The sequence below is a fragment of the Lissotriton helveticus genome, chromosome 5_1 (genome assembly GCF_964261635.1).
Source record: "Lissotriton helveticus chromosome 5_1, aLisHel1.1, whole genome shotgun sequence".
In the NCBI taxonomy this organism is placed as follows: Eukaryota; Metazoa; Chordata; class Amphibia; order Caudata; family Salamandridae; genus Lissotriton; species Lissotriton helveticus.
In genome coordinates, this window is record NC_136065.1 from 774499789 (window position 1) to 774571877 (window position 72089).

Sequence of the window (72089 nt, forward strand, 5' to 3'; positions counted from 1 at the left end):
CTAGGAGCCTCATAGGAATGAAGGTTTAATTTGCGATTAGCAATTTGCTCATCACAAATTAGGAATTTTTCCAAGGGTGCAGGGGTGTCTCAAGAACACCCTGCTGCACCCCTGAAAAAGAAATTTGGGGGCATATGGCACACATACATGCCCTAAGGGCATGTGTTGGCGTCATATGGGACCTTTTGTTTTTTTGAAAAAAAGCTTTTTGAAAAGAATTCACAAATTACCACCAATTTACCACAATAGTTTCCAAATCCTTAATGTCATTTTTTACATATTTTTTGTTTGATACATTGCATTTAAGTAATCGCAAAATTTGCAAATCCTTCAGTGCAATCGCAAAATAAGGAATAGCAAATTTTGCTATTCCTTATTTTGCATCAAACTTGTTTGATACATACCATTTGTCTAATTAGCATTCGCAAAGGCCGAAATTCGCAGAATTTTGATCTTTGCGAATGCTAATTAGCTTGATACATATGGCCCCAAGTGAGGCCTGTCTTGCAACATGGTGCATCTTTTGCATCACTGCTGCATCGGTTTCATGTGGTACGTTTTTTTTTACACCATGACATATCTGCCTAAAAGCATCAATTTGTAATTTTGTCGCCTCATAGCAAATCTTTTGCACCGCCGCTGCATCATAAAAGTGACGCACAGTGGCGCAAAAGAGGCATACACCTATCATAAATCTGTCCCTAGCATTTTAAATGATTAATCCAGGATGACGATAAGGTGTGGCCTATCCAGAGGTTTGTTTAAGGTGAGGCCTACTCAGGATTGCAGATTAAAGTTACGCTTGATGAAGAATACAGAAGAGATAATACATGTAAAGGCCTACCAATGAAGTAAGTGATTTGCACTTTATTTCGTCAGTCATCATAAATGTATCCCTAAGCTTCTTATCTTGTTACAGATGAACCACCATATGTACCATCAAACTATTTTGCATTTCCTAAATAGCGAATTTTAAGGAATAAATAGCAATTCTTTACCATTCCTAATTTGCAATGAGCAATTTGCTAATTGCAAATTACCCATTCATTTCCATGGGCTAGGAGGCTCATAGGAATGAAGGTGCAATTTGCGATTAGCAATTAGCTCATCACAAAATAGGAATTTTTCCAAGGGTGCAGGGGTGTCTCAAGAACACCCTGCTGCACCCCCTGAAAAAGAAATTTGGGGGCATATGGCGCACATACATGCCCTAAGGGCATGTATGGGCGTCATATGGCACCTTTTGTTTTTTGGAAAAAAAGCTTTTTGAAAAGAATTCACAAATTACCACCAACTAGAAGTTGGTGGTAGTTTCCAAATCCTTAATGTCATTTTTTTACATATTTTTTGTTTGATACATTGCATTTAAGTAATCGCAAAATTTGCAAATCCTTCAGTGCAATCGCAAAATAAGGAATAGCAAATTTTGCTATTCCTTATTTTGCATCAAACTTGTTTGATACATACCATTTGTCTAATTAGCATTCGCAAAGGCCGAAATTCGCAGAATTTTGATCTTTGCGAATGCTAATTAGCTTGATACATATGGCCCCAAGTGAGGCCTGTCTTGCAACATGGTGCATCTTTTGCATCACTGCTGCATCGGTTTCATGTGGTACGTTTTTTTTACACCATGACATATCTGCCTAAAAGCATCAATTTGTAATTTTGTCGCCTCATAGCAAATCTTTTGCACCGCCGCTGCATCATAAAAGTGACGCACAGTGGCGCAAAAGAGGCATACACCTATCATAAATCTGTCCCTAGCATTTTAAATGATTAATCCAGGATGACGATAAGGTGTGGCCTATCCAGAGGTTTGTTTAAGGTGAGGCCTACTCAGGATTGCAGATTAAAGTTACGCTTGATGAAGAATACAGAAGAGATAATACATGTAAAGGCCTACCAATGAAGTAAGTGATTTGCACTTTATTTCGCCAGTCATCATAAATGTATCCCTAAGCTTCTTATCTTGTTACAGATGAACCACCATATGTACCATCAAACTATTTTGCATTTCCTAAATAGCGAATTTTAAGGAATAAATAGCAATTCTTTACCATTCCTAATTTGCAATGAGCAATTTGCTAATTGCAAATTACCCATTCATTTCCATGGGCTAGGAGGCTCATAGGAATGAAGGTGCAATTTGCGATTAGCAATTAGCTCATCACAAAATAGGAATTTTTTCAAGGGTGCAGGGGTATCTCAAGAACACCCTGCTGCACCCCTGAAAAAGAAATTTGGGGGCATATGACGCACATACATGCCCTAAGGGCATGTATGGGCGTCATATGGCACCTTTTGTTTTTTGGAAAAAAATGCTTTTTGAAAAGAATTCGCAAATTACCACAAACTAGAAGTTGGTGGTAGTTTCCAAATCCTTAATGTCATTTTTTACATATTTTTTGTTTGATACATTGCATTTAAGGAATCGCAAAATTTGAAAATCCTTCAGTGCAATCGCAAAATAAGGAATAGCAAATTTTGAATTAAGGACATTTTAAGTCATTTCCACATGTGCAGTGTTTTCAAATTATGATTTGAAAATCGTTTTTGGGGAAAAGTAATGGTTTGCAAATTTATGACAAGGACATAATGGTGTATGCTTCTCTATAAGGCATTTCAGTGTCTCTGATGTCATTTTTCCCCTATTACATTATAAGACCTTTCCCCATGGAGCACATTCCTTGTAAATATGCTCCCACCTGTGCATGGTGAATTTAGATTTTGACTGTTTGAGTCACATAGCCATGTTAAAAGTGACCCAAAAAAATTGCAAACGCTTTAAAAAAACACATTCATGTGTCTTAAGGACATTTTAAGTCATTTCCCCATGGACAGTGTTTTGTAAGTGGCGCAAAAGAGGCATACACCTATCATAAATCTGTCCCTAGCATTTTAAATGATTAATTCAGGATGACGATAAGATGTGGCCTATCCAGAGGTTTGTTTAAGGTGAGGCCTACTCAGGATTGCAGATTAAAGTTACGCTTGATGAAGAATACAGAGGACATAATACATGTAAAGCTCTACCAATGAAGTAAGTGATGTCCACTTCATTGCGCCAGTCATCATAAATCTATCCCTAAGCTTCTTATCTTGTTAGACATCAACCGCCATATGTATCATATAACTATTTTGCATTTCCAAAATAGCGAATTTTAAGGAATAAATAGCGATTCTTTACCATTCCAAATTTGCGATGAGCAAATTGCTAATTGCAAATTACCCGTTCATTTCCATGCGCCAGGATGCCCATATGAAAGAAGGTGCAATTTGCAATTAGCAATTAGCTCATCGCAAATTAGGAATTTTTCCAAAGGTGTAGGGGTGTCTCAATAGCACCCTGCTGCACCCCTGAAAAAGAAATTTGGGGGCATATGGCGCACATAAATTTTAACAACATTCCTTTACCTCAAAAACGATTTTCAATTCATAATTTGAAAACACTGCCCACAGGGAAATTACTTAAAATCTCCTTAAGACACATGAAAGTGTTTTTTTATTGCCTTTCCAGCATGGTTGGGTCACTTTTAACATGGCTATGTAACACAAACATTTAAAATCTAAATTTGCCATGCACAGGTGGGAGCATATTTACAAGCAATTTGCGCCACAGAGAAAGGTCTTACATTAAAATGGGAAAAATAACATCAGGGACAGTCAATTGCCTTATAAAGAAGCATACACCATTATGTCCTTGTCATAAATTTAAAAACAATTCCTTTTCCCCAAAAACGATTTTCAAATCATAATTTCAAAACACTGCACATGGGAAAATTACTTAAAATGTCCTTAAGACACATAAAAGCGTTTTTTAATTGCCTTTGCAGCATGTTTGTATCACTTTTAACATGGCTATGTAACACAAACATTAAAAATCTAAATTTTCCTTGCACAGGTGGGAGCATATTTACAAGCAATTTGCGCCACATAATTCATAATTTTCTCCTTAAAGCACACTATTCTCTATCTAAATTAAAGAAATATTTTCTCACCTTAGCAAATACTTTGAGTTTGAAAACAGTCTCAGAAACACACCAATTTGTCTTCAGCAGAGCAAAAGGTATGCACTCCAGAGTCTGCAGCTATCAAAAGCACAGAAATGCTGTAATTCTTCACACATATCTCTCATGTCACCCAATCAAAACTCTTCCCTCACTTTTTTTCAAATGAAAACCCTTCCCCCCTCTGCCCTTTCTGCCTTTTCTGCATGGCAACCACCTCTTGGAAGACTTCTGGTGTTTGCAAGTTCACACAACAATGTTGCAATTGAACTCTGAACTCTCAGTGCACCTGCATATCCAGTGCATTCTTTCATTTAATGATTTTTTATTGACCATTCAAAATACATCTTTCAAATAACTCATCCGTGCACCCTAACTTTCTGTTTTCAGCAATCAAAATCCACCAATCACTGTTACTGCTTCATGAACACAGAAACTCCACAGTTTTTTTCATTTTAAACTCTCATTTTTTCAACTGCCATTTCATTGCCACACTTCATCTGACTGCAGGAGAACCTTCTCTCACCATGTTTTCTGTCTGGATTGTTGGACATAGTTATATTCACTGGGCTCAAAGGTACACTGAAAACAGGAATTTACCTAACCTCAATTTACAAGATGTGGAAATTAAGTGGTTTGGCCACAGAGGATTAAAATGTCACCAATTGATACCATTGGTGAAAACCTTTATGCATTTGCCCAAACCTGACCTGTTAATTGTGCACTGTGGAGGTAATGACTTGGGCACTTTGACTGGTGTAGGTCTGGAAATGCTTTTAAAGGACACCTTTGAGCAATTAATGGCACTTTTTCCTCAGACTGCCTTGGTATATTCAAATATATGCCAAAGACAGAAATGGAGGTGGTCAAACCAATTTTGTCCACAAATTATTGAGAAGTCGAGGAAGCATGTAAACAAATCTGTTTCAGCTTACATGAGAGACCATGGAATGGGCTCCCTGTACAACAATAACTTGCGTTACTACATGCAAGATATCTACAGAGGAGATGGAGTTCACTTCTCAGATGAGGGCAACAGAATTTTCACTCTGAATTTAAGAATGTGCATTGGTACCTACTTATAAGTACCTAAATGTACCATAAACCCAAAAGCTCTTCTCAGAGCTACCCTACATCTGATCACTCACAATTATTATTTTACTCTAACATTTTTCACTAATTTTCAACAAAGTACGCTCCCTGGGGCGCTACCCGGTACGCGAACCGGGAGCTAACCTCGCGAAATTTTAAAAAAAAATGTTTTTTTTTCGCACATATGGGCCTCCTCAGCCACCCTCACAAAACCTAGGGGGTCAAGATAAGTCTACCGTGCCCCCTTCTACCCATTCTGAACATTATTTGCCCTCCATCTTGTATCTTAATTCGACCGAAACACAAAATGGTGGACTCCCGTTACGCTTAAGGTTCGCGAACCGGGGCGCTCAACGGTTCGCGTACCGGGTCGCTCCCTGGGAAGCGCACCATCAAAAAAGGTGGGAAAGTAGTTCACAGAAAAGCCACTGGAGACAATTTCACCAAATATAGACTAGCTCATACTACATACCAATCCCTACCATTTTCACAAATTTGATTGGAATTCCATTTAGCCATTTAGCCTGTAGACATCTCTAAATACCGTGAGGTAAATTACTTCACAAAACACATCTGAAGTGTTGGAATTGACAACCAATTAAAATGTTACTTTCATTTTCTACTTTTTTTACCTGACATTTGATTGGTTATATACCTGAATATATATAAAGGAAGAGAAGAAAACACAGCCATTTTGACTACTACTTCTTGGTGTACATTTCAATAGGATTTTCACTAATTCCTTCAACTTCTATCTAAAGGTAAGTTTTTATTTTTAAAACTGAAGTATATTGTGCACTATAAGTTAATATGGTAAACTTTTTCTGATAGTTATATACTATCCCTCTGTAGTAGTTATAGATTTAGATAGACTTCTCTGTTATAGTTATGGATGGAGTTAGGCTTCTCTTGTATAATTATGAATTTACTTACGTTAAATCACATACACTTTTTTATATTCCTACTTCCACTCTGATACTATACACTGCCCAAAATTAATCCCAACAGTGCCCTATCTCTACTAATATATATTTTTTTAATCTAAATTTCAGGCAAAATGGAAGGCGAACAGAAAGTTGAATTTCAAATTGTCCTGCAAGAGAGCAGCCAAGAAATCAATGATGAAAATGATATTGAATTTTTCGATGAAACTTTAGACAAAGAACTACTGCAATGTGTACAAGCAGTAGATAACCTCCTTGAAAATGAGGACATTTTACACCCTCAGAGACTACAATGTATATTCAATGATAATTATGAAATTTCTGACAATGAAATGTTAGAAAGTTTAATAAATTATGAAACACAATCACAATAAAAAAAAATGCTTAAAAAATAAAGAAAATAAAAAATAATCAACAAAACCAACAATCAATTAACATACAGCATTTGAAAAGTCTATCATTCATTTTTCATTGCAGTACGCTGCCCAGAACGCTTCCCGGTTCGCGGACCGGGCGCTCCCCACGCAAAAAAAACAAAAAAAATGTTTTGTTTTTTTTTGCCCCGCGGGGCCCTTTTAAAACCTCCACATTAAACCTAGGGGGTCAGGGAGGATCTAGTATGCCCCCTTATGGTTATTTCCCTCTTTGTTTTGGCCTCCTCTTGTCTCTCAATCCTACCGAGAGACAAGATGGCGGCCGCTCCGGACTGTTTAGAATGTTGACAGACACCGGAGAGCCAATCAGCTTAGCTACGCGAAGTTCCGGTACGCTTAAGGTCCGCGGACCGGAGCGCTGCCCAGAGCGCGCTTACAGATATATATCTTTTTTTAAACGTTAATTTCTCAAAATCCACTGGAGCACATATATTGAGACCTAGAAAAGGCACATCGGGCTACCAGTCCCTACAATTTTGCCAAGTTTCATGCAAATCCATTCAGCCGTTCGGGCTAAAAGTGAGGCCAACCGCCCTATGGAAAACTCAAGGTTAAAAACACGTTTTGGGACTCCCCTTTTTTCTCGGCCCCCCCTTGACGAACCCCCCCCAAATTTCCAAGGGCTGCTCAGAAACAAAATGTTCCATTTTCCAGAAAATTTCAGCCAATTCCGTCCACAAACGCCAAAGTTATTAGACATAGAATTTTCAAAAATCCCATAGGGAAAAAATCCTAACTATATATACCTACTGGCGACCGCCAGTAGGTAATATATATATATATAAAAAAGAAAGAAAAAATGTTCATGCCACGATTAGACAGGTTACTCTGTGAGACAGTTTTGAGAGGCGATTTTGGGGGTGGGTAAGTCTGGAGCAGGCTTACCCATCCTTTTGGATACAAGCTGAAAGTAATGTTATAAAAACAAGGTTGTTATTATATATACATTGATGGTTTTGGTGAGGAAGTTAAACAGTTTAAGTAAGAAGCGAATGGTTTTGGACCATTTTACCAAATTGTGTATACATAATGAAATAAAGAGTATTTCTAGTTCAGTGAGTTACCTGATCTAAATAAAGTGGCCTTTTTTGCTACAGTGATAATGTTTGTGGTCTGATTATTTTGGGCAATGAGGTCACGTCTATCTGCGGCAGCCATATTTGTTTTATCGGAGTGGTTTTCTCTGCAGATCGGAGGCACTGAGGCAAAAAGTAAAGGATCATGGTACAATTTCGTCAGGCACTCAGCAACGATTATTCTTATGAGTTTTGCTGTATCAACAGGGATGTATGTAACTTGATGCGATCAGCTAAATCCAGGTAACGTTTTTGCATGTTGTTTTTGTTTTTGTGTGCTGGGAATGGATCACTGAAATAATATCGACTACCAAAATATCGACTACCCAAAATATCGTGGAAAAAATATCTACAACCAAAATATCGAGTTTGTATGTACAAACAGGTAAGTACAAAAATATCGAGTACAAAATATCGTTTACAAAAATATAGTTGTAAAAAATATCGACTTTAATAAAAACAATGTTTAATTACATTAATATAAAAAATTAATTACTAAAATATAATTAACAATACTTAAAATAACTTTTAATAATTAAATAATTCATGAAAGTAAAAAAATAATATTTTTTTAATCATATTTCTTAAAACATATATATATATATATAGTAACAAAATTTAATTAAATAATAGCCAATATTATTAACGTACAAATACAAAAGAGTAAAAATTACTATTCCCACTGCAAAGAGTGGAACAGTGGATATATGACGTTACAACGCAACTTTTACAACGCACTACCATTACAACGTAAGTATTGGTAAGTATATAATAAATTTTTTTATTTAAAATTATTTCAATATAATTTAATTTAATTTCATTAAATTAAATTAATGTAAATTTAATTTTACTTTATTTTTACACTGTACCCCTGTACCCCAAAAACCCAAAACTGACCCTGAACCCTAAAAAAACCCTTTACCCAAAAACCCAAAACTGACCCTGAACCCTAAAAATACCCCTTTACCCAAAAACTAAAAACTGACCCTGAACCCTAAAAATACCCCTTTACCCAAAAACTAAAAACTGACCCTGAACCCTAAAAATACCCCTTTACCCAAAAACTAAAAACTGACCCTGAACCCTAAAAATACCCCTTTACCCAAAAACTCAAAACTGACCCTGAACCCTAAAAATACCTTTACCCAAAAACTAAAAACTGACCCTGAACCCTAAAAATACCCCTTTACCCAAAAACTAAAAACTGACCCTGAACCCTAAAAATACCCCTTTAATTTAACATAATTAGCAATTAATCAATTAAATTAAATTAATTACCAATTACATTTTAATTAATTAACAAATATTATTTAATTACCAATTAATTAAATATTACTACCAATTAATACATTTACATATTTAATAAATAATAATTAAATTACTTCCCACCCTATTCCCCTATAAACCCACAACCCGCTACAGGAAATACATTATTTTAATTTACATAATTAGCAATTAATAAATTAAATTAAATGAATTACCAATTAAATTTTAAATAATTAACATATATTATTTAATTACCAATTAATTAATTATTACTACCAATTAATAAATTTACATATTTAATTAATTATAATTAAATTACTTCCCACCCTATTCCCCTATAAACCCACAACCCGCTACAGAATAAAATTACACAATAATTTAAAAAAAATCATTAATTAAAAATAATTATAACATAAAATGACACTTTTCACACATATTATAACATAAAAACACTATAAATAATTACATATTATTTAAAAAACGATATTTTTTACTATCTAGATTATATACTTGGATATTTTCACTTTCTATATTATTTACAGTCGATATTACTTCACTTACCTTAAAAACGATATTTTGGCTGTCGATATTCTGTCCTGTCGATATTTTCTCCAAACGATATTTAAAACTCGATATTCTGTCCAAACGATATTTTGGAGTCGATATTATGTCTGTGCACCGCTGGGAACATGTCCTCCAGTGAAGCTTTGGTTGTGGCTGGCAATGGAAGTAATGGTAGTGGTCATCCGGAAGAACTGAGTTCACCTAAGGAGTTTTTGCCAACTCCTGGGGAACTGGCTCCATAATGAAATGAATGGAAGCCATACTTTCTGAACTATATTGCCAATATGGAATACAGTAGTCATTCGTTTACAGCAGAAAGAAAAAGGGGGATTTTTTTATAAAGATTTTTAGTGAGCAGAGCATTGAGAACAATCAAATACCATATGAACAAACATTAGTACAAATCGACCATGAGTTTAAAAAAACAACACCTTCAAATTTCTAAACTGAAACAAATGGCAAAATAGTAGCAGAGATACCATTTTAAACAAAGCTATTATAGATATCTATAGCTGAATAGTAAAAAATTATAAAATACCATAGTGTAAAAGTGCAAGTGCAAAAGTGCAAATTACTAAGCTAAAGTGCTAGAAGAAGATATTTCTTATTCCTCCAATCATTTTAAAAATGATAGATCAGCACCTAGACTCTAAATACGGGGTTTTCCAAATTACTTAAAAACTTCCAATTCTTCTTGAAAGCTCCCACCTGGCTCGCATAGGCTTCTTCAAAAGCCTGCGTCCTTTTCATTTTATTGAACCATTTATTAATAGTGGGAACTTCCCTAGTACTCCATTTATGGAGAATCAAGGAGCGGGCTACCAAAGAAGCAATAGAAAGAAACATTTCTTCAGCTTTCCTGAAATGTGTTCTAGCTTTACATATTCCAAACAAGGCTACCTCGGCCTCCGGCAATATCCTCTTTTTGAATGCCCTATTTAGAGCCGAAAAGATCGCCCCCAAAAAGACCCCAGTCTGGGACATTTAAAAACAAATGTAGCAAAAAAGGGATTCTTATGTATTGCGTAGAGCCTGAAGGGCTTGCTATATACAATTAACTGCAGAAACCTGAAAGAAGTGGGGGAGATTCGGATGGATTCAAATGTGCAATTATGAATCTTGACGATCACTTCACTTCCACTGTGTATATAGCAGTTACAAGCACGAGAGCATTGAAAACAACGTTTCAGCATTACAAAGATTGGCAAATGCGTGTCGATTCTGGACTCTACATGATGAACTAGTGAGTGACCAAATTGTGATGTGCGCCAAGAACAAGTCTATTCAAGAGAAGTTATGGGTTGTAGGGGAGGCCATTCTAAAAGGCATCATAGCAGTGGTGAAGAAGACAGAATTATCTGAACCTTGTCGGGATCCTTCAATCCACATTCCTGCAAGTGCCCTCAACACAACTGAGGGCCCTCACGCCATTAGAGGATTAATTGGCGAGCACAGGAAGACCGATGATGAAGCACAACACCCAGAGGGATGTATGCGGTCATCCTGAATATTTTAACGGTCCATTTTGGATAATTTACTAGGGACTTCTTCCGATCCAGCAGTAATAGAGTACTGTCCTGAACCAGGAATACAGAGGCCCTAGTATTAAGCCCCTATAGCACTACGTTTGCTTTTAGTGGTAACAGGTCCATATAACATCTCATACAAGTACTCTTGCAGATGGATCACCCAGTTCACAGTCCTTGGATGGTTTTTTTTAACTTTATTTTCACTTTTCATTTTAATTTGCAACATTACAAGTGTATTCTCAGCAGACAGGAACGTTCCCATAAGCAAGCTGAAATCCTTTGTGATTCAATCCACGGGTAATACAATGAATGTGGACAAGAAATCATTATTCAATATCAACAGGGTGGTGTATGCTGTACTTTAATCCTGTAATATTTGACACACACGAGTCCGTGAATCAGCGCCAAACATCCCACCTTAATCTACCATAAAGTAGAATGCGCTATGAAGTATTGCGAATACGTATGTCAAGGAACTTATCACACACCCGTAGGGACAATACCAGGAAACTGTTGATAAGTGGGGGCGGAACTGGATTCCAATAAATAATTTTCGAGTGGTTCCCAAATATCCTTTGGGGAAGAGGCCAGGGCTTATGTCGTGGCATAGAGTTCGCTGTTAATATATATATTTTTTTGCAGAGTTTTAAATAGCTCAAACTTGACCCGCATCGGGTATCAAAGCGCTTTAAATAGCACCAGTTATGTTGCCTGAGGACACACATTCATTTTTGTTAGGCATGGGGAGGTTAAGTGATTAGGTGATTTGCCCAGAATCACAGGATGTTCAGCGTCATTGCCAAGACTCAAACCCAGTTTCCCAGATTGGAGGTTGACGGCCCTAGCCGTTAGGCCAACTCCTCTCCCCAATATTGCAATATGTGAGACTCTGGAGCCAGTCTTTCACCCTAGAAGTGACCCGGCTATCCCATTTAAGAGTTGTTTCCCTCTTGGCAAGCATGAGAGCAATGGCAATAACTGTACATAGCTTCTTTGAGAGCCCTCCTACATATCCCAGCAAGGCTACTTCAGGCGTGGGGTCCAACTCAAGATGTGTCATTTGCTATAACCCCGAAAATGGATTTTCAAAAGTTACCAATGTTAACGCAGTTCCAAGTCAGGTGGGCAAAGCCGGCCTGTGGACCGCCAAATTTAAGACAAGAGTGTGGCCGATCTGGGTCTGTAGCGTGAATTCTGGCTGGCATCATGTAAACCCTCCATAAATATATAAAATGTATCAGCTTGTGTCTGTTATTTAAAGAGACCTCTTTGGTTTGTGCGCAACAATAGGACCAATGTGAGTCCTTGATGGGGTGCCTAAGATCTCGTTCCCATGCCTCCTGGATCTTTGAATCCCTGCTGGGGACTAAGGCCATACATGCTTTATATAACTTCGTTATCAGGTGGTCCCAACCAGAGCTGGAGATTAGGAGCGGGGGGAAAGGGCTCGGGCTCCAGTGGAAAGCACGTGATCTTAGCTCTAAGTGGCCTTCGGACCCTACTGACGACAAATTGATCCATTAATGATGCGTCACTAAATTTCCCACCCTGAGTACTAGAAAAAACATGTCCCCCTGAAAACAAATCCCCAATCTTAGTCATAGAATATGCAGTGAATGTGCGCTGTACCAGTTTCTCCTCTGTGATGGGGAGCCAAAGGTTGTTAAGAAGTGTAATCTATGGTGAATACAGAGCACCCCCACCCGTCATTCACACCAACTTTCGCCAGACCCAGCAAGTGGTGGAGACCGTCTGAATGGCTTGAGGATCTTGTGGGAAAACCCTGTGGTAAGACAGTGTGTAACGGCACCGGGAACACCATGTCTGCCTCCGGTGTGGAATATGGAACACGGGCATCCAGATGATACCAGGAATGAGCAAAGCTACACTGATCTACCAAGAAATAAACCTGTAAGTTGGGAACTCCAAAGCCACCCCTCTCATAAGGTAATGTCAATGCGTCCCAGCTAAATCAGGGTCTACCCCCCCTTCCACTGCCCCCGCCCCGCCCCCCCCCCAGACCAACCTGATCAGGTAAATCCTTGGATGGGGTTTGGCTTTTGATCCCTGAAACGAAGAATTAGGGACTTCTAACTACTGCTCATATGGCAGGTGTTACCATACAGAAACAAATAAAAGTGTTGGCACCTCCACAGCACCACTTATATATGCCACAGACGCCTACATGCTGTGGTGCTTGCTTTGCAATAATACAGCCGCAAGCCAGATGCGGCTAGCGTCTACTGTAAATTTCAGTTTTCTTATCTGGGTCATAGCATTTCATAGTCGTGACTGCTGACAGAGCTCCTTTTGAGTCTCAAACACCTTCTCCTGACACAGACACAGCGCCTGGGATTTAAGTAAGTCTCTAAGGAGTTTGAGGTTATTCATGAATCTCCCACATTATGCTTAGGAAGCTTCTTACCTCTGACACATTGGTTGTGTGGCATGCTACCTGGACACCATGAACCTTTTTCAGATGAGAGGAAGCTTCCTCTTCTGAGAATCGATACCCAAAAAATTCAATGCTGTTTTGAAGGAACCACGTTTCTGTCTCTAATTCTGGTGAGTATCAGCAATTAATGGTGCTGTTCTATTGAGTTTGTATATGCTAGGATGTCTTTCATGGCACTGAGTATTTCTTGAAGGCCAGACAAGGTATCTCAAATACAGTTCTGCAATATTTCATTGGCACTAGAAATGCAGAAGTTCAACCTTTGGTAGCGAAAGGGCCCTACATAGTTATAACAATTTGTAATATAATGTGATTTGTTTGTGTTGGTGAAGCTGGTACTTCAAATTTATTTTAGAAAACCACTTTGAACAATCGATATTTGATTGTTTTTTTTTTTACCACAACAGTTGGTGACACTCATGAAGTAAGTCCTTCTACCTTTTCAACTATTCCAGCAGCTTCTAATTTCTCAAACTCTTGTTCCACTTGAGTTTGCACATGTAAGGGAATCTCTCTGTGCTGAAGAGCGACGGGCTGGATTGAGGAGTCGACGATTTACCTTTCTGGCACCAAATACCATTGAAGATGTCTTTAAATTCTTCAAGCAGTACTTACACGTGCTTTCTAGTCCACAGAGATGAGCATAGAAAGCACTAATTGACCCACTTGGCACTAACCTTAAGATAAAATGCTCATAATCTGGGTTTGCTTGGGTGCTAAATAGCAGATTTAATGCTGTCACAGCAGCGGTGCAGTCATTGTCTTGGGTAATATCAGCAAGTGTGAGAAACATGTTGTTCCTATAGTAAGTTCGGTCCAAACTGTGGTTGCATGATGGGCAAGAGAAGGATGGCTAGTAATGCTACACTGAGCGATCGCTAGTGATTAGACTGATTGCAAACATTCCTCCCCTCACCTTTTATGTGTTTGTTGCTCCCTACACCTGCTTTTACATGACCAAGTCCTTTCTACACTTTCTGCATGAATTGGATGCAGTCCCAACATGTGTTTATGATCACATTGCAGGATTGTCTTGATAAGGTTCATTGTCTCTGTATAAATGCACCTCCAAAGTTGTAGTGGTGTCTTGAGGAACAACAGAGACTGGGCAGTGAGTGATTTGTGGGCCGTCAGAACAGCGAATCACAGCCGCCATGTCGAAGACCCATCGTCCAACCTTGGGTGACAGGCGTAGCCGCTTGGGGCGTCATAGTCACTGATCCTACCATGCATACATGGCTCCCATGGTTGCAGGGATGCGGGAGGGTAGGAACGGTTGCAAACAGCGCCCAAGTATTCAGGAGACACCACTCTGCTTTGGACATAGAAAGCAGTGGACGACCAATTCCTCGTCCTCAGTGTTCTGTATAGTACTTGGTAGGGCCAGCTTAAATCCAGCAGTCAAATCAGCAATCAGACATGAATGGTACTTAGGCACATACTGGCTGCCAGTCTTTTTATGTCTGGGTATCAGATTCAATCTGACACTAGTATTTATTAGATACCGAGGCTTGACCCTCATTACTCCATATTCACTTTGAATTCTTTAAATTTTCACTAACCTGGCCCTGCTGTGCCCGTATTTGCTCGTCGCTTAAGCCGTGAGGGGAACGGCCATCTATAATTACCCGGGAAAGCTTCAGGGGGTGATACCTGACGTCCGCCGAGGAGAGGAGAACACCGGAGGAAAAGAATCCATCCCCCGCAAGGCTCTGCAGGGCGCAGAGCCAGTGACGCGGTAGGAGGGCGCCGGAGGCCCTCAAAACAGGCCCGGCCCTCCCGCAGCGCGGGACGTTTCACTAACCTGGCCCTGCTGTGCCCGTATTTGCTCGTCGCTTAAGCCGTGAGGGGAACGGCCATCTATAATTGCCCAGGAAAGCTTGAGGGGGCGATACCTGACGTCTGCCGAGGAGAGGAGAACACCGGAGGAAAATACTCCATCCCCCACAAGGCTCTGCAGGGCGCAGAGCCAGTGACACGATAGGAGGGCGCCGGAGGCCCTCAAAACAGGCCTGGCCCTCCCGCAGCGCGGGATGCGCCAGGGCGTGCCCGGGCCAAGCCCGGGCCCGTCCGCGCCCGTCGGAGACTGTCGGAGGCTGGGCTGGGCCCCCCCTAACATTACCTACTAAGTAAGACTTTTGTTGTATTCTTCCAACATTGTAACTGTGGCAACACTTTCATTTGTTTCCTGCCGTGGCCGGGGAAAATTGCTGGCCAGAACAAATGGCACTAAGATTAGGGAAAGGGAGGAAGTGCACTTCTGGTGTCATAGGCGGGACAGTTACGGGTACCTTAGACATGTTTATAACAAGGACAGCAACAGTGTTGGAGCATGAAATTGCTCTTACGGAACGACGCTTGTCGTTAGAACCTTCTTTTAACAGGCGCTCATCCTTGGGCCCTATATCGCTAGCAGTAACACCGGAACATATAACATACCAAACACACAATCATGGGGGAATGGTGGGGGCTACCGTTCAACATCACTCTAATCCTCAAGCATCGATGGAGCGGCCCGTCACGGAGGTCGGATGTATTGCTGGGCTCAATGAATCCTCTGTAACCGATATATCAAATGATTCCATCCCACAGATACAAACGAGGACTGGACTAAAGAATAGACCCAATTCACGGCCAAGCCCACACGTAAAGAATCAAGCGTCAGGCCTAGGTCCTCATGGTAAAAGGAAGCGAGGGGGTACCCATCTGAAGGGCAGATGTCCAAAACAAACTAAAACAACAAAAAAAGTAGGAGATTTAGCTACGCAACCCCAGCCATTACCAATTAGCACACCTACAGGTCCTGTAGACGTAGATTTATCGCTGGTACCATACCATCAGATTCAGGAGCCACTGCCCCAAAATCCCAAAGGCTTTATGGTCCATCTTGAGCAACTAATAAAATCTCTAATATTACCTTTGTTGGAAAGAATCAAAAACTTAACAGAAAAAATAGGGAGCCTGGAGAAAATGGCCCTAGCTAATCTTGACTTATTAAAAAACCTTGATGTTAATTCTAAGACTATAAGTGGTCCAGTACTTAATGGCTCAGGGCCACCTATAGTTACTAATATCCCAGTAGTATCCCATAGTTTAGTTACTCTGCCAACTGGGAGTCACAACAGCCCTGGTCAACATGATGCACTACCAGGAAACAGGGTACAGGTCTCTAAAAATGTAGAAAGAAAAGTGGCCGAGAGGGCGGTTGCAAAGGATGTGGTGGGGGGGAGCAGGCTGGTGAAATTATATACCAGGAACAAGGAAAGATTAGTAGTGCTAAAGAGAAGACTGTCTACCCACGTATTGATCTGCCACCGCAATCTGCGCCATATACTGTGGTGCTGACTGGGGTGCCTGAGTTGATAAGTGTCAGAAGGGAATCCTATTCAGACTTGAAGAACAAGGTTATTTTCTGGCTGAATACCAATAGACCCCTTCCAGGGCATTTACACACCGAAATCTTACACGTTCGGAGGGATTGCATAATAGTCAATTGTAGAGATAGACGGGCAGTAAGGTATATTTGTGACTGGAACAATTGCAGAACAAATGGCGGAATCCAAAGTTTGGATTTGACCATTTTTACCCGTCTACACACTTAGGCCCGACTAGAGTAAGTTCATGGCAGCAATGGGGGCTCATGGACAGAAACAGTGATAGGTTTAATATACCCACTTCTAATCGTTTCGACATGCTGCAAGGGTTGGAGGATGTCGACTGTCTTGGTATGGGCATTCTCTTTGTTAACCCCATATTATCTAGGAGACACTGTAGTTTAAAGGGAGTCCATGGTAACGAGTGTCCGAATAAGACACAGGCGAATAATGGGGTTAGATCTAGTGAAATAATCGGTAATGAGGTGGACACATTATTGAAGGAGAGTACCGCAGATGCGAACCTACCCCCAGAGGTTAATTTGGAGTCTTGTCACACCACGGGTTTGTCGGTTAGTGAGACCAGCAAGGGCACGTGGTCAATATTGTACTGGAATATTGCAGGCCTGAAGTCAAAACTGGGTAACAAAAATTGGGTTAATCTGGTGAATAACTATGAGATCGTGAGTCTGCAAGAAACTTGGACCACAGCGGCTTATCATGTGTGTGGCTTTAAAACTTTTTTTTCCCCTGCCATTAGTTCCTTACATGGCATGGCTAAAGGGGGTTTATGTGCTTGGTTGCGCACAAACCTCGTGAGTGCGTCCCTGGGCTTGGGCACACCTTTTGGTTCGTCACACAAGAAAGACTCCGTAAAGTTTTGTTTCATGATTTAATCAATTTTTGCAAGTTTCATAAATTCATTTATACAGGACATTCATTGGATAAATATTTCGTTTCATATCCTTATTTCATGATATCCAGTTCATGTGTAAATCAAAAAAACGCTCCGATGCATTTCGGGCATGGCCCTTTTTCGAGGAGCTCTGTTGAAAAAAATGTTTGTTATAGTTGGTGTACACTATAATATATGATAATCGTCACACGAATGAACAACAGTTTTCAATAACATGCAGTAACGTGCATCACGGTGTGAAATGTGGCTTGTAAGTGTATATATATTCATAAAGTGTCAAGTGGCAGAGTGACTCAAAAAAAAGATGTGCATGCACGAAATAAAAAAAACATAACGAGGGTTTTCTGATGGCTGCATTCAGGGCTGTTGATGATTTACGCTGTTGGTGAAAAACACCAAAGGTTTAGAGTGGTGTTCTAATGTAATGGCAGGTTAACAAAATTAACGCAATCGAGTTCGCGAATTAACTTACTTCAGTTTGAAGCTGAAAGCGTCTCAGGGGTTTTCAATCCTGGACGACTATGTTAGACTTTCTCCATGGGGTTAGGACGCCAACGGGAACTTAAACGGGGATTTGTTAGCGTGTCGGTAAGAGATTTAAGTCTGACTGGAGCCCAGCAGGGTTCGTGGTGTCAGTGAGAAGAAAAACGGACTAATAAAAACGATCGGAATTTGGCGGCCATCTTAACATGGGCAAGATCATGGCTCAAAGAACAAGTGTAATATGTATGTGGTTAAAAAAGGTGTGTGAAAAATACGGCTGTGTGTGCGGAATGGAAAACTGTATATGTTGAAAAAACAGTGTGGTAAAAACATAAAAATATATGAAGACAAATCTCACTAATTGCAGTGCATTATGATATCATAACAGATCTTTACAAGTAACAACTCAGTTCTATACGGTCATTCAGACTGAACGGTTTCAAGGATTGTAGGCGATAAAGCCAGGCTGTCTCTCTTTGTAGTAGAGTTCTGTTGTTATCTCTCCCTTCTTTTTTCTCAATCATCTCTAGTACCATAAATTTGAGTTGAGCTATGGTGTGTCGCTGTTCTTGAAAGTGCATGGCTATGCTGGAACATTCATTGTTTGTTCGTATATTGGATTTGTGCTCATTGAGTCGTGTTTTGATTTTTCTTTCTGTTTTCCCTATGTAGATTTTTCCACATGGGCATTTCAATAGATAGATAAGGTTCATAGAGTCACATGTTGCGTTTACATTCACCTTGATTTTATGTCCCCTCATGGGGTGGTTTATGTTGTTCCTCTTATGATGTTGTTACAACTGTTGCAGTTGTGACATGGGCGTGTTCCATTGTATGTAATCTGTTTTACAGGTTCCTTTGATAGTATCTCTTTCAAATTGGCTGCTCTGGTGTAAGCAAAAATTGGTGGGTCTTTGAATAAGTCTTGAATTCGGGCTCTGTGGCAAGTATGCGCCAGTGGTTTAAAACAATTCTTTTGTATTGGTTGCTTTGGGTGGAGTGTTGACGATGATCAGTGAACCACCTTTATCTGCCTTCAGGCACTTGATTTGCTTGTTATTCGCGATTTTCCTCAGGGTGCCTTTATCCTTTTGAGTGATGTTCGGTTGTGTCCTCCTTTGAAAATTGATTTTGGCAATATCTTGTTTGACAAGAGTTTCAAAAGTGTCTATACTTTTATGGCTACATGGTGGCATGTAGGTGCTTTTGGGGCGTAGACCGAGTAATAAATCAGGCTTCACTTCTGTAGTTGATGTTAGTACGTTACTGAAAAAGTGTCTCAGTCTAAGTTTCCTTAAACCTGATTTATTACTCGGTCTACGCCCCAAAAGCACCTACAAGCCACCATGTAGCCATAAAAGTATAGACACTTTTGAAACTCTTGTCAAACAAGATATTGCCAAAATCAATATCAGTATGTATACCGCAAAAATAATGGAGCACATTTCTGACCGCAACACTTACACGCTACTTGAAGACAATCCAACCTCCGGATATAAAAACGAACTAAAGGAACTTGTCATTAAAGCGTACAATGAAGGGATTATTGATGACAGAACCAACAAATACCTTACGGTTGAACATCCTCACAGCCCAACTATCACCATGCTCCCCAAGATCCACAAAGACACGGTGGACCCACCATTTCGACCAATAGTCTCCACCAGAAGTTCTATCCATGAACCGGTGGGCAAATTTTTAGACCGACATCTACAACCACTAGTCAAGAATCAAAGGAGTTACATAAAGGATACCACTGAATTCCTGGCTAAATTGTCTGATATACAGATTGAAGATGGAGAAGAACTCATTCTATGTACTGCAGATGTAAGAAGCTTATATACATCAATCCCACACGGCGGAGGGATCGACGCCGTAGAAAAGGCAATTCTAAACAGTGATATCCCTACCAACTTACAACTATTCGTCATGGAATTAATGATTTATACACTCTATCACAGTTACTTCACTCATGATCAACGTTGGTATTTACAACTGTCTGGCATGTCTATGGGCAATTGCGCCGCGCCAACCTATGCCAACATATACATGGCAGAGTTTGAAAACGCATTCATCTATGATAATAACAACTGGACTGACAACCTTAAAATGTTCGTTCGTTATATTGACGATCTTTTCTTCATTTGGAAAGATACAAGGGAGAAATTGGAATCAGCACTCACTGAACTAAACACGAAGGACAACAGGATCCAACTAACTTGGCACATAAGTGATCATATAATAAGTTTCCTGGATGTATCCATTGAACTCACAGAAGGCAAATTTCAAACTGATCTGTTTAGGAAGAACACTGATCGGAACAATACTCTACACCATACAAGCTTCCATCAGAACTCTTTAAAAAAGACATCTCCCATTCAGTCAAATGCTACGAGTTAAGCGAATAACTTCAGATCCCACAACTTGTCTCACTCGTTTGAAAGAAACAGGCATCAGATTCCATAACCGGGAATACCCCCAAGAGATCATAACCAAAGCAACCGAGAGTGTCAAGGCCATCTCACGCAACGAAGCTCTTACCAGAGTAATCAAAAAAGAAGACAACAGAATGGTGGTGGTTTCTCAATACTCCACCCAAAGCAACCAATACAAAAGAATTTTTTTAATCACTGGCGCATACTTGCCACAGAGCCCGAATTCAAAGACTTATTCAAAGACCCACCAATTTTTGCTTACACCAGAGCAGCCAATTTGAAAGAGATACTATCAAAGGAACCTGTAAAACAGATTACATACAATGGAACACGCCCATGTCACAACTGCAACAGTTGTAACAACATCATAAGAGGAAACAACATAAACCACCCCATGAGGGGACATAAAATCAAGGTGAATGTAAACGCAACATGTAACTCTATGAACCGTATCTATCTATTGAAATGCCCATGTGGAAAAATCTACATATGGAAAACAGAAAGAAAAATCAAATCACGACTCAATGAGCACAAATCCAATATACGAACAAACAATGAACGTTCCAGCATAGCCATGCACTTTCAAGAACAGCGACACACCATAGCTCAACTCAAATTTATGGTACTAGAGATGATTGAGAAAAAAGAAGGGAGAGATAACAACAGAACTCTACTACAAAGAGAGACAGCCTTGATTTATCGCCTACAATCCTTGAAACCGTTCGGTCTGAATGACCGTATAGAACTGAGTTGTTACTTGTAAAGATCTGTTATGATATCATAATGCACTGCAATTAGTGAGATTTGTCTTCATATATTTTTATATTTTTACCACACTGTTTTTTCAACATATACCGTTTTCCATTCCGCACACACAGCCGTATTTTTCACACACCTTTTTTAACAACATACATATTACACTTGTTCTTTGAGCCGTGATCTTGCCCATGTTAAGATGGCCGCCAAATTCCGATCGTTTTTATTAGTCCGTTTTTCATCTCACTGACACCACGAACCCTGCTGGGCTCCAGTCAGACTTAAATCTCTTACCGACACGCTAACAAATCCCCGTTTAAGTTCCCGTTGGCGTCCTAACCCCATGGAGAAAGTCTAACATAGTCGTCCAGGATTGAAAACCCCTGAGACGCTTTCAGCTTCAAACTGAAGTAAGTTCATTCGCAAACTCGATTGCGTTAATTTAGTTAACCTGCCATTACATTAGAACACCACTCTAAACCTTTGGTGTTTTTCACCAACAGCGTAAATCATCAACAGCCCTGAATCCAGCCATCAGAAAATACTCTGTATGTTTTTTGAATTTCGTGCACGCACATCTTTTTTTTGGGTCACTCTGCCACTTGACACTTTATATATACACTTACAAGCCACGTTTCACACTGTGATGCACGTTACTGCATGTTATTGAAAACTGTTGTTCATTCGTGTGACGATTATCATATAATATAGTGTACACCAACTATAACAAACATTTTTTTCAACAGAGCTCCTCGAAAAAGGGCCATACCCGAAATGCATCGGAGCGTTTTTTTGATTTACACATGAACTGGATATCATGAAATAAGGATATGAAACGAAATATTTATCCAATGAATGTCATGTATAAATGAATTTATGAAACTTGCAAAAATTGATTAAATCATCAAACAAAACTTTACGGAGTCTGTCTTGTGTGACGAACCAAAAGGTGTGCCCAAGCCCAGGGACGCACTCACGAGGTTTGTGCGCAACCAAGCACTTATACTTCAAGCGTATTTGGACGATTACGCTACCTGGTGGAGCACCCAACCTTTTCAATTTTGATCTAAAACTTTATAACCAAACCGCCGCTGTGCGCCTAGCCATCACCAAGTTTGTTAAAGGGGGTTTATGCACATATGTGTCAAATTTGTTCCAATGTACTAAAATTGATATTGTTTTTAATAACATGTATTATCATATAATCAGGATAACTATAGATAAAGTGTTTTGTTTGGTACTGGTAAATTTCTATAACAATGTCCCCGCAGAGGCTGTGGACGATATTCTTAAAACCTTGGGCAATGATATAAAATCTATGTTGGGAGGGAGCTCTAAAGATGTCTGTGTTATATGGGGAGGGAATTTTAACTGTTCAATATGTCAAAGAGGAGAGAGAGGAACCTGTGGTGTTATGCTGGACAACAACATTATTCTGAGTCATTTCGAGCACACTAAGTGTGGGGACCACTTAAACGAAATCATCTTTGGCTGTGATATGTGATTTGCGAATAGAATGGTTAGCCCTGAGATTCCCTTTCATCCCACCTTCAATGGTAGAGGGGCAAATTCAACAATTGGTTTTATATTGATGATGGCTAGACATGGGGGTATGATTCAGGCATTTAACATCCTGGATAATCCACTGAGTGATCACTTTCCCCTCAGCCTAGAATTCTTGGACAGATCCAAAGAACACCATGGAAACGATATTTTTAAACCTCGAGTACATAATATTTCCATGGTTAGAAAAAATGGTTACTCTTTAAAGTGGACCAATGTTGTCCCCGAAGATTTTCTCCAAAATCTAATAAAGAGCTGTGAGCACCAATGTCATGCCTCTACGGATGGGAACACAGACGATACTGATATTATTTTAAACAAATTAGTAATTGCCTCACAAATTAAGAAGAGCATATGGGTTGAAACGAAAAGTGCTAAAAAGAATTTAACAAGCTGGTTTGATACGGCTTGCACTAAGGCTTATTCTAACCTCAAACACGTCTTAAAAGTCCCTGACAAAGACCGTACCTTAATCAAAGTCCTGAGAAATAATTACAAGAAGACTTTGAAAACGAGAAAAGATATTTTAAAAAAGGAAGCATGGGACAATTTGTGTGAAGCATCCTCACGCCGAGATACTGCAGCTTTTTGGCAAGCAGTTAACGCCCCTTTTTTAAATGATAATGTCTCGGCCAGAATAGAAGTAGCTATAACTGAGACAGAGTGGGTGAAGCATTATTCAGAATTATATTCTGTGGAGAGCCATGAGGAAGACTCCTCAGTAGAGGATAATATAAATGAGGATTTCCATTTCTCAAAGAATAGCTTGGATCCGGGTATCTCCCTAGTGGAGGTAAACGCAAGTATAAACGCAAGCCTGGGAGGCAAAGCCCCCGGTCCCGACAGGGTCCCGGTGGACTTATATAAAAACAATATCGGTCTCTGGGGCCCGATTCTCACCCAACTTTTTAATGCCACATCTCGAAATGGCCTCTTATCTTCCTGGTGTGAATCTATAATAGTGCCGATATTTAAGAAGGGGGATAGAGCAAGTTGCCATTGCTATCGCCCAATATCGCTCCTGGACTCCACCATTAAGATCTTTGGCCGTGTGATTTTAAATATACTTCAAATATGGGCTGACGAACATACAATAATCAGTGATCTGCAATATGGTTTTAGGAAGTGAGCAAGAGACCCATGTCTGGGCATATCCTGCCAACAAGAGGATGGCATAATATATGATGTAGTCACCCCAGGTGGGGTGTCCATTTCTCCTACCTGTTACTCCCTTAAAACGACCCCAAAATCTGGTGTTTGAGAGGCTCCTTCAGACTATGAAACTAGTTACCTGTGACCTAAGAAGAAGGACAAAGAGGACACAGTACAGTGAAGCCTGCAGATAACTTCTGACTGGACCTAAGCCCTACGGGCCTGTCTCCAACTTTAAAGTCCCTGCGAGAAGACAACACCTGTCCTGCAGACAGCAACTTCCAGAAACCAGAGGAAGACTGCCTGAACTTTGACAAATGCAAAAACAACAGTTGATGGACAGAATGCAGAACAATGTCATACATTCACCCCAGTACAGAGATCTGGGCCTAAATCCATAGTTTTTTTGCACTCCACACCACCCCTGTTCAGACATGGCCATATGCAAATCAGCCTTGACCCTGTGCCTCATGGGAACAGTCCAGCCCGAACTGCCAAGCCATGTCTTTCCTGGACCGGAATCAAGCATCCTAGGACCGGTTTCTGGCTATCAGCCGTCTTCAGCCAGGATACCTTGACTCCAGTGGTGTGGAGAGCATGGGACTCACGTCTGAGCATACCCATCCCACTCGGGGTGACAAATGCAAAAACAACAGTTGATGGACAGAATGCAGAACAATGTCAGAAACGGGTCCTAGGATACTTGATTCCGGTCGGTTGGCGTAGGGTGTCTTGACAGGAAATCGGCTGGGTTATCCGCACCCGGTCAATACTGCAGCTGAAATGAGTACGCCTGCAGTTGTACTGCCCACCTTTCAATCTTCGGGGTGCCAATCTGGAGGACCCACTGAACAGCAGTATGAGTCTATTTGTGTGTATCTTGTCTCAGTCTGAGATAGTGCATGATTGGCATAGGCTATGAGGACGTAGGTCCCTTTGGTGTCATCTTGTAGTAGTACTGACCCTAGCCCCACCGGGCTGGCGTCGACAACCAGCTCTGCCTTCTTTTTGGGGTGGAAGTAGGCCATTGTCGTTTGATCCAAGAGTACCTTTTTGATGCCTTGGAACGCCGCCTCCTCTCGAGGAGTCCACTCCCAGGGTCTCCCGGTCTTGGTCAATTGTCGTAGTGGTTCCTATATTGTGGCAAGATTCGGGAGAAACAGTCCACAATACATCACCATTCCCAGGAAGCTTCTCAGTTCTGTGGAGTTCTGAGGCATAAGCTTGTGGCAAGCTGTGCCGTTGGGAGCCCTGACCCAGTGGTGTTTTTTTTGGTTCTATGGCATGAAGCATTGTAGATGTCTTCTGCCTTGCGAGGATCGACCCAAAGCCCATCCCTCGTGAGCACATAGCCGAAGCAGTTGATCGATCCCAGATAGAAGGCGCATTTTATCTTGTGAAGGGTGAGTCCGCAGTCGGCTAACATTTGTAATGTTGCCCTCAGCCTGGGGTGGTGTTCCTCCTGGCTCTGTGAGTAGATCAGAATATCGTCACACAGATTTATCACCCTGATAAGGCCAGAGAGGGCTTCCTTGATGGCGTTCTGGAAGACCTCCACCGCGGATGACACTCCAAAGCTGAGTCAAGTGTACCTTCGGAGTCTTACATGCGTGGAGAAGGTGGGGATGAAGCGGCTCTCCGGCGCCAACTCCAGCTGATGGTATCCAGAGTTCAGGTTGAGTTTTGAGAACCACTGGGCCCCATAAAAGTCCGCTACTATGTCATCCATTGTCAGGGTTACGTGCCCCTCCCTGCAAATGGCTTTGTTAGGGAGCCTCATATCTACACATAACCTGATCACCCCTGGTTGCTTCGGCGCTACCACGAGCGGGGATACCCAATGAGTGGGTCTTGACACCTTTTCTATTACGCCTAGGTTTTCTATGTTCTGCAGTTCTTGCTCCACCAGCGGGCGAAGATGGAATGGTATACACCGGTGTCGGAGTGCACGTGGCTGGACACCCTGATCAATGTGAAGTTTCACTTGGTGCCCCCGGAGCTTGCCCAATCCTTTGAAGAGTTGTGGGTACTCCTTCTTCATGTCTTCAGCATGGTGCTCGTGAACCTGTTTGGAAAAGAACACCAGCTCCAAATCTTCCGACATGTGGCAGCTCAGCAACATGCCTTTCTTTCCTTCTGTGATGTGAAAGCTGGTTTTCACAGTGTACTTGTCACTGGATATCTCGTCCTCCATCATCCCCCTCAGTGGTATGGGTTCAGTGCCACCATACGTGTATATTTTGGCAGCACTGGGTGTCAGTTTCGGTGTGGGCGACAGCTTGTCGTACTGGTTGAAATCCATTACATTAACGGAAGCCCCAGTGTTGGGGAGGACCTGTACTGAAATCCCATTGACTTTGATGTGGCACAGTGGGGGAGGGCGTCCTTTGCAACCCGGTCTGCCGGCAAATGAGATGACAAACGTGTCATCATCGTCTTTGTAGTAGGCAGTAGCGCCTTGTTCAGGTGTGGCCTCTGTACTGTCCTGATCTTCTAGCGTGAGATTCCTGAGGTTCGCCTGTCGCCCTCTGGTCACACCTCCGAGGGACCTTTCTCAGCCACTGCAGCAGATGCTGCCGTAGGGGTTGGCCTTGCCACACTTTGAACGCGTCTGTCCTCGGGCAGGACACCTGTCCTGTTCTCTGTGATCGAGCCCGCAGTGTCCCGACTTGCCACTTGCCGGCTTCCTATGACTCTCCTTTGGTTTGGTGCTGGTCGCCTCGGTACAGCGCCTACGGTCGCTTCCTCCACGTGCGCCGCGCTTGGCGCCAATGCGGTCCGTTTGTTCCTCACTCAAACCGCCTCCATCTCGTCTGCCCACTTGTTTGACAGCTCATGAGAGCGGGTGAGTATTAGAAGCTCGTCCAGCGAAATCCCTGGTTGTCGAAGCATTTGGCACCGCAGGGTGACGGACTTGCACCCCTGTATGTTTGTCAAGCCTGGCACAACTTGAACCGCTCGTAGTCCGGGTTCATTTGCGGGTCAAAGTACCTATTCAGGACTGCAATTGCTGTGTCATACTCATGAGCGGCCCCCGTGTTTGGCAATGTCTCAAAGAGCTCTTATAGCTCATCTCCCCCAAAGAGCATGAACAGAGAGTGTTTCACTGTGCCATCAGTCTCTCATGTCCCTGTGAAGTAGTGATTGAGGCGGCCTACCCTGAGCTTCCAACTGGGCGCCGCGGTGGCCGGATCCGCCAGTTGGCTAAATCTAAGTAAGTATAAGCTTTATTCGATAAAAATATCATAAAAGCATGTACATTTAAAAATTCAGATGCTAAAAACATGTAACAGGATAAAAGTACATCATACTATACATTACAATATAAATTGCATATTAAGTTGCACATGTAAAAGAAAACCAAGGATAAAAAGGGGCAATCCATTTCACAAGCTAATAGTATAGGATCAGGCCCATTAAAGCTATTGCACTAGACAATATTCACTCAGAGCCTTGATTTTATTTTATCTATCGACCATACACATCCAAGGTATTGGGACTTGTCGCATTTTTTGCCTGGATCTTTTTTCTTATCAGCCATGCGCATCTCAAGAACTTGGCCACTCCACAAATCAATGTTGGTGAAGAAGTATCAGTTCTTAAAATGCGCAGTGCAGCGTGGTGATTCATTAGGCCTACCATTTTACAGACTGGCATGAGCCATTTGGCTCTAGCCATTCAGTAGGCCGGGCAAGCAAAGAAAAAATGGGCTATAGACTCATTATGATAGGCCCAGCCTGGGCAGGGAACTGGTGTTAGGTTAGGCCCTTTCCAAGATGCTGTCACATTATTGAGCGGGAGGGTCCCTAATCTCAACTTCATGTATAGGACCCTGTCCCTAGGGACCTGTATGAAATCGAGATAGGGTTCCAATTTACAGATGGATCTATGTTCAAAGAACCCCTCAGTGAGTTTCCCTATTTTGGGGTTAGATAACTCTTGTATCTGCACCCAATCCCAATAGGTGCGCTTCAAATCCTGTTTTGAGGGTGGAGTCTGGCTAACCCAGGCCTCTCTGAGTCCAATATCTATTATATGACTATATCAATGTCACAGACGCGTGAGTGTATGTCGCTAGTGGTGCTTGAGCTTGCTGTTGGGGCGTTGGTGGATCTCCCATGGTGCTCCTACGATGACGTCTTTCTTATTGATGCTGTCTGGTTACTCACTGTATGATATGGGGTGCCACTACATCCTTTCTGCTCAGACCTCTGGTGCCTGATGCTTCCTTCTGTGCTTTCACTTTCGTTTTCAAACCTATATGTTATTTACTTTATTTTATTTTCCCTTGTGCGTGATGTTGTTCTTTATTATCTTAGTTATGTATTTTTTCTCAGCCCTTTTTTTTAACTGGGCCTCTTCAAATGACCGGGGCCATGTGGTGCTGCACGCACCTGCTGCCACCTGCAGGGTTTTCCTTTCAGCCCTTTTGTTCCCCAGGAGACTTCCCTGATGACTCAGGCCACTTGGTGCAGTCACGGGCATCTGCTGTAGCAGGCCAGGCCTTTCTTAACTCAGCGCAGCCCTGCACTTCACTGCCATGGCCCCCTCACGCTTGGGATCCACCTCGTGCTCGACCCGGGGAGGCCCCGCCTTTATAACTGTAGCGCACATGCAGCGGGCTTCTCTGTCAGTGTTCAGCAGGCCCAGGTGAGGCAGGCGTTTCTGTATGCAGCTCCCGCCGGAGCTTAGGGATGCGCAGTGGGGACTCACAGCCTGCGGCTGCCGTGCGCCAGCTGGTATTTGACCACAGTGGTTCTGGTGAGTCGTGTGGCAGCAGACTCGAGTCGCGTGGCAGCAGACTCATCTCAGGCAGGGCAGGGCGGCAGGCACACGTCGTGTTTTTGTAAATCAATCTAGGACCCTAGTGTAATTTTCCTGAATCATGCCCTTATATAGGTATAGTTTATTCGATCCTTATATAGGCATAGAAAGCATGTCCATATTTATTCTGAGCCTATGCAGCCCAAATACGGCATGGCTACTTCCCCTAAGTTCCAAGAATCTACAATGATTTCTTAGAGAAACCCACCTTCAGCAGCTCGCGACTGCCCCTTGCCTGTATGCTAATTTATCTAGGAAATCAAGGAGTTTTCTAGGGATTGAGTCCCTATATGACGTTATTAAGTCCAATCACACGTCAATCTCGGCACCTTCATAGTATAAATATGCCCAGATTTGCCCAGACAAGCACACGGTGGTTTGGAGCAGATCGACTTAATACTTGCCCGACGCCCTGCAGCAGCAAGTACCGAAGGAAGCCGACCCTCCAGCTGACGCACTGAGAGACGCTGTCTTTTCTCCAGCCGAGAAATCCAGCTCCAGTGTTTCCGGTTTACCCTTGCGGGTTGCTGGGAAATCGAGTTCCGAGAGAGAGATACAAGACCTCCTTAATTCTAAACCAAAGGTACGGAGCTGATTAAACTCTTAGAGAATTCCTTATCAGACTCTTGGCAGAGAATTACTAAACTTCAGCTACTCCTTACTTACTCCCTCCCTCGTACTAGACTTAGGTTAGGTACACCGGGGTAGGCGTATTTTAGAAGACCAGTTGAGTACTTTTAGCCATCTTTTATCATTGTATGTATTTTATACGTTTTAAGCAACTCATGGCTTAGAAACCATATCTTGCTTTTACAGTACTACTTTATAATACTGTTCGTATTATATGCCTTGTACTTTATAACCAGTATTATGATTGTAGCAGTACATTTCTTATGCTTGAGAGATAAGACTGTTCAACAAATACTTTTATTGAAAACGCCCGTCTTTTCCTTTTCTCAGCAACTCTGGTGAAACAAAGCATGCACGAATGACTGAGTGAAATAACTATCTATTGTTTCCGCGACTCTAGAGATACGTTTCATTCTGGGAAAACAAAGTTGTCATGTTATACGGTTGTCAGACACTAATCCCTTCTTGTTTATTCGAGAAAGTTTCTAGTGACCTCTGAGCTAGCTGGCACTCACACTTAAGTTTAATAGACTCGGTAGAGACCTAGTTGACCTCAGTCCTACGTCTAATCTACAGGGTTTATTATTCCAATGCGCAGAGCCTATTGGGAATAAAGGAACTACACTACATGGCGCCCAACGTTTGGTAAAGCGATAATTTAACGCTAGATACTAGAGTAACTCAATCGTGCTTTTCACACAGACCCCTTTTTCCCTAAAAACTCCAAAAGACGTCTGGAGTGGGTCAAAGGATAATATCCGCTAAAACTAAGTAGGAGGAGAATCCTATATATTAGTTTTTAGTTTATTCAACGTTGAAGGATACAGTGTTCCAAAATATTGTGCACCTAATCTTTGTTTCCTTGAAACTTGTTCTGCAAAATCTTCAGTCGGTAAAATAATAATGACTGACGAAGAATTAGCTGAAGCTACAGCTCAAGCACTCTTAGAGGCGAGAAATCACATACAGAATGACCCGGATGCCATAATCATCCCGGTAAATGTAAGAAAAATAATAACTTACAAACTCATAAATAATGGAGTTCCATCAACTGGTGGTAAAGTAATATTTGTTATAGAGGCACATGAATATCGGCTGATAGAGGTATTCTATTTATGGATTCTTTTTCCCCCAGCAGATAGTGTTACACACGAGTTTCACTACTACCATATAGAGGAACATCCACTGGAATATGTTCCTTACGAGGACATTGAAATTCCATTAAATTACCAAGAGCAGGCGCTCTGGTTTAAAGGCGCCCTAAAACATCAAAATCACATTACCAGGCTCGGTCCATCTAGGTAGACCAGGAGCCACATGGCCGGTATTAGCCAGCTATACACATCATCCTGACATAGAACATATGTCAGACCGAGAAATATTAGACCAGTTAAACCAACTGATTAAGAGTGACAGACAGTTGGTACAATATGTGATGAGGACTTTAACAGTCCAACCAACTGTAAGAATCACACAGCACACCCCTCATCAGGGGAACACAAACAAAATCACACCACAGACTATACAATCAGTCATCGGTAAATTGCCTGCTAAAAGGGAACAAATTCCGTTTTGGTTAGCACAAAAAATTACTCAAATAGAGGCAGTATTTCCTGATACTACACCTCATGAGAAACACAGAATTCTGACAATCTGTTTACCAATGGGGATAGCACCACATGTGGAGGACTGCGACACTTGGGGTACAGTCTTTGCTTCAATCTACACAAAACCACATGGTGTTCCATCTATGGCAGTAATACCAGAAGTTCTGGGTCAGATTCAAAATGAATACGGTCCAGAACCGGCCTTAAATCTAGGTATGAAATTACTAAAAGATTTCAAGCAGGTCTCGGCTATACTATTAGCCAACATTAGGGGTGAAGCGGCATCGGTGGCTATCCGCCAGAGGTTAAGAGAAACAGATGTAGCAGACCAGCCATTTGAGCTGGCGAGAATTATTGAAAAATCCTATGAAGAACTAGCTAGAGATAGTTTGGGTGGGAAACCAGTAAAACCACAACTAACAGAAAAACCTGAAAAAGTTGTTATCAAAAAGAATCTCACCACTCCTAAAAAGAAGTGGGAAACTACTAAAAAGACACTTCCTAAGGAGAAGTATTCTCAATCTAGAGGAATATCTCCCCAACAAGGAGATAGGTCTCCCCGACGGGAGCCATCTGAGGAAAGATATAACCTTAGAAATAGGGATAACTTAAGAAAACTGATAGGTATCAAAACACTGATACACGCTCCTCTCGTCCCTTTCAGACTTCCTCGCAGAAATCAGAAAGAAGAGGACGATCAGAACAAAAAGAAGAACGCGTGAAGTCCAAAGACGAAGAGCACGTTCCAAAAAATAAGAAAACTAAATTTTCCAAAAAGAAGGTAGCGAGTGTAAGAATCAAACATGCCGAGGATCTTGAGGACACAACTCAAGAACGGAGAGTGGGCCCAGACAATGCTAGACAGCGCAGCAGAAGTAACAATAATTTGCAGGATCCTGATGGATCATCTGGAGACAGTGGACTTGAATGACTGCATTCAAGTTGAAACTGCCGACACCAGGGTTAGCGTACCTCACAAGTTATATGAAGTAACACTCCGGATGGAGGGGGATATAACTAGGAAAATAAAGGCACTCTTTTGGGAGAAGCTTTCAAAGGGTTATGACATTCTTCTAGCTGAACAAGACTGGCCACCTGAGTTTGTCAGGGAGTGCCCACATGGCGAAGAAATAATTATGATCAAGTGGAGTGTAGGAGACTCCCACACTACTTCCTGTGGCACTCCTGCGGGGCCAAAATCTCCCTCCTAATTCTTCAATGCGGTACGATTTGTGAGACAGAGAAAAAACGTGTTTTCAATCCAATTTCAAAATTTATTAACTTGGTCACATATTCATTCATAGCAACTCCAATGGTAAATGACCAAAGTCTTTAGTTGTCACATGACAAAATCCCTATGCATTTCGGGACTAACGTCCCTTCATCAGGGGACTTAGTTAGTATCTGTAAGGAAATAAACACAAACTCAGTATATAGGAACAACCCTACGATCATCCTTATTAAAACAGTGAAATATAAGTGCATGAGTGTGACCACCCAAAGTAGAATGGCAAAGTGTAATACATATGAGCTTCTTCGGTGAAAACGAAGATCAAAAGTGGGTGCAGGATAAACACCATTCGAGACTCTACCGGTGTCAGAAAATAACTAAGTGAGTACGAAACGAAAAAGCAAGTCGAGTGCGGGAAAAAAGGAAAAAGAAAATATAGCCCCAGGGTCGTGAGGTTATCAAGAGCCACATTACGTGCAAAGCGAGTGTGCGCGAACGAGTATGCCAAAGTCGGCGAAAAGACGTAAAAGAACATGAGAGTAAACTGAACTCGCAAGCGCCCAAGTTAGAATTGCCCAGGACTCTCACCAGTTAGTGATGCGTGACTCGATTCAACGAGTTCCGAAGTTGAGGTAAACACGCCGTGAGGAGTGCATGTCACTTAAAGGAACGTAATAGACATAGAAAACATACTAATAAACTCGGCTATCGAGCGTAAGCTGGAATACAAACTCTAATCACCCGAGAAGGGTTACACAAATACCAAAGGAACATGAGTGTAAGATACAAGAAGAAAAACTCAAAGCCATCTCAAATTAAGAAAAAAATAAAATAAAATAGAAGTTGAATTGGAACGGTGAAAACAGAGGGTGGACAAAAAGTTTCAGCCATCTTGGGTAGGGAAAAAAATCCAACTTGGATACAGGTTACACACATGGTCAATCCAAACAAGGCTGTACAAGGGGGGTTGAGGGAAAGGTGATAAACGTGAAGGAGAGATGTAAAGGAGAATAATGGAAGCTTGAAAGGAAAAAAGCATGTAAAGGCTTAAATCAAAGTAAAAGTGAAAGTGAAGGATGCAATCGAAAACAAGAGCTTACAAACAAGAAATTAGAGGAGTAGAAAAAAGAGAAAGAGACAGCTATTGGACAAAAAAGATAGTTAAATGTAGGAAGCTCAGTACAGATTACCTGAAAGTTACAGGCAGATTTATATAAGGTGAAATGAATGGGCTGAAGTTAAAAGAGTAACAGGTAAGGAAGTGGGGTGAAGAGGTTCAAAGAAAGCAACTGTATTCAATCCTCTCATTGAGTCCTTTAGGTTGACAAGCGTCCAATTTCTTTATCCAAAAGGTTTCGCGCTGTAGTAGTTTTTTGCGATTGTCAATGCCTGGTCTCGTAGGGACATTCTCCAGTACAAGGAACCTTAACTGGCTGACATTATGTTGTGATGAGGTGAAATGTGCAGCTAAGGGTGATTTCAAAGTTGTATTCCTTATGGTGCTTTTATGTTCGGTAAGACGAATTTTAACTTTCCTTTCTGTCTTCCCGACATAAGGTAAGCCACAAGGGCACTTGAGCAAATATACCAAATTCTTGGAATCGCAAGTGGCGTTGGTCCGTAATTTTATAGGTTTTCCAGACAGTGGATGATTGGTGACATTGCCTTTGATGATGATGTTGCAGTGACTGCAGTTGTGGCAAGGTCTAGTTCCCAGAAACACAACGTTCGACGGCTCAGGTTTGGTTTCCAAAAGATTCTTTAGGTTACTAGCTCTTTGGTATGCAAACAATGGAGTGTAGATGAAGATTCCTCCAAAATCTGGTTCGGATTGAATCATTTGCCAATTTTTCAAAATAATGCTCTTTATACTTGAACTTCTAGATGAATATTTAGACACGAATACCGGCCTCTCATTGCTGGTTCGGTTGATGCTGGGAGTTAAGAACTCATTCCTGCTTTTCCTGCATTCCTGCGTTCACGTGCGGCTTGCAAAGTGAATTCTGGGTATTTCCTCTCCCTATATTTCTGTAAAATGTTCAATTCTGTGTGGTATTATTCATCTGGATTGGAGCAGATTCTTTTGGCCCGCATCAACTGTGAGTATGGCAAATGCTTCTTCAGCAGGGTGGGATGACAACTGGTGTATAGTAACGCGTTGTTTCTGTCAGTAGCTTTCTCAAATAGAGACGTCTTTATCTCGCCCTAGTCTAGTGTAACTAGAACATCCAAAAAAGGTAAACTCTGGGTACTTGCACAATGGGTGAACCGTATGTGATCGTCAACACAATTAATATGTGTGATAAATTCAGGTATGTCTTCTGGTGGTCCTGCCCAAATCAAATAAATGTCTATGTATCGCCAATAAGTTCTTATTTTCTCAGACCAGTTGGTGTTGTTCAAAATGTGGTCGAGTTCTAGGCGGTGCATGAACAGATTCGCGTAGCTGGGGGCTGCACAATTTCCCATTGACTTTTGCCCCAGGGATTCAAGAATGGTCCAGGGTTATTTTCACCAAGGGTAACAGAGTTGCTACAAATGTACGATGATGAGGCATTATCATATGTCGATGACATCTATCTTACAGATGATGATTTGGACGTGCACTTGAAAAGAGTGAACACCATAATACTAGGGTTCGCTTCAGAAGGGTTCAAATTCAATTTTAAGAAATCACGAATTGCCCACCTCAACGTCCTCTTCTTAGGATACGAGTTATCAAGTGAAGGCAAAAGGCTGGCGGCAAACTTTCTAGAGAAATGTGCGCTGCTCCAAGCTCCAAAAACGCTGAAAAACTTACAGTCTATTCTAGGTTTCCTGAACTTTGGAAGAACTTATGTTCTAAATTATGCAGAAAGGGTTAAACCTCTCTACGAACTGATCAAACCTGATTTCAAACTATCAAATTGGACTCAGAAAGACACAGAAATTTTGCGTTCAGTGCAAACAGACACGTTAGCAAAAACACACTTTGAAACACGCTTCAATGCGCGCAATCTTGTAATCCGAATCCTCCCTGGGAGATGCGGATACACGTACCTGACCTTTAATGAAGGTGAGACGGTACCAATAGCTTACAAATTACACTTGTACACACAAGGTGAAATAAAATTCACTTCTACAGAAAAAATTCTGACAGCGGTTCAAACTGCAGTAGCAAAAGAGAGAGCCCTCGCGCAGGGTAAACGCATAATTATCGTTACACCTGTACCTGCATTAGAGGCAGTAACAAAAGCAAGCATTCCCAATGCTAAAGCTTTACGTCCGAGATGGATACAATGGGTTAACTCTCTTGCTGTGACAGACGTTGAATACGTCTTTGACCCAAGTTTAAAAACACAAGAATTACTAAAATACGAATACGAATGTCCTCTGCCGATCGAACTTCTACCTCTAGAACATTACGGATGTATAATATATACAGACGGTTCAGCACAGCCCGCCATCAGGGGTAAGCAAGCTTACAGTACTGCGTGCGCGATTGTTAAAGGTCGCAGGCGCGACGGTAAATTCAGACCTATGGTCACTAAAACTCAATCACTAGGAGACTGTACAGCTCAGCGAGCTGAACTTCAGGCTTTCAAGGTGGCTCTTGAGAATGCCGATCGCGAATTCCCCACACTAATAGTGTGCGATTCGCCTTTCTGCGTCGAATCTTACAACAAATACTTGTAGAACTGGGTTCAAAATGGTTTCAAAAATAGAAGACGTGCCAGAATAAAGCATAAATCGATTTGGGAACAAGTAGTTCTTTTACAAAATGGACTACAAAAGACTCACGTGACACATACACTGAGTCATCAACGTGATGGCGTTCACGTTGCAGGGAATTAATTGGCTGATGAATCCGCAAAGGCAGCTGTGCAAACGGCTTCCGTAGCTACTACAATCGCTCAACCAGGAAGTGTAATAGATGGTGAAACGTTCCTAGATGTAAAAGCATCAATGGAAGGCAGCTATGCAGCGCTACCTCTAAACTATCCACTCACATATACATACATAATTGATGCAAACTTCGTTCCTTTTGCTCGGATCCCTGGAGTGGGGGACAGAGTAATTCCAAACAGTAACAGAAGAGGTGCTCTCATTTTTTAGGCACATATGGGAGAAGGTCTGAGACATCAAGGGATCTTGAAATCTCTAAAAAAGTTAGAAGAGAGGTACTGGTGGCCGGGACTGGGAGTTGACATATACAAATTCGCAATTTATTGCCCCAACTGCAACAGAAATCGCAAGCCATCAGATACCTGACTACAGTATAGCTAGCCCAGTCCAGATACCTTTGTTAGATAGCATTAGACTATCAGCAAGCATAAGTCATTATGAACGGATGCGTTCTCACAAGAACTACTAGGACAAGATTTATCTGGATGTGGCCACAGTGCTCGGCTGACGCCAGAACTGTTATAAAGGATTTGCGAGTCTTTATTGGCACATACGCAATCGGCACGCTACATTCTGACCAGGGTCCTGCGTTTAGGTCTCGAGCTTACAAAGAAGCCATGGCTAGTTTGGGCGTTGCATTGCGGTATTCTAGTCCCTTCCATCCTGAGGGTAATGCGGTAGTGTAAAGAAAAAACCGTGACATAAAGCAATCCATAACAGCTAAGGTATTAGGTTCGGGTGACGGGTGGGTAAAACATCTAATAAGTGTCCAACGTAGTCTTAACAATCTGCCAAGAAATTCTCTGGGTGGAATCACTCTGTATGAATTAATGTTTGGTACTAGAATGATAATCGAAGACCTCGATTGTCAAACTTCAGTGGTATAACAAAAACTCTTTGATGTCAAAGATCGTTTGGCTGTTTTACAGGACTTAAATGAAACAAGAAGAAGTCTGAGTAACAAAACACAGAAACAAACAACCACTGAAGAAAAACCACCTGTCCCAGCAAGGTCTGTCTGGATTCCAAATATTGGGGATCTGGTCAGAGAAAAGATCGCGGTAAAGAAGGAATTTGGGCCTTCATACAGAAAAGCAGTACCTGTCTTGGCAATACAAGGAACAAGATCAGTAGTATTACCGCCCCTTGCTGGAAAAAGGGAGAACAGAGTTGTATCCGTCGGCCTGGTCAAACCACAACATGTGGCCAGTAATAAGTAGTAGGCCCAGTGGACTCCCAAGATGTAGCAGACAGCCAAAGCTTGCTACAATTCAAGAGGTTCAAACTGAAAGACTTATCACCTTTGATAAACCTGCAGTACGAGAAAAAGGACTATGCAACAAAGCCATGGATCTTGTGCCTCTAGAAACCCAAATAACAGTTCGTCAAGAAACACCGGTCTACAATGATGTAGCCTCTTACTATACAAACATGGCTAAGGAAGAAGCAACTCCAGTGATTTAAAAAAATCCGGATGCAATCCCAAGTATTGACAGAACTGCCTCTGGCTATTTTATCAATTTTGATGATTTTTCTGAGGATCCAAGTGAATCGGAAACTACGCCAGCTAAAAAACTTTTCAAAGAAAAACTAACAGAACTCTTTCATCATCTTGAGAAAAAATATCTAGTTTCGCCCTGGGTTGAATTTTGGATTGTGTTAGGTATACTTTTCCTCCTACTCTGGCTCATTCTTGTGTTAAGTTTGGGACAAATGATAAATGGAAAATACAGTAAGATGGACACTGCAAGTACCAACGTCAACTTACTCCTGCAACCTCACAGTTCATCTCATCGCGAACGAAGAGACCTGTCATCAGTGAACATCACAGCAGTTCCTATACCTGGTGGTATAGCATGGGACAGAACTGATTATGACATGTATGGCCCTGTGGAGTTGTTGAAGATTCCACACCAATTCAAGGTTTCTTTGAGTGACTTTGTTTCGACTAGCACATTTTCTGATGATTGGAACTTTGAAACTGTTAACAATATGATGACAGATTTGGAAATGTCAGCAAAATTTACAGAACATGAATACTTAGAAGGTTCATCTGATTATGAACAAATGTATTGTTTTAACCACTATGGTCAACATTATTTGCATAAATCTGCACACCCTAGAAATGTTTTTACTTATAATCAATGGGAACATTGTCCAACTCCCCCAAGGAGTAGCTCGAAAAAAAATTGTTTTAAATGTCAGTACTTCTCAGGGTTTAATGTTGCAAATGCAAAAACCTTTTATTTAAAAAATGTGAATAAGACAGGAATGACAACTATGTTGACCAATACCAAACAAATTTATTCTGAAAACGTTTATGCCCAACTGTCTACATTAGGGTTTAACTTTTGGAAAGACAACAACAGTCTGGGGCACGAAAGAATGGCAGGTGCAAGGTTTAGAAGCCCTATTCAGAGCCTGCATTATACCAGAACAAATAATGTTTTTGAATGACACTATTCAACAAACTTCATGTCTTGGCCTGGCTAAGATAAAAGATTTAAACAAACCGTCTATACCTAAGCCCATACCTGAAAGTAATGACACTGCTGATGACGGAATAGACGTAACCTATATTTTAAAACAAAACAGAACAGATCCTAATTGGAAAAAAAGGTTAATCTGGCCTACAGACACAAATAATTGTCAAGATAGATTCCTGAACTAAACACAAGGACTGACAGTGAATAAGCCAGATCCAAGATACTCCCAGAGACATTATCCAGGGATAGTAACAACATACAGTGTAGGGAAACTCTGCCTTGAATGGCTACAGACATCTACACTTACACAAATCAAACAACACTTATCTTTAGTTAAAGAAGGCAATGATTTGCGAGATTTCTTAAAGGGGCCTCGCAAACCACGGCAGAAACGTTTCATATACGCCGGTATATGTGCTGCTTACAACGAAGCTTGGAAAGTGACGCAAATGGAAACTGCAGAAAGAATACGAAAAATGGATCGTATTCATTTAGAGAAAACGCTCTCTGTAGTGGACAATGGGTTAACGACTCTGTCCTCCAGAATTTATTCTTTGGACAGCGTCGTGTCATCTGCAATTGACATAATAGAGCAGGACTTGCTAATGTTACAACATGGCCAGTCGCAATTACGTTCTATCATGCTGCTAGGCTGGACGTTGCAAAATCTCCGTTCAGGCTATGTGCAATGGCGTTTTATCAATTCCACGTCATTGTTTTCTGTGTTTAACCTTACAGATAAGCAAATCTCGCTGGCACAAAAAGGAGCAGACTATACGGCGCTTAGCATTGAAAAACTGGAAAGATTACCATTAACAGTTTCTGAGAAACCTGTCATAGAATGGATAATACATGGTACCATTACGATACCAGTGACGTTATTCCAATTTCAGTATTGTCTACAGCATATACCAGCGGGCATGTATGAAAGGTTGGGTAAAGAATACATAAAGTCATCTTGGAGTTTACCATACACACATACTTGTTGGAGTGGGGGGAAGAAGATATTCCTTAGTGGAACAAACTGTAAGACCTCACTTAGTGGAACACTTTTGTGTCAGGTTATTAATTTGCACGGAGCCTGTGACGGTTCTGCGAATAACCTTTCATGCCACCTGCACGGTGCTCCCTCCACAAAAATAGAACCCATTTTCAGACAACTAACCAATGGCAGTTACGTTCTGCTCAATGATCACAGCTGCTGTGGCATGTTGCCAGGAAAAAGTTATCTGGTTAGTGTGTCATCCAAGGTTACTTGTTGTATGCAAGTATTGCATCCAAAAAGCAAGACAGACAGAGGGACGGCTTTATGGCCTTCACTGAATATCTCTTCTATTCGAATTGATACTTTAAGCAGAATGAAAGTCATTCTTTTACAAAAAAATGTGCCACTGACCTCGTCCAGAGAAACGTATGATCTGCAGGTTGCAAGGACAGCCGCTGAGATACATACATTATTATCAACGAACTGCCCAGTACATTTCGTAGAAATGTTAACTCAAATCTTTATTTTTTTTTTTTTTTGGAGTTCAAAAAAATCTTTATTGTCGTGACTTAGGCATGGTTGACACAGCTTTTGGCCTACAACCCTGGGGCCGGCCGCAATTTATAGAATCACAGCATCAATAAGTAACACAGCCTGTCAGCTGGCAACCCGGGGGTCCAGCGGCGTACTTGAACAACACAACATTGACATATCCTAGTTGTGTGGGTGTGGAAAAGTAAATTTTGCCTTGCCATATGTGCCTACGTGTTCCCCATCCTATGTTATATGTGCATGATCGATATGCATATATCCCCCTATGATCGATTAAAGACGCAATTATAGTTGTGTCCAACTCTAGTATACCAGTCTCCAGTTCTCGTGAAAGCAACGAGTATTAGGCCTATGTTGCCACGTTTTACAGTGTGCACGTTAATTCATTGAATTGTCCCCGTTTCTAGGCCTCAAAAGGGCCCGGACACCAGATTCAAGCTCCAGTCTCCTGAACCCATTCAGAGGAGCGATGCAGCCCCCACCTGCATCCCTGACCCTTCACTTACTTCCGCCGCGCAGCGCGGTGCCCGGCCTGGCTCTGCCTGCCTGTCTGCCAAGAATATGTTATGCTTCTAGTTATCAGTCCAGCTTTCCTTCTTCACATTCCTAAGCTAACGAACCGTATAAACATCTCCAGCTATGGTCTAGTCTTTCTGTCTCCATGTAAGAGAAATACTGTATTAATATTCATAGAATATTCCTAGCACACGCAATACATGTAGAATAGATGCATGCACCAGTCTTAGTGTCAAGTAGCCTTTGCCCTGATAACTTTTAGATTCTATCAACATGTACTCCAAACACCAGATACCAGATATGCTATAGGTACATGTCGTCCTGACACCGCAGACTTTAGTCTCCTCTTCTAGTGCAGAAGTCATAGCCCCCAGTTCTCCCTGGTAACACGTCATTGCCCGTTTGCGCGCACCACTAGGTTAAAGGTCCCAGCTGCTCTCAGGTAGCCCCCTCCATGTTTCCGCCCATTCATGACACTTCTATGACGTTTCTCATCACATGTCTAAGTGCACGCCCTGTGCACGCCTTCTTTTCACACCCATGTCTCCTTATCTTACGCTTGTCATTAGTTACGCCTACTGTATGTAATGTAATTGAAATGTCTTACTATATATATGTTGAATTGTGATGAAAGAGCTGCAGCTGCCATCCCGTGCCTTCGATGTCACTTTATTTCAGGCTGTCCTGATCCTGTCCCTTCCCTTATGCCTGATTAAAGCCTGATAACCTCAGATTCCTCGGATCTTGCCTCTTATTTATTGAGCTATCTGTTATTCTTAATGTATTCAAAAATAGTACCGGTAATTAATTATTTATTTACCACATAAATGGCGCCCGAACAGGGACTTACCTCTTCCCCACGCGCCGGCGATCCAACGCAGGCCCCCTGACCCTTCTACAGCCGTGACGGAACCCTATGCGCAAGTGCAGATATTTCTGCTTCAAGTCTCCCTCAGGCCTACGGAGGAGACGGAAACTGCGGTCCGGTATCCAGACGAGGCGGTGTGGAAGGCGGTTTGTCCCGACCAGAGCCCAAGCCGAGAGAACAAGGTCCGAGGTATCCGGAGGCCCACCTGTAACCGAAGTTTCCGAAGTTCGTAGTCCGACGTCGTAACAGTCCAGTCCAGTCCGAGGCCTTCCAGTTTCTGCTTCCCGGTGAGTACCGTCGCGGGGGAAGTATCTAGACAGGATCATTAGTTTGATCCTGGTCCGTTGGGTTTGGGTACACAGATCCATTACGAAGTATTCACCTAGGTGGATACGGGTCCGACGTGTCTCTTTATGGGACCGGTATGTTCTGTACTGTTTTAGCAGTGCATCCAGTAATTCTAGTAAGTTTCGTTCTCGAGAAATTCATGTGTTCTGTCTTCAGTGTATCAGGTAGTATTTCTGTTCGAACTGTTATTAATGTATTTTTATGTCGTGGTATGAGTGCTTTGTTCGCTATTTTATTACTGTGATTATTGTGTATTGTGTTGCAAGTATATAACCGAAATGCCTCTGTTCTCGAAATTACGTCAGTTAAAGACCAGAAAAGGGTTACTCGAAGCAGCAGTTCCTGTCCCTCCTAGGGACAGTCCAGGACATTTTATGTATCACAAGCATGGCTTAGATGCCATAATATATCTAGACTTATGGGCGGATTATACTAAGGAACTAGAAGAGAAATATAGATTGCCCGTATCAGGTTCATGGGATGCCGAGTGCATCATGCGAGTAGAAGAAGCATTATGGAAAAAGAAAGCCAGACAGTCCCAGAAAGATGCCATCGAGTTATGGCGCAAAGAATCTCATAAAAGAACCGAAAAAGAATTCAGAAAAACCGAATTAAGTAGGGCATCCGCAGAAAAAGCTCAAGAAAGGGAATTAATCGAAGAAGGTGAACGAGTTAGAATAGAACAGTCAGATAGACAGAGAAATGCCCTTATTAAACGCATGTATCCTCTTCTTGCCGAGGGCTTGCCAAAAGCAACCCCGGAAGCACCCTGTAATTTACCACCGTCATTGGTCCCGACTAAGCTACGTCATAAACCGACTGCAGCTGATATTTTTCTTTCGTCCTACTTGGACGACACAGTACCAGCATATGCAAATCCTGTTCCGCCTGCTCCTGTTAATAATGTAATCCCTGTTCCTCCAGCCGCTGGTCCCGTGGGTCCAGTTAATGTTACAGTACCTGTTACAGCACCCCCGGCCCAGCCTACAGTACATGCACCCGTTATGCCAGTCACTCTACCAGCCCGTACAGTATTCACCGACGATTCTAGTTTAGGAGCCGCGGGGGGAGGTTCTCCTCGTACCCCGCCTCAACCGAAACGTCTGACGCTACATGAGCTAGCGTTACAGCGCACGCCAAAAGTGGCGACATACACAGATCTCAAGCGACTTCTTACTGATTGTATATATGATCCAGTTCCAGGCGAAGATCACATGATCTTATATTCAGTACGTCTAAGACGGGTGGCCAGCTTTTTGACCACCCTGCCCGATATGAAGGAACATTTAGAGAGAATATATCGTTTTATCCGTACAGGAGTGAATCCAGGAAGTATTCACGAAGCCATGGTTCAAAGAAAAGTCGAAACTCAGCTCATGATTTTAAAGTTCCTGATTAACTGTTTAATAAGAGAGCAAGATTGTCCAGAAAAAGATCAAGAAGAACTGAAAGTCCTGACTAGGTGGAGTGACAATATAGCCGATGGAAAACACAAGACACAAGGTTGTATAGAGAGTATGTACAAGAAAATTCGTAAAGAAATAATACGTATACACCAGAAAGAGGAAGAAAAACGAGCAACCGAGAAAGAGAATGACTCTTCTAGTGAAGAGGTAGACAACGAGAATCCCTACAGAATAGCGTATGTAGGTAGAACTAGACTTTCCGACCGACATTCACGCCTAGATTACAAGAAAGTTTTTCCTCCTCCAGCACCAGAACAGTGTTCTCTTGAGCAAGTATTCCAAGCTACCGATCACATTCTAAAATCACGAATAGGGTATAGCGAGCTTAGTACAATGCATGAACAAGAACTAGCCCGATCAGCAGTCCGATGGACTACTGATTCTACCACGTTTCCAGACGAAATAGTGGCTCAAATTTTTCTGAAACTCCCCCCAGCCGAGCAACGTCTGGTGGGTATGTATATGATTCAGCACCTCATTACATTATATGAGGAACAACATTCTGATCCAAGTCCGCTACATGATGTATTGAACGAGTTACTCCAGTACAGATGGAAAGGTCTAGGTACCGATTTAATTAGTGTCATTCTAGAACAGCGCCACAAATACCGAACGTTTCTGAATCCGCATTTTGTTCACGTCTCACCCCCAGAAAGTAAATCATTCTACATAGACAGACAGAATCCGTTACGAGAAGTGCATCCAGTCAAGAAAGAGGGTGGTGGTCTAGAACGAGTATTTGTTTACACCCCTATCACGAAAATAGAACTTTTGGAAATGAAAAAATTAATTCCCTGTCATGATAAAGATCCAGCAGGGTTTCACCGTGAATTAAAGGACATGCTCCGTATGGGAGAATACACGTATCCTGATATCATTAAAATGTTAAAAGTCCTGTTGCCTGCGGGCATATATGAAAAACTCAAAGAAAAAGAATGGGAGGTGGGAGAGAAAAAGATAGATTGGACAGCATTAGAAGCTGAAGATAATACACGAGTACCAGGTACCGGTCTTGGGGATAAAGCTAAAGCTTTGCCCGAATTGTTAATACAAGTTTTGCCAAGATTACTAGCCACGAAAAAGGAAGATTGGGATGCCATCTCAGCCTGTAAACAGAAACAAGACGAAGATACTAGTGATTTTTATTCTAGATTTGAGAAATGTTTCATTATTAATAGTGGTCTGAAAACAAGTAGTGAATCGTACCCTCATCTTTTTGTTACCAAACTAGTCGAGAATTCAAGTCCACAAGTTAAAAATCGAGTACTGAAAGTCGAAAGTACCTGGCAAGCTAATACTCCGTCACAGATGCTCCAGATGTTACAGTACCACCAGAACAGAATCAGGGAAGAGCAGGAACACGAAAAGAGACGTATGAAAGACACGAAAATGAAAGTACTAGCTGCACAATCTGTTCCACAAGACAGTCAGAAGAGGGGTCCGAATCAAGCCAGTCATCCTGCAGTTCCCGTTAAAGGGACATGCAATTACTGTAAACAGCCAGGTCATTTTATAAACGAATGTGCAGTTCTGAAACACAACATAGCTACTGGTAAGACTAATGAAAGACCACGTCCGCCTAGACAAGAACAAGTTTCACAGACTTCCCAGTCACCACAGAATGCACAACAGACAGTTACAGTACCGCAGCCTATCGCTGCAACACAGCACGTTACACAGCAGATGTACCAGTACGCACAGTCAGAGTATCCAGATTATCAGCCATACTCATGAAACAGCCTAGAGAGGGAGGTAGGCTTGCCTCTCATCGAGATTCCTGTAGATCAAGAGGGTCCCTATGTACACAGTCAAGTATTAGGGAAAGACAGAAAGTTTCTGATTGATACAGGGGCAAGTAGGACTACCATCAGTCATGACGAGGTTCCAGGGGCTCCACTCTCAGGCTCTAGAAATGTTTCCCTTGGATTTTCAGGAAAGCCTATTGTTAATGAAATATCGAAACCAGTTACTCTAGAAGTTGGTCCATTGTCCCGAACTACAGATTTGTTACTCACGAAATCTTGCCCAGAAAATCTGTTAGGCATTAAAACACTGAAAGAATTAGGAGCAGTCATATGCTGCTCCCCAGAAGGGGTCCGTTTGTTTCTCCGTGATTTTAAAGGTCATTATGTATTACGTGATTTTGATCCAAGATTATTGAATGTACCGCAGCATTTATGGGCGCAAGGTCCAACTGATGTAGGTTGTATGCATATCACACCCCATCGTGTTACTCTGAAGCAAGGTGTTGTATTACCACGAATCCGACAGTACAAATTGCCACCTGAGGCTGTAGCAGCCTTATCCAAAATTATTGACGAGCTTATTGCCCAAGGAGTGGTTGTAGAAACTGACTCCAATGTATGTAATTCTCCTATCATTCCAGTCCTGAAACGTACTGATCCAAATGCACCTCCAGTTTATCGATTAGTGATTGACCTTCGAGAACTTAATAAGTGTATCATACCCCAGTACCCAGTAGTCCCTGATATTTCCTCACTCTTGACAGCCATTGATTCTGAAGCCACATTCTTTACAGTTATCAATCTCAAGAACGCATTTTTCAGTGTCCCCATTCATCCAGACAGCCAGTACCTTTTCGGATTCTGTTTAAATGGAAGAAGCTATAAATTCACACAAGCTCCTCAAGGTTTCACAGAAAGTCCTAGTATTTACAGTCAAGCACTTAAAAGACAACTAGACAATATTCACATGCCAACTGACACTGCCCTGCTCCAGTATGTCGATGATCTATTGATCACAGCCCGTTCTGAACGTGACTGCGAGCGTGCGTCACTTACAGTTTTGTATTTTCTGGCCGAGATGGGGCACAAGGTGTCCCCTTCCAAATTGCAATTCTGTGTCCAGCAAGTGGTCTACTTAGGACACTTACTGTCCAAGAGGGGTAGACAGTTGACACCAGACCGTATCCAGTTAATAGCATGTCTTCCACAACCCAAGACACAGAAGGAGGTACGAGCTTTTATCGGCCTCACTTCTTACTGCAGACAATGGATTCCTCAGTACGCATATCTAGCCAAGCCACTGATACAGTTAACGACACAGGAGGCAGCCGTATCGACTGTCCTCCCCTGGACTCAAGAACATACACTTGTTTTCAATGAGTTAAAGAAAGCTTTATGTAATGCACCTGTTCTAGCAACACCGAACTACAGTAAGCCTTTTACACTTTTTGTTACAGAACGTGATGGTACTGCATTATCTGTTCTCACACAAGATCAAGCAGGACAATACAAGCCCTGTGCTTATTTTTCTAGCACATTAGATCCAGTAGCCCAGGCTCTGCCTGCGTGCCTCAAGTCAGTTGCAGCCACAGCTCTAGCTATCAGACAAAGTGATTCCGTAGTGTTAGGACACTCCCTGACAGTACAAGTCCCACACTCCGTGGAAGTTCTTTTAAACCGAACACAGACTCAGCACTTGACAATTGCCCGTTTAACAGGTTATGAACTGACACTGTTCCAGCCACACATAGAAATCAGACGCTGCAACATTTTAAACCCAGCTACATTGTTACCGTCAGTTACTTCAAATTCTGCCACACATGACTGTGTGGAAGTTGTTAACACTATGACAAAGCCAAGACAAGACTTGACAGACATTGCATTACCTGATCCCGACCTGACACTTTATGTGGATGGTTCATGTATGAGAACAAGTACAGGAGAACTAGTAGCCGCGTATGCAGTGACTACTGAAACCAAAGTTATAGAAACACATCGTATAGACACCCTGTCTGCTCAAGCAGCAGAGCTTGTCGCTCTGACCCAAGCCTGCATACGTGCCAAGAACCTGAAAGTTAACATATACACAGATTCACGTTATGCATTCGGAGTCGTACACGACTTTGGAGTGCTCTGGCAAGAAAGAGGTTTTATGACTTCTCATGGAACCAAGATTCAGCATGGCCCCCTCATTCAAGCTCTGTTAGATGCAATACATTTACCGACAGCTATCGCAATCATGAAGTGCAAAGCACATACGAAAGTCACTGATATCATTTCCCAAGGTAACGATCTAGCAGATCGAACAGCCAAGCTCACAGCTCAGACTCCAGACATTCCAGTTAACACGACACAGACACACATTCCAGAACAGACTACTTGTATGATAGTTAAGGACCCTACACAAGATGTCATAGACATACAGTTACATGCTACTCCCGATGAAATTAAGAAATGGTCTGAACAAGGAGGGGTCCAGACAGATCAAGGATGGTTGACGAAGGGAAAAGCCACATGGTTTCTCCCCGACTCTATGGTTCAAGTCATTATTAACACCGCACATAGTCCAGCACACTTAGGAGAAAAAGCCATGTTAGACAGTATTCAGAACCTCTGGTTCAACAAGCATTTACGAGCAGCAGCCAAGCAGAAAGTGCGTACCTGCATGATATGTTGTCAGTTCAATCCAGGTAAAGGTGTCCCGGTGGAACAAGGTGGATTCCATCCTCCTGACCACCCTTTTGAAGTCCTCCAGATGGATTATATTCAGATGGAGCGATGTCGAGGTTTCAAGTATGTCCTCGTAGTTGTATGCGCTTTGTCCAGATGGACAGAAGCATATCCAGTTCCAGATTACACAGCTGCGACCACTGCCAGGCAGTTGGTTCGTGAATATTTTCCCCGCTATGGATTACCTAGGGTCGTGTATTCAGATAACGGCCAGCCATTCTCGTCCGAGCTCATGAAACAAGTTTCCCTTCTGTTAGGGTACCAGTGGAAGTTCCATTGTGTACGCCATCCTGAAGCAGCCGGTCTCGTAGAGAGACATAACCAGACTCTGAAAATCCGCATCGCAAAAGTATGTGCAGAGAAAGGCGTAGATTGGATAGTAGCACTGCCAGTTGCCCTTTTCTATATGAGAATGGTTGCTCATTCCCGTTCAGGTCTGTCCCCGTATGAGATAGTGTTTGGACGTCCCCCCAATATGTGGGGTACACCTAGACCCCGTATCATTACCGATGTTGACAGTAATATGCTGACAGATTACCTTGCTTCCTTGATGTCTGCACTACAATCTTGTCGTTCACAGGTTGCCGCTGCATTTTCAGACAACACCGACGTGAAACCACACGAGATCGTTCCGGGGGATCTCGTGCTGATCCGCAACTTTGATCGTTCAAGTCCGCTGCAGCCCCGTTGGAAGGAACCCCGTCTGGTCCTACTCACCACCCGGACGGCGGTGAAGGTGGAAAACCGAAAAGGGTGGCTACACGCGAGCCACGTCAAGAAATTCCATGGACTCAAAACTAGAACATCTCTCAAGGACTGCCCCGTTCTCAAGGACTGCCCACAAAATGACTCTAAGCTTCCCCTGTTAGAGAAAACTCCGCAGCAGGAGTATAAATCCAAGTTGAGGTCTAGTAAGTCAGCCAGTTTAATTGTCTAAGTCCCTCTCGGGTGAAACGGTTAGACAGGTTCCTGACATGTATGAGACAGACCCACACAGTGAGAGAGTTAGTCAAAACTCTAAGAGATGTATCGTTACTCTGTTCTTTTTATTATTCTTAAGCCTTATGGTTACATGCATAAGTTATGCGTTGCATTTATGCTTTCCTATTTCACATGTACATATGTTTTCTAATGTTACAGTAGAGCACACATTTAGTGACCTGCCTCCTCACGAGTTATCCTATCGTCTTGCTATGCGTAATAATACTTTTATCCGAATGCTGCACTATTCACACCAGACCAGCAATGCCACTAATTGTTGGGTGTGTGGTCGACTTCCCCCTTTCCAGACACCGAAGGGAGTTCTGCCACTCTTTCCTTATCCTTTTTCACATAATGGTTCGTGTGGAGCATGGTCCACGTTAACGTCATCCCTAACTGATATATCCCTTCTGAATAGAACATGTTTCCCAGACAAGCAAGGTCTTTCCCATAGAACAGGGTTAGATCTAGAAAATGAAGTATATGATCTAGGTAATTATTCCTCGAATTTCATGGTTCTGAATGTTCAGTCCGATACTACTCCAGATTTGCCTGCTATTTCAGTTCTACCAGTTAAAGGCGAATTATGTGTCAGAAAGAATGGTTCCGCACATGTAGGACATAGTGATTGTACTACTGTGGTCGAGTATAGTGACAGTGGGAAATCTATTTTCAAAGCCTCACATCATTCTTATTTTGTTTGTGGTCAGACCGCATATGTTCGTCTGCCCCTCGATTGGGATGGAACATGTTATATTGCCTTCCTACTGCCACCAGTTTTCCTAGCCCCATCCGATTATCACAGAAACACACATCTAGTACACGTTAGACATAGAAGGGAGACTGAGTCCCCAATTGTCGATCAAACTGAAACTGCTCTAGAACAGTATCAAGACTTCAATAAAGGATTCTTTTTCTTTATAGGCCCTGTCCAGAATAGTAAGTTAATACGTAGGTTAACCAGAACCCTTGAAGCAGTAGTGAATGAGACTACTTCCGCTCTAGGTAACTTAACTGAAGAGCAATCTGCTATGAGATTTGTCGTGCTCCAAAATCGTCTCGTCCTTGACGTCATACTGGCCGATAGAGGAGGAGCCTGTAGAGTCATCGGATCTAGTTGCTGCATTTTCATTCCTAATAACGCGCCGTCTGTTTATTCAGCTATAACCAGACTTCATAATATTGCCCATCAGTTACACCAGAATCCAGGCACCTGGACATGGTCTGGTTGGCTCTGGAGTATCATATCTGCCTGGGGATGGAAAGTATTGTCACTCCTAGGTATAGCAGTAATGATCATATTCAGTTGCTGCCTCTGTTTACAATGTGGCCCTGCGATTTGCGGCATGTGTGCTACCTCTTGTATTCCTAGTCCTAAGTCCCGTTCCAAGACAATTCGAGACGAGCAAATGATGCTATATGAACAGATAGATGGTATCATGAATATTGATGTTTCCTGATGGAAACGTAGGGCACAAGGAGGGAATGTGGAAAAGTAAATTTTGCCTTGCCATATGTGCCTACGTGTTCCCCATCCTATGTTATATGTGCATGATCGATATGCATATATCCCCCTATGATCGATTAAAGACGCAATTATAGTTGTGTCCAACTCTAGTATACCAGTCTCCAGTTCTCGTGAAAGCAACGAGTATTAGGCCTATGTTGCCACGTTTTACAGTGTGCACGTTAATTCATTGAATTGTCCCCGTTTCTAGGCCTCAAAAGGGCCCGGACACCAGATTCAAGCTCCAGTCTCCTGAACCCATTCAGAGGAGCGATGCAGCCCCCACCTGCATCCCTGACCCTTCACTTACTTCCGCCGCGCAGCGCGGTGCCCGGCCTGGCTCTGCCTGCCTGTCTGCCAAGAATATGTTATGCTTCTAGTTATCAGTCCAGCTTTCCTTCTTCACATTCCTAAGCTAACGAACCGTATAAACATCTCCAGCTATGGTCTAGTCTTTCTGTCTCAATGTAAGAGAAATACTGTATTAATATTCATAGAATATTCCTAGCACACGCAATACATGTAGAATAGATGCATGCACCAGTCTTAGTGTCAAGTAGCCTTTGCCCTGATAACTTTTAGATTCTATCGACATGTACTCCAAACACCAGATACCAGATATGCTATAGGTACATGTCATCCTGACACCGCAGACTTTAGTCTCCTCTTCTAGTGCAGAAGTCATAGCCCCCAGTTCTCCCTGGTAACACGTCATTGCCCGTTTGCGCGCACCACTAGGTTAAAGGTCCCAGCTGCTCTCAGGTAGCCCCCTCCATGTTTCCGCCCATTCATGACACTTCTATGACGTTTGTCATCACATGTCTAAGTGCACGCCCTGTGCACGCCTTCTTTTCACACCCATGTCTCCTTATCTTACGCTTGTCATTAGTTACGCCTACTGTATGTAATGTAATTGAAATGTCTTACTATATATATGTTGAATTGTGATGAAAGAGCTGCAGCTGCCATCCCGTGCCTTCGATGTCACTTTATTTCAGGCTGTCCTGATCCTGTCCCTTCCCTTATGCCTGATTAAAGCCTGATAACCTCAGATTCCTCGGATCTTGCCTCTTATTTATTGAGCTATCTGTTATTCTTAATGTATTCAAAAATAGTACCGGTAATTAATTATTTATTCACCACATGGGGCCAGCTAAGTGCTACAGTTTATTCAACTCCTTTTTTCTTGGGGGTGTGTGGTTCCCCCTTTATTTTTGATTTGTAATAGAACATTCAAAACAATAAACTAGGGTACTCCTAGGCAATTCTACACTCTGACATCCTCCGTGCGAGATACGATATATGTGCGTTAAATACAGGTTTTATGTTGTTGAGCATTGCGAATGACATACCAAACCCATTGTTTCAAGGGCTAATCGCATAAGGTCATGCCGATCTATACCTCCGCTTCATCCCTCTCCATGGTCAATAGATAGTCTGTTAAATAACACCAATAGTTCTTTGAACGTGAGTTTCTCGGCAATTCCTCTTCATAGGTTAGCAGCCTATCCCTACAGTATGTCAAATCTGCTAGCCATGCTTTAAAATCAGGGACTCTTTTTCCTTCCCAGCACCTGGAAACTTGTCGTTTAGCGAGCAGCAGCGCTACAGCACAGAACTTACGTTTACCCGCTTTAACATTGGGCAAGAGACCCAATAGGCAATTTTTCATAGAACACTCCACCTCGACCCCCACCATTTTGCTCCGATTGGTTGTGATCATGCTCCAGTATGCATTGATCTTTTGACAGTACCACGCTAAATGGACAAAATCTGCCCCGTCATATCCACACCGTTTGCACCTGGCATCCTCCCGCAGTCCAAATGTATGCAACCTCTGCGGCGTATGGTATGTTTGATGTAGGTATTTAAGGTGTGTAATGCGTAGGTTGCCGTTTGAAGTAAGTAATTTGAGGAGTGTACAAGCAATAGACCAGTCACGCTCTGTAAGTGCGTCCGGTAACGATTCATTCCATCTCTGCAGGGCCCTGCTAGTGTTACGTGGGAGCTCGTTTTGCGCCACCCTATATAGTCTGGAGACCAGATGGGATGTGTTGGAAGAGGTGATTATAAATTGTAGTGAGTGTAAAGTGGGTGGTTCTTCTGGGTAATTTGGATATAATTCCTGAATTGCCCTTTGTAATCTATAGTGTGTAAACCTGAAAAGCTGGGTTGGATTGCTGACATATGTTAGATCGTCTGCTGTGCAAAAAGTCCCCTCATGGTATAATTCCCCAAATGTGTCTAGTCCTATACTTTTTAGTATGCCCATTCCAACTTTTTCGTTGGTCACGGATATGTTCGGGTGAAAATGCAGTGGGAGTGCCGGGGCATAGAGCGGTAGCTTGTGTGCCAACCTCCCTAGTGTTGTCCATGCGCGGGCCGTGGTGTCAACCGTGTTGATATCTTTTTAATGTAGCGGCGGTCGTTTATGCGACACTATCGCGTTCAATGGAACCGGTGCTGCATCCCCTTCTTCCACCGCTGTGTGTGTAAGATATGGGGTAGGGTGATACCAGTATGCTGCGTATTGGGCCTGTGCGCAGAGATAGTAGAGCCGGAAGTCCGGCACACAAAATCCACCCTTCTCATAGGGTAGTGTAAGTGTGTGTAGGTCTATGCGCGCCGTCTTGCCTGCCCATATAAGCTTAAGCACCAGGGATGTTATATGTGTGAAGACTGCCTTGGGCGGTGTGATTGGGATATTATTGAAGAGATACAACAACTTCGGTAGGATATTCATCTTAACTATAGCAATTCTGTCTGCCAATGATAGTGGTAGCTGTATCCATCTAGCCACCTTCCCTTCCAATTCTGCGAGTACCCTCCCATAGTTAGTCCTGATCACTTCTTCGGGGTCTCGACTGTACCATATACCCAGGTAGCGTGTGGGGTCAGTCTGCCAGTCTAGCGGAAAGTCAGGGGAATGCGGTGTGGTGGAATCAGTGAGAGGAATGATTAGTGATTTTTCCCAGTTGATCTGTAGCCCAGCATGGCGTCCAAATTTGACATATTCGCGCAGTAGTGGGCTAAGATTCTGCTCTGGATCTCTCACGTAGAGTAGCATGTCATCTGCGTATAATGAAATGTGTAGGGGCCTCCCGGGAAAGTGTAGCGCCGAGTGGTTATGTTTCTGCCTAATGATGCACGCGAGTGGTTCTAGGGCTAGTGCAAAGATCAAAGGTGACAATGGACACCCCTGTCTAGTCCCTCTAGCAATGCTGAAGGGTGCCGATATGTATCCATTTACCCTTACTCTTGACACTGGGTTTGTGTACAGCAGAGATACCCAGGAGACATACCGAGCTGGAAACCCCATTCTCTGTAATATCGTGTGAACGTAGGACCATTCGATGGAGTCGAATGCTTTGGCCGCGTCAAGCATGACGGCCGCCGCCTTCGTCTGGGGATTAAGATAGTGTGATAGCGCAAATAGTGTCCTCGTGTTGTGAGCCGTGACACGCGTTGGTATAAACCCAGCCTGATCAGGAAGTATCAGGTTCGTCATTAGGGGCTGCAAGCGTTCGGCTAGGAGTTTCGCTAATATTTTAGAGTCGACGTTTAAGAGGGATAGAGGACGATACGATTCACATAGTTCTGGGTGTTTACCAGGCTTTAGGAGGGTAATGATCACCGCCTCCCGTAGTGATGGGGGTAGCGTCTTTTGGTCAAAGGCCGCGTCATACATCTCGACCAAATGAGGGGCGAGGATGTCAACGAATGCCTTATAGAATTCACAGGTGTAGCCATCAGGCCCCGGCGCTTTCCCGTTTGGCAAAGCATGTATAATGGCTGTTACCTCCTCTACTGTGATTGGTTGTGCCAGAAATTCGCGCTGGTTGTCAGACAACCACGCTATTGCTATATCATGTAGGTAGTCACACGTGTCTTGTGGTGAGGCAGGCAGCCAGGAGGTGTACAGGTCTGAATAGTTACGTACAAAGCTAGCAAGTATTCCCGCTGGTTGTGTATGTAAGGTGTCATCTTTATCCCGGACTTGTGTGATCACCTGTGATCCTCTTCCCGTGCATATCTTCCTCGCTAGTATCCTACCAGATCTACCGCCCTCTCCAAACTGTCTGGCTATCGGCCGTTTGTTCACATATTTTAGTTTGTCCTCTGCATATTTCTGATGTTCTATGAGGAGGAGTTTAATTTTTCCCAGTAGTCCCACGTCGTTGGTGTGTGCGTACTCCTTCTCTAGGACAAACACCTCCCACTCAAGCCTGGTTATTTGCCCTCGAATGTCCTTCAGGATCCCAGCTGTCGTGCTAATACATGTGCCCCTAAGCGTTGCTTTAAGGCTTCCCAAAGGATGCATGGGTCATCCACAGAGTCCCTATTGAACTGGAAGTACTCCTTTATTGCGGTCGTTATGGTGGTCACATATAGGGGGTCCAATAGTGTCTGTGCGTGGAAGCGCCAGCTGAATGGGGGGTTGTGTAGTGTGGTATTTGTAGTGTAAGCTCCACTGGGTTGTGGTCGGACAGCGTTCGTGGGTGCGTCAGTATCTGTGTAGTCCAAAGCACTGCGCTATCAGTTCCCAACCAAAAATCTATTCTTGACCAGCTGGCGTGTGCCATGTTCACGGGTGTCGCACCCGGTGTTGATGGATGTTGAACCCTCCAAATATCCTTAAGTGCCAGTTCAACCAATATGTCTCCCAGCTTGCCCCTGGCTTTCTTGTGTGGTTCCAAGGATGCAATGGAGCGATCAACAGAATCCTGTAATGCTACATTAAAGTCCCCACCCCAAAGTATTGTCGTTTCAATAAATTCCAGCAGGTGATCCCACAATTCCTGAAAAAATTCTGGAGCATCCACATTCGGACCATACACATTAACTATTGTCACGTTTTGCCCCCGCAGCACCCCTGACACAATTACATATCTTCCCTTGGTATCAGCTATTGTACGTGTTATTTTATAATTAGTGCCCTTTTTGACCAGTGTAATAACCCCTCTCGAATAGGACGAGTATGCCGCCGAGTTAGATGACTCAGCCCAGCGTGTACCAATGGGCCTTTGCCTTTTGGGGTCTGTGTGGGTTTCTTGAAGCAATGCTATATCTATGTGGTGCCTGTCAAGACATGCAAACACCTGTCTGACCTTTTTTGGGTTGGTGAGGCCTCTCACGTTCCACGTTAGTAATTTCAGACTAGTTCTACTCAGGGTTAGAGCGGGACATTCTGTTTGGGTCGCATGTAATCGCCCTCCCCCCAGTTTCAGCTCTTCTTTACGCAATATCAGAACGTGGCATATCAACCAGTGAACAACATCAGCACATCGGCATGCAGCAGTGCATCTCGATCGCCCAGGTAGTACCAAAAACAACAAACCCCAACTTCCCCAGCTCCCACCCACTTCAGCAACCCAATTCTGCCGAAGCCATTGTACCCTTACAACTGTAATCATCAACATAACTCGTCGGGGACTGCCCTAGTGGAGGTCCGCCGAGGACACATTACTCCATCCTAGTGAAAGGATGTGGGCGAATCTGTGTTTTGTGAATGGATCACCTAGGCCCCGAGGCAACACCAGCTGAAGCATGTAATACTGGAACGCCAAGTGCTCGGAACAGCCTTACAGCATGTGACAGAAATCATATAGTTTCTCCCTCAGGTTCATAGAAATGGGTTAGCATGGCATTTCAATAGAGGCCGTATCTTTACAACCTGTCAAGGTCCATTGTCGTGTGTATCATATTTAATGTTCCCCATAAATGTCCAAGCCGCACTTTTCCTCCTTAGGTTGCCCACCTCTAATCTTGTCTCGTGATATAGTGCGCTCCGTATAAATAGGAGTCTCGTGTTAGGCGCTGTAGTTCAGGTGGCTTCTGGCCTTTCCTTCCCAGTATCTTAGGTGCATGAGTAGGGCAAATGCAATGCAGTGTACATCAGCAATTCTTACCTCTCAATCCGAATCAGTGTGCCTGTCTCTGCGATTGGATCCTTTACCTTTTGCAGCCGTCGTCTTGATGAAATCCATTGCAGCTTTTGGGGTCGGTAAGATAATCTGATTCTCCTCCTAGGGGACCCGTAGGCGTGCGGGGTACAGCATGGCGTAAGGGATCTGCAAATCTCGAAGCTTGAGTTTGACCTCGCTGAACTCTTTGCGCGCCTGTTGTACTGCGACGGTGAAGTCTGGGAAGAACTGCAGCTTGTTTCCCTGATGGGTGATCTCGCCTTTTTCCCTCGCCAGCCTGAGTATGGTGTCCCTGTCGCGGTAATTTAGGACTCTTGCCACAATCGGTCTAGGCGTCGCTCTCGGTTTCGGTGTCGGTGCCAGGGATCGATGTGCTCTTTCAATAATGAAGACCGATGACAGCTTTTCCGGGCCAAACATGTCTTTGCATAGTTGTTCCACATAGGTCTCCATGCGGCCAGTGTTGGTTGATTCCGGCAGACCCACTATACGTATGTTGTTACGTCTCGACCTGGCTTCCAACTCCTCCGCCTTGGCTCTGATCACATCAAGGACTTTCTCCATTCCAGAGCATTTGGCCGTTGTGGTTCGCGATTCGTCTTCCACCGTCGAGATCCTATTTTCGGCCGTATCCAGGCGTTCGCCCTGCTTGTCGAGTTTGGCCGCCATGTTGTCTACTCGGCCTGTCAAGTTATCGAGTTTGCTATTTATGTCCTGTAGGTTGGCTTGTATGGATTTTAATATGCTTTCCATGACATTACCGTCTTGGGAGTCGGTTTCCGGGTCCTCCTCCGCAGCACCAGTCTGGTTCTTGGGCGTCTTCCGCGCCTCAAATGTTAGCTTAGGTTGCTGTCGGTCCGGTTTGCCCATTTTGCGTTATTGGAGGGTTGTTGAACAGGCAACTCCGGGGAGACGTGTGCCGCTTGGGATTGTGGCGTAGCGCCCGGGGCCGTTGGGAGGGGGATGTGGGATCTATCCTCTGTGGACGGTACCCGTCGGGCCCTTCAGCCCTCTCAGCCGGGGTGGTTCGTGGCTGCACTGCAGTATTGTCTTGGCAGAGCTCCCGGTTGGCGCCAAATTCCACCCGAGAGTCAAGTGCAGGCTTCAGTACCGGCAGGCGAAGGTGTACCCCGTCGTGATCTCCACCCGCTACATTGGGTACGTGCGTGGTTAATGCCCCATGTATTAAAATGGTCTGTAGTTTCAGCAGGGTCCCCCGAAGAGATAGTGCCAGCAATGGTCACCTGCAAGCTGGGCAGACGATGTCTGAGATTTTGTTTTCACCTCATGGGGGCTATTATCACGTGTAGGTAGTCAAAGGGCATCGTTATTCTCCCACAGCACATCGGTCAGGGTGTAGCTGGCACCCGGCACTCCAGCTCCCAGAACAGTTCCTCCCCGCTGCTTTACACCCGTCTGTTCGTGGGCGCTGCCATTTTGTTTCCCGCCAGATCCAGACAGTAAATAACGGTCCAAATTGGGAAATGAGGGTAATCACCGCTGTTAATGTATGTTGCCACTTGGGAAGGACGAGGTAGTGCCGTTCTCCCTCGTCTCTACTCGCACTGTCCCATGCCCAAAGGGAATCGCTGCTGTTGCCGAGGCGCCTATGTGGGTTTATATGGCCGGTGTCAGACCGCAATGTTTCTGCAACCCCGTACCTTCATTGTTGTTTGTTCCCGCCCGCGACGTAAGCCCGGTCTCGTCATACACTCACCACGGGCAGTAGTCGTATGGGGGGGGTCGCGTGTGGCTCCCAGTCCAGCCGCCAGTATGTGTAGGCGCACCCGGCGGCGCCGGCGCGCTCAGCCTCCGAGAGTCGCCGTGCATCCGACGTCCGCCATGATGAGTCTCCGAGCTCGCAGGCTGAGATGGGCTGAATGGCGAGTCAAGCTCCTTAGGACTGCATTCCGGACTACCCCACGCCTGCTCGACCTGTTCCCACGCTTGGTGGTGTGCCTGTCGGCCCCTGGCGATCTCATTTACTGCATATTTTTACAGTGGTAGGATTCGCCCGGCGGAGCTGCACGGTTAGGCAGCCATTCCGCTGTGCGCCCCCTAGCGCCTCCAATGTTAACTCAAATCTTAAACATGTCTGATACCAGTGGCATTGCACATGTATTTAAGACACTTTTTTCGGGACTGTTAGCACCATTTGAAGCAGTCCTCGGCATCTTCCAAACTTCGTACACTCTGTGTTCGGCGGCCTGCCTCCCATCTTGGGACTCGTAGCAGGAATACTATTTTTATTTCTTCTGCTCCGATATGGCAAGTCCAGGAACCAGCGATACCCAGAATACCATGGAACAATGCCTCCTTGCCATAAGGTATCGTGAGAGAATATCACAGTTTCTTGGCTTGGTTAGTTTAAGAGATCTGAACACAACTTGGTTTCTATCGTTCAGACCCATCTGGCAAGATTGCATCTTACCTGTTCTACAATGCCTGCTTTGCGGACAAGAATGTGTGTTGGTCATTTGTCTTACACTTCCATCAATCCTGCCTGCGGATGTTGACGCTTTGCTAGGTCCAGTAACGACTCATGATTCATGTTGTCCCCAACGGCTGCCAAACCTGATGACGGCATTTATTGAGGTCTCACCGGCAAGTCTAACTGAGGGTGAGGTACGAGTAACTACAGGCACACAGGTGCCATCTGTTTCGGACGTTGCTAATGCATCAACCGCTGACGGCAATGATCCACACTTCTGCACTTTCGACCTGCTAAGCGAAGGGGTTCCACTTTCACCAACTACGGTAGAAGGTTTCTTTGCCAGCCTAGACGAACTGATGTTTTCTCCTGAACCCGAAAATAACTTTTGATTGAATTACACAGCGTTCCCTGAACTCTGAAATTCGGCCTTCGTTTTTCAAAAACAACTGCTCTACCAATTTGAACTTTATCAAAATAGAACTTGTTGGCACAAGGTAATCTGCTTAAAGTAGAACTATCCTTAGAGAACTGGATTTCTGTTGAAACTCCTAGAGACAGATAATATTTGGCCTTGTTTGAAACAAAACCGTTTATATTCTATGTTATGGAATGCTCTCAAACTTTTCCTTTCTGTACCATTAAGAGACATTTCATGGATAAAATTTAATTTAATGTTTTTTGCTTGAATGTATGCTCTCACACTATGATTCATATTAGTTGAGACCTATGATTCTTCATATCACTTTCTCGCTAATTTTTTCATGTGTGCAGACCTTTTGAAATGCAAAATTGTATTTTGGTGGAAATGTAAACACTAGCCTTATAGACTTTTCAGTGCTTATAGGTTTAGTTTAATTGAACTTAAGATTGTGGAGTGGGTGTTGTAAATCAATCTAGGACCCTAGTGTAATTTTACTGATTCATGCCCTTATATAGGTATAGTTTATTCGATCCTTATATAGGCATAGAAATCATCTCCATATTTAGTCTGAGCCTATGCAGCCCAAATACGGCATGGCTACTTCCCCTAAGTTCCAAGAATCTACAATGATTTCTTAGAGAAACCTGCCTTCAGCAGCTCGGGACTTCCCCTTGCCTGTATGCTAATTTATCTAGGAAATCAAGGAGTTTTCTAGGGATTGAGTCCCTATATGACGTTATTAAGTCCAATCACACGTCAATCTCGGCACCTTCATAGTATAAACATGCCCAGATTTGCCCAGACAAGCACACGGTGGTTTGGAGCAGATCGACTTACTACTTGCCCGACGCCCTGCAGCAGCAAGTGCCGAAGGAAGCCGACCCTTCAGCTGACGCACTGAGAGACGCTGTCTTTTCTCCAGCCGAGAAATCCAGCTCCAGTATTTCCGGTTTACCCTTGCGGGTTGCTGGGAAGTTGAGTTCCGAGAGAGAGATACAAGACCTCCTTCATTCTAAACCAAAGGTACGGAGCTGATTAAACTCTTAGAGAATTCCTTATCAGGCTCTTGGCAGAGAATTACTAAACTTAAGCTACTCCTTACTTACTCCCTCCCTCGTATTAGACTTAGGTTAGGTACACCGGGGTAGGCGTATTTTAGAAGCACCAGTTGAGTACTTTTAGCCATCTTTTATCATTGTATGTATTTTAAACGTTTTAAGCAACTCATGGCTTAGAAACCATTTCATGCTTTTACAGTACTAATTTATAATACTGTTCGTATTATACACCTTGTACTTTATAACCAGTATTACGATTGTAGCAGTACATTTCTTACGCTTGAGAGATAAGACTGTTCAATAAATACTTTTATTGAAAATTCCCGTCTTTTCCTTTTCTCAGCAACTCTGGTGAAACAAAGCATGCACGAATGACTGAGTGAAATAACTATCTATTGTTTCCGCGACTCTAGAGATACGTTTCATTCTGGAGAAACAAAGTTGTCATGTTATACGGTTGTCAGAAACTAATCCCTTCTTGTTTATTCGAGAAAGTTTCTAGTGACCTCTGAGCTAGCTGGCACTCACACTTAAGTTTAATAGACTCGGTAGAGACCTAGTTGACCTCAGTCCTACGTCTAATCTACAGGGTTTATTATTCCAATGCGCAGAGCCTATTGGGAATATAGGAACTACACTACAGTGTGGCAGACTTGGGGTCATCTCCTCAGCCTCGTCGCCAGTGTAATGGAGCTGGTTTGCATATGGTCTTGGCCTGCTCACAGCGCATGACACAACATATGCACAGTCTGGGTTGTGTTGCGGCCGAAGGTCACGTGCGACCTCAAGCCCCTTTTTTTATTCCCTCGGACCGAGCCCGGTCACGAGGGGTGAGTTGCTGATACATTGTCATGTAGAGGCCGGGTGGCCCGCTACAATACCGAAGAGTAGGGCCCAGGAGAGTTGGGCAATGAAGTTAATTATCCCCTTTGGCAGTGCGGGGCACTCTCTTTGCTGGTCCGGGGGGACCATCCCTGTGGTCCCATCACTTAAAATGGGGGCCGAGGTGGCAGATGAAGTTGTGGTCCATCAGCCCACTCCTGGGACCCGTGGTGGCCTGAGAGTTGAGCATCTTTTTTCCAGGGTGGAGTGATGCCCGCTGACCCTCAGCTGGGCATGCCGAGCTCCCAGGAAGACTGGCTGTGGCTGGGGGCGGGAGATTGGTGGGACCCGCACCGGCTGGAAGAGGTGGGGACGAGCTGAGGGTGCTCTGTAGAGACCACACTGGCCTGAGAGGTGAGGCCTGCTTGCGCGGAGTCACTGTCCAACACGGCGACTGGTGATCCTACTGTGAGTGCTGGGAGAAGCAGCAGACACTGGCAGTGCTGGCGGGGCCTCAGCTCCTGACTGGTGATTATAGGGAGGCTGTAGCCTCCAAATGGGGGTGAGCCGAGCCCACCGCATTGAGGCCGGCGCCTTCCCTGCCCAGAATGAGATGTGAGGCAGTGATCTGCCGTAGTGCCGGACCCTGGGCTGGATCTGCAAATTTAGAGACCGATGTGAAGTGGGGCAACTGCTGAATGCTGGTGGGGAAGTTCGACCAAAAGTGAACCTTTCAGCTCAGTCTGAGGAGCTGTGAAAGTGACTGCCACCCATGGGGTGGTGTGGAGCCTATAGCGCTGCACTGGCAGGGGAGCTCTTGGGCCTAGGAATGCTTCTACTGCTCCCCTTTGGAGCCCCTGCTTCTCTGGGCTGGTGGGGGAGAGGGGCTACGGCTTCACTGATTACCTTACCTTGCAGCTGGTGAGTGCTTTAGAGACTTGCTGGGGTTAAAAGGGGTACCTGGTGGTTGCTGTGCTTTGGGACTGGTGTGCCATACACCTTTTGTTGTGGAGCATACCTTCTCAGTCAGTGCTTAGGGTGAAGGAGACACAGGGGGCCCCTCTTGCTTAACCTCTTTCTCATCGCTTGGGAACAGCCGCTTGGAGGACATGGCAACCCCTCACAAAAAGAAAGACCAGTCCATCAAGGACCTGCTGTCTAGGAGTGTCCTTACGCAAATGGAACCTGCCGAGGACCCTGGGTCCCCCATATGGGCCTCTCCTGAGCACCCCAAGAAGAGATCACTTGGGGGGATGCACCAATCACATAGAGATTCATGGAGTACCTGTTCCACATGCTATGGGAAGATATAGCCGCTCTAAAGCAGGAGGTGGGCACAAGGTCAAGGAGCTCCACCATGAGATGGGAGAGCTGGGCCAATGTGTGGATACACTAGAATGGGGGAATGATGCTCGGGAAGAGGAGTTGGAGGTTTGCCACAGCCAGATCCTTGGACTCTGGAATTCTGACCTCAACTACTACTTGGGAGGTTTGGAGTATAGGTCCTGCAGATCTAACATGTGGATAAAAGGGGGTTCCATTGCAAGCGGATGCTGGAAAACCTGAGGATTGTGTGCTTCGGCTCTTTCGTACAACTCCCCACTTTGAGAAATCTTGGGGCCCATGCCTGAAATTGTTATCCACTACTTTTTGGGAACTTTTCTGCCCAATATATCTCTGCGTTTTTCGCATTACAGTGGACAATACTGACACAGTGTAGCTATCATCTTGTGCTAGAGCTGACATGGAAATGAGATGGCGGAAGATGATTTGTGTGAACATCTACCTATCCATCTGTCAAGAATCCCTGCTCCTGCTCCAATACTTTTTCAGTGACTCTTGCCTCACGAAGCGAATGAACTGGGACTATGAGAACAGGGAGTCAGCTTCTGTAAAGAGAAGTAAACTTTCAAAGCCAAGTAAGAGTGTTGTTTATTTTCTTTATGTTAATTATCAGTGATCATCTGTATTCTTAAGGAACAGCAAATACTAAATTCTTCCAATTTATTGAATTACGTTCTTGTGAGAAGACAACTTGAACTGAAAAGAGAAAAGACTTTAATTCCACAATTTACTGAAAGACTAATGAATATAAAAGGACTGAAAAGATAAAAGAATTAATAGATCACAACTCACTTGCAATCCATATAAGAGTTGCAGATCATTTGTGGGTTGACGTTCTGCCGGCAAATCAAATAATACAATTCAACAATATAAAATAACAATAAGGCTTACAAAGAGAGGGGCTAGTCTCTGGCCAAGATAAGTTAATTGTTAAATTAAGGTGAGAGATTAAGTACATAATAAGTGAGATAGAGTAGGGAAATATAATTGTTGTGCTTATTCTTTCAGAAAGTGAATACCTGGTGAAGGAAGAAGATTCTTGGCCAAGCAGTCTCTCTTGTTTGTCTTTCCACTTCCCTTTTCCCCTGGCTGAAGCTTGTGACAGTTAATTCACTTAATAAATCATATTATTACATCTACAGGTGTATAGATGTCCTACCACCACACTGTTCAGCCCTGAAGAAGACCCCATTATGAAAATGATACATTGGTCCTAATTGGAGAAGATCGAAACGTGTTGGCATCTGTATTAATAGTGGTTTGGAGCAAAACCCCAAAACATAAATAGACTTACCCGTTTGGCAATCTAATAGTGGAATGATTTCCGCCCCCACTGCTTTATATGGTGTAAATAATCTCCGACCCTATATAGGACTTGCAAATCAGGTTACACCGAGGGCAAAGAGGTACATTGTCCCGGTGTATAGATTTATTGTAAATAGAAGTAGGACAAACAAGAGATAGGCATCCCATGTCTAATTTGTGACTGAATCATACTAAAGCATTTAGTGTGCAATGTTCAAAGTTGTATGATATGTGTTGTGTATAACTACAATCATTTCTAATCGCACCAGGAAATGATTCAACTGTGTATATGTTGTATAAATTAATGTTTTGTGTGTGTGTATATATATATATATATTCACTGAAAAAACCATAGGTTTCACACCAGTTATAGTTAGCTGGAAATTTTACTCGCATAAAACCATTGAAATTCCCACGTTATAGTTAGTTGGACTCACTATAACTTGCGCGTGCAATGCACTGCTGATGACGTCACATATTACATCACTCATGACATGGTCAGTGACATCACTCATGACATCACTGATGACACCATCCAGTGAATGTGTGTCTTTCTGAAAAATAAATATGTGTTATATATGTATATGTAAAAGTTGATGGAAGAATAAATGTTTAAATAAGTGTTTACATGGATGTAAAAAAAAAAATTGATTGGTTAACTGGCTTATTAAGTGTATCTTAGTGAATACATATATTAGTGAGTAATGTTTAAATATTTAAATATATGTATTAGTGTTTCACTTTGTGTATAAGTGGCTGCATGGGTTGGTGAGTAGCTACATGTGTATGTATATGGGTTATTCGATGTTTTTCTAAGTATCAGTATGAGTGTTTGTATGGTTTGGTGGGGGTATTACCTAGCACATAGATGCATGAATGACTCACTCTCTCTTTGTATGTGTTTTAAAGACAGCATATGTGCAGGACTGTATGGGTGGATGAGTGTGTATATGTGTGTGTTAGTGAGTGAATGACTGTCTCACTAGTGTCTTTATCAGTAACTACATATGTTTTAATCTAGTATATGTGAATATTGATGTATATAAGTGAGTATATGTGAGAGTAAGAGATTGTAAGAGTTCCTGTTTAAATTAGTATGTGTTTCTATAAGTGATTGTTTAAGAGAGTAAGTATGTGTAAGTTTCTTTAGAAGTAAAGTGGTAGTGTGTGTATAGCTGTATATGCAAATAAATGGATGTTTAATAGTTTATTTGCATGTGTGAGTATGTGTCAGAGTATCTTTTAGATGACTGTCGGTGTGTAACAGGATGTATAGGTGTATCACTACATATGATGAGTGAGTATATGTATGAGTGACTATATAGAACTGTTGGTGAATGAGTGGATGTGTATATAGATGGTGGAATTATTGAATTGGTTGTTGTAAGTGGTATGGGTATCTCCACTTTTTTGAAATTTTTTGTTTCTATTATTGAATATGTGTTTCAAGGGTTACATTACAGTGAAAGGAGGTCTGTCACTCTTTCACAAGGATGGTGTCATCAGTGATGTCATGAGTGATGTCACTGACCATGTCATGAGTGATGTAATATGTGACGTCATCAGCAGTGCATTGCACGCACAAGTTATAGTGAGTCCAACTAACTATAACGTGGGAATTTCAATGGTTTTATGCGAGTAAAATTTCCAGCTAACTATAACTGGTGTGAAACCTATGGTTTTTTCAGTGAATTTAATAGGTTTTTTAAATGCTAATTCCTAACTATAACTGGTGTGAAACCTATGGTTTTTTTCAGTGAATTTCATAGGTTTTTTAATAGCAAATCTCTATAGGTATGAAATGTAATATTTTTTATAATGAATTTTATATTGTATAATTATGTAATACTATTTTTTTATGTTTATTTTATTTTTTTTATTTTTTTGCCCCGGAGCGCTCCCGGGGCGCGTACCGATGCGCTCACCGGTGAGTGCCGTGTTATGGCGCGCCCCGGTGCGCGTAACGGTGAGCGTCCCGTTAGCGCTATTGCCGCAAACGAAAACATCATCGTGACGTATCGCGTAGCCGCGTGATGCGTCTTATGACGCACGGCGTAAACGCACCCGGAAGCGCCCAAACGTATACGACCGCGCAACGTGAGCGCCGCCGGGCGCATCCTGATGCGCTTACGCTACGCACCCCCGGGAGCGCCCCGGGGCGCGTAGCGTAGGCGCGTCGGGTCATGTGACCTGAAAATAACACTTATTATTGGTTCAGATCAGTTTTGGTTTCCAAATGATGAAGGCCCGAGTCATGTGACCTGAAAGTAACACTTTTCATTGGTTCAGGACAGTTTTGTTTTCCAAATGATGAAAGCCCCCACCTATTTTCCTCATTCTCACTTTGTACTTTGAGTGAGGAAGACCTGTTGAAAGACCTCTCTGTACCTATTTGTCTGAAAAATGGCTACAGTAGCAGCAGCTGCAGGAGCATCTGCACCACCACCACCACCACCACCACCACCACAAGGACCACCACAACACCACAGTGGTGGAGAACAAGAAGAGGAGGAGGAGGAGGAGGAGGAGGGGAGGTTCCTACCAGAAGATACTATATACTAGATATAAGCCAAAGGAGCACTTTATCTGGCAGTTTTTTTCCATCCCAAAGGACAAGAAGAAAGTTAATGCGCCAAAGGCGACTTGTTTAATCAGTGGCTTTCAACTTTCAAGGGGGAACCCTAACAAAAAATACTCTTTTGGCAACAACACCATGATTCGGCACATGCAACGCCGGCACCCTAATAAGTATGCTAGGGCAGAGGTCAGGGAACTGGCCTGAAACCCTGCCCATTCTTCTGCCAGCACCTCCCAAAGTAAACAACCCACCCCATCGGGTCCAGAGGCAAGGGAGATGATCCCAAGCATTCAATCCAAGTTTTCCAATTTTAAAATCGTTTGCATATTTTGTGGAGGGACAATATGCTATGGTAAGCAAAGCATTACACTTATCACCCATCACCCGTGCTTGGGATCACCACAGGTGCCCGAAGAAACATTAATTTTTTCCAGTTTTTTTTGCTCCAGTTGAGCCATTTACAATTCCCTGTTTTTTGTTTCTCCCCATAAAAAATACAAAAAAATATATAAAACTGTTCAGAAAAGCCCAAAAAAGTAAAAAATGTTCAAAAATACAATTAAAAAAAATAAAACAACAAAAAGAATAAAAAAACAGTTCTTTTTAGAACTACCTCTAATTTATAAAAAAATGCTACATTTTTTGGAAACTCTGTCATTCTTTTTTCCCCATGGTACGCTCCCCGGTACGCTCCCCGGTGCGTGTACCGGGCGCTCCCCCTGCGAAAATCGAAAAAAAATATATATTATTTGACCCGCGAAGCACTTTTATGGCCCCCACATCAAACCTATGGGGTCAGGTGGGGTCTACCCTGCCCCCTTTTAGTCATTTCCCCCTTTGTTTTTGCCACCTCTTGTGTCTCGATCCTACCGACACACAAGATGGCGGCCGCTCCGGACTGTTTAGAATGTTGACAAACACCCGAGAGCCAATCAGCTTTCCGCTCGCGAACTCGCGTTACGCGCCGGGTGCGCTCCCCGGTGCACGTACCGGGGCGCGCTCATAGATATATATATATATTGTTTTGAACCTAAATTACTCAAAATCCACTGGAGCACATATCTTGAGACATAGCAAAGGCACATCGGGCTACCAGTCCCTACAATTTTGCCAAGTTTGGTGGAAATCCATTCAGCCATTCGGGCTAAAAGTGAGTCCAACCGCCCTATGGAAATTAACATGGGGAAAACACGTTTTGGGACCCCCCTTTTATCTCGGCCCCCACTTCACGAATCCCCCCCAAATTTTCAGGGAAGGAGCGGGGCGGGCCATCTTCTTTGAGAAATTCGCGAAAATTCGTCCACCGGCGCCAAAGTTATTCCCAATAGAATGTTGCGGATTTCCTATGGAAAACAATCCTAACTATAACTACCTACTGGCGACCGCCAGTAGGTAATATATATATATATGTGGTTTGTATAGATCTGAACCTAGGAGAGGTGCAAAAAATTCTTTAAAATGAAGGACTTTCTCAATTTGTAAAAATATTGAATGATAAACATAAAATTATTTGTTCAAGCCCATAGTTAATAAAAAGGACTTATGTGGCAATAAGAAAGAGTATAATCTATGGTGTCAGAGGTATTCTTGTTTATAAATATATGAGTTAATTCTTACCTGGCACAGTTTCGGCAGGAGGGATTTGGGGCAAAGTCATCTGCCTCCAAGGAGATCGCTAACCTTAGTTTGACAGATTGAAGTGCCTTACCTCTTAATTGAGGGTACAGTCTGCAGATCTCCTCCTGGGCAGCAGGGTGGAGGGAATTGACTTAAAGACTCTGAATTCAATATTAGATAATATGTAAAAGCAATTGAAAAGCACACTAGAAGAAAATAAATCCTTGAGGGAGGAAGTTAGGAGGTCGAGTCAGGAGTCAATACAAACCCGGCAGAAATTAGATGAGTTTGTAGCTGCAAGTACCATTTTTAAAGGATCCCAAGTTTCACCCGCTTCCCCCTCATCCACAGACATCTCGGCACAGGTAATTCACGACATTTCGCCAATCATTCCATTAGCGCCCCCTGAGAGATTTGGAGGTGACCCTCAAAAAGGCTCAAATATTCCTGACCCAGTGCTCTCTACATTTTTTGCGTAGACCTATGATTTTTGCTGAAAATCAGTCTAAAGTGGCATTTATACTGTCGTATTTGACTAGTGATGCTGCGGCATGATCAATGTCCTTGGTCACCCGAAATGAGTGTTATATCATTTTGAAAATTTTAAGGTGGAGTTCTTATGAATATTTGATCGTCGATCTGCTTCACAAGCCACCGATAAGGAACTATTAGAGCTCAAGCAGGGGAATAAGGATTTGGTTGGTTATTTGGCCCATTTCAACAAACTCATAGTCTAAACAAATTGGCCAGAGGAAAAAAGGGCTACCATTTTTTACAGAGGGTTGAAAGATGAGTTAAAAGATGTGTTGGCGCAAATTCCAAGAAGGCCAACAGAAGTTTCCGAGCTCATCGATCTAGTGTTACAAATTGATCACCGTCTGAATGAGCATCAAAATGAGAAAAGAAAGGAGTTTTGTCTGCCTCCTCCAAGATTTGACCGAATCAGATCTGATGGACATAAAACTTCTGAAACTGTACATTCGGAAGAACCCATGCAAATTGGTTCTATTAGAGGACCTTTGTCCAAGGTAGAGAAGGAGCGATGGAGGGTGGAACAATTATGTCTATATTGTGGATAAGCCGGTCACTTTGTAAAAGAGTGCCCAAAAAAGCTGAAGATTAATCAACAGGGAAAAGGCCACCTTCACCTATAAAAGGAACTGCACGGGTGGAAGCAAAGTCTGAGTTAGTTCCATTCTCGCAACACATTGCCAACACCTTGCAGTCAGCCGCTCCACATTTGGTGGCTTCATTTACAGTCAAATTTCATGAGACAGAAGTAAATGGAGTATTTGTGATGATTGACTAAGGGGCAAGGGAAAACTTCTGCGACATCAAGTACGCCAGACAATTTGGAATCAAATTCGTTGATAAGAAATATGTTGAAGCCGGAAGAGCAGTAGATGGCACAAATGTATCTTCCGGACCCATTACACAAGAAACAGAGGTTGTGTGGTTAACTGGGTTAAATGGTCACTCGGAGTTCATAACATTCAATCTTATAGATGCACCACAGTTTCAGTTAATCCTTGGACTTCCGTGGTTGAGGGAACACAATCCACACATTGATTGGAATAAAAGATCTGTGGTTATGGACTCCCCCTTTTGCCAAGAATTTTTTTTTTGCGAGCAGCCCAAGTCGTTTGAAGATTCTCCTGCGAAAAATTTGGCTCATCATCCGAACTCTATTTGCACTTTGGAATCTAAAGCATTTCCTCTGGAATATCGAGACTTGTCCTCAGTCTTCTATAAGAAGGAAGCAGAAAAGCTCCCACCTCATCGCCCATATGACTGCAAGATTGAAATCGAGCCAGGAGCAATATTGCCTTATATGCGCTGATGGAAACAGGAAATCAATATCTTAAGACCTACTTGGATCAACATCTAGCCAATGGGTTTATACGACCATCCAAATCCCCAGTCTCCTCTCCTTTATTTTTTATTCCTAAAAAAGATGGAGATCTTCGTTCTTGCATCGATTAAAAAGCATTAAATCAAGTGACCATAAAAAATCGTTACCCTCTTCCTTAGATATCTGTTTTGTTGGATCAGCTCAAGGATGCAAAAATGTACACTAAATTGGATTTACGTGTAGCATATCATTTGATTCGAATAGCTCCAGGAGACGAATGGAATTCAGCTTTCAGAACTCGCTATGGCTTATTTGAATACCAAGTAATGCCATATGGGTTATGTAATGCTCCAGCTGCCTTTCAGCATTTCGTGAATAATGTCCTTAGAGTATTCTTGGACAGGGTGGCAGTGGTTTATATTGACAACATTCTATTTTTTTCTAACAGTGTGGAGGAGCATGTTTCCCACGTGAGATCAATTTTGACCAAGTTGCTAGAGAATCATCTTTATGTAAAATTAGAGAAATGTGCTTTTTATGTGGCAAAAGTCGAGTTTCTCGGATTTGTCTTATCCCCAGATGGAGTGTGTATGGATGCAGCTAAAGTAAAGGCAGTCCAAGAATAGCCTTCTCCAAAAAACATAAAAGAAATCCCAAGCTTCATTGGATTTTCTAATTTTTATCGAAGATTTATTCCAGATTTTTCTCACAAGGTGAGCCCCATTACCCGTTTGTTAAAAAAAGGGGTCAAGTTTGTTTGGAATGAGGAAGCCGAAGAAGCTGTCAAATTTTTGAAAGAATCCTACACTCAGTCCCCTATTTTGTTACACCCGAGAACTGAAGAACCATTCTACGTTGAGGCAGATGCTTCGGATGTTGCAATTGAAGCCATTTTATCTCAACGATACCACCAAACTGGTCAACTCCACCCAGTGTCTTACCACTCCAGGAAGTTAATCCTCCTGAATGCACTTACTCCATCGCAGATAAGGAATTGATGGCTGTGAAATGTGCATTTTTGGAATGGCGCCATTACTTAATGGGAGCAAAACACAAAGGGCCGGATGTAGGAAGGCCATTACTGGTCGGTAACGGCCGAAATTCGGTAATTTCGGCCGTTACCGACCGGTATTTGGAAAATGAGATGTAGGTGGGCATTTTACTGATTCGGTAATTTACCGAATCAGTATTTTAAGGAATCGGTAAATTACCGATTCCTTAAAATACCGAATCAGTAAATTACCGATTTTGGTATGTAGGGAGCACTCAAATGAGTGCTTTTTCCCTTTTAGGATTCGTTATTTACCACCAACTACAAGTTGGTGGTAAATAATGAAAACCTTGGAAAAAGCATTTTTTTTGCTTTTCCAACAGTGCCATGTTGCAGACATACGGCATGTATGTCTGCAACATGTGCACCCGAACACAATTGAGGGGTGCAACAGGGTGTCAAAGTGACACCCTACCCCCCTTCAGTGTTTCCCCCTTTTACCGAATCGGTAAATACCGATTCGGTAATTGCCATTCATTCCTATGGGCCTCCAGGCCCATAGGAATGAATGGCAATTACCGAATCGGTATTTACCGATTCGGTAATTACCGAAACTTACCGATTCAGTAATTTTTTCGGTAAAATTACCTATATCCCATTTGCCTGTTCTTAAATACCGAATCGGTATGATTCGGTATTTAAGAATCGGTAATCTGGGATTACCTACATCGGGCCCAAAGTGTTTTGCTCCCAAAACACTGTGTTTACGGGTCATCGAAATTTGCAGTTTCTTAAATCAGCCCGAACTTTAACTGCGATACAATTGCGTTGGTCCTTGTTTGTTGCAGATTTGGATTTTGTAATTACTTTCCGACCCGGCGTTAACAATGCAAAAGCAGATGCCTTATCTAGAATTAATTCTAATTTTGTGGATGCCAAGTCAGAGAAGCAGGTCATCATTCCAGATGAAAAGATTATTGCATCCACCCAAAATTCTGATTTTCCAACGGAAATAAAGAGGTTGATGACAGATCAAGAAATGAATCAATGGGCTCAAGACTCAGAATACAAACAAATAAAGAATGGTCTTCCATACTATAAGAACCTACTGTTTCTCCTAACTAAAGAACTTCAAGAAAAGGCCGTGAAATCTTGTCATGATGACATCCTTGCTGGGCACAAAGGCATACAAAAAACTGTTGATTTAGTAGAAAGAAAATTCTGGTGGCCTAGGAGTAAGCCGCTAATACGACACTATGTTTCCACTTGTGAGGGGTGCTTAAATGGGAAATAAGATTATTTAGTCCCTCAGGGACTATTGATGCCAATGCCT